Source organism: Rhyacophila brunnea, unplaced genomic scaffold, assembly GCF_057557595.1.
Source record: "Rhyacophila brunnea isolate RB1 unplaced genomic scaffold, BYU_Rbru_1.0 scaffold_88, whole genome shotgun sequence".
NCBI lineage: Eukaryota > Metazoa > Arthropoda > Insecta > Trichoptera > Rhyacophilidae > Rhyacophila > Rhyacophila brunnea.
The window spans coordinates 869,126-941,214 of record NW_028233359.1 but is presented as its reverse complement, the minus strand read 5'-3'; the positions used below and the strand labels follow the sequence as shown (position 1 = coordinate 941,214).

The 72,089-nt window shown below is 34.1% G+C and overlaps 3 protein-coding genes across 3 annotated transcripts; 1 reads left to right on the top strand and 2 right to left on the bottom strand.

Moving 5' to 3' along the window:
- Positions 1-23,338: 23,338 nt before the first annotated feature.
- Positions 23,339-29,301, bottom strand: LOC147063752 (uncharacterized). Its single transcript, XM_085959342.1, has 3 exons — positions 29,096-29,301; positions 28,639-28,788; positions 23,339-24,017 (listed from the first exon to the last, which is right to left on the bottom strand). Exons 1-3 carry the CDS (start codon positions 29,240-29,242, stop codon positions 23,814-23,816), a joined length of 501 nt encoding a protein of 166 aa, XP_085815468.1. The 5' UTR covers positions 29,243-29,301; the 3' UTR covers positions 23,339-23,813.
- A 400-nt stretch (positions 29,302-29,701) lies between these two features.
- Positions 29,702-30,768, top strand: LOC147063751 (uncharacterized). The gene is made up of 3 exons (XM_085959341.1): positions 29,702-29,961; positions 30,217-30,369; positions 30,627-30,768. Exons 1-3 carry the CDS (start codon positions 29,821-29,823, stop codon positions 30,687-30,689), a joined length of 357 nt encoding a protein of 118 aa, XP_085815467.1. The 5' UTR covers positions 29,702-29,820; the 3' UTR covers positions 30,690-30,768.
- Positions 30,769-43,444: 12,676 nt separating this feature from the next.
- LOC147063750 (uncharacterized) lies at positions 43,445-44,439 on the bottom strand. Its single transcript, XM_085959355.1, has 2 exons — positions 44,226-44,439; positions 43,445-43,951 (listed from the first exon to the last, which is right to left on the bottom strand). The coding sequence occupies exons 1-2, from the start codon at positions 44,415-44,417 to the stop codon at positions 43,823-43,825; spliced, it is 321 nt and encodes a 106-aa protein (XP_085815481.1). The 5' UTR covers positions 44,418-44,439; the 3' UTR covers positions 43,445-43,822.
- Between the last annotated feature and the right edge of the window lie 27,650 nt (positions 44,440-72,089).

Genomic DNA, 72,089 nt, shown 5'->3' with positions numbered 1-72,089 from the left:
TGAAAACAGTCTGATGAATATTAAGTATGAGAATAATGATGAGGCAGTCATCATTAAAGAAGAATTAGTTGAGAATGCAATTCACCAAATCAATGATAAATTAACTCAACCTGTCTGCTCGTATCTACAATACAAGCCATTAGACCAGGTATGTTTAAAAACAAGTCCGATAGGCCGAAGTCAAATTCTCGGCGCCCAATTCGGACTACTTTTATTAAAGCACTGCTGGTCGTATAGTATGGAAAATGTTGGGTTCTAATGCGTTTACTGCTGCTGGATTATCAGCATATAACAGCGACTTCACGAATCCATTTCTCTAAATCAATTTATCTGCAAATCTTGATTCAAATAAAGCGATGGTTGCGGTAGCTGTTCGCACTTCCTTTTGAAATCGCTGTTCTTTCGAATGATTCCATATTTAAAACAAAGTAATAATCATTGCTCGACAAAGATATCCATTTACCTTAACGTGAGCTTTGGCCCCATTTTTGAAGAATTGTACGGCGATGCCACCAGCGTGCAAACCTCACCAAATGATGTATTTTTGTGAATGTAATAAATTATAGGAAGTCTTCTAGATTGGTATTTTTCTGTGTAGGAAATTTTCCCTATTATCAAATCCGTTAAGCAAAAATGAGCGTTCATTGCAGTTATAAGTTGGGTTAGCATCAAGTTCAGTAGTTTTAGTGCCAAATTCTTGAATGAACTCGATAATAAATGCGAGGCACAAAGGCATCTAGAAAAAAAAAAATTAATTTGCGTAAATCAACAACGGATTTGCTAAGTAAATACGGATACTTTATTAGAATTGTTCCAGCGTATTTCTATCCATAAAGATTTGCCGGGCGAGGTAAACTGATCATTAGGTATTGCTACCTCGTACATTTCACCACATTTTTTTTACACTTCTTTTCCGTTATTTCTTAACTCGCCGGGAGTAAGGAAGGGTTCACAATAAATAACTCAGCGTAATTTAACTGTTATATTTTCACTAAGTCTCTTAAATAACTTCTCACAATAACTTAAATTTAATACAATAGCTTTATCTTATAACATTATTATCTTTACTCGCAACTTAACATTTCGTTCTTAACATAACGTCATCTCACTCAAAAGGGCTTTTTTCTACTACTTTTTTTTGATTTTTTTATCCTGTTTGCTTCCTGTCCTTGGCGCGTCGACAGGCTATGCGACATATCGTACGAGGTATCTCAACCAATCCCGATCGACCTGTCTATATCACGCCACTCTAACCCTTTAAGGTGGACTGATTCTAATATTAATATAATTAATACTACTTATTTAATATTATTATGATTACTTAGTAAATATTTTTATTATATTTGAATGGTAGCTAGGAGGAGGGTTACTTACTTATTCAAGACCAGCTGACTAATATACTGGAGGGCGATGATCCGGTCTTTTCGTACCCTAGAAGTGCCGTTTGCTGAAGGCAGACAGTTCTGTCGGTATTAGTATCCTCACATACTGTAGCTTAAAGTTTAGAAGGATCTTAATTTGATACATATTTTTTTCCGTCTTATACGCAGCGTAAATGAAAACTGCCATTCTTAGTGGTATTGGGAGCAATGTCCTATGGGCGGCGCGCTTCTGTATGCGGCCTTTGTGTAGCTGCCTTCTTTAAGGCACCCCTTTTTTTTTTGATGGCGCAGGTCCGACACCTGCCGAGGTAATCGTCTACTTGTTTTCGTTGCTTCTTCCAGAAATATAGTCGTCCGATCGCCCTGTTAGTTTCTTCCGCTCCGGGGTGACATACTTTATGGTCGTTATGGTACGCCCTTATGACTTTCCGCTGCTGTGATCGTGGTACTATTATCAGGCGTCTGCCTTTTACTACTCGACATAGGGCATAGTCTTGCATTGTAGTTCGATCGTCACTCTAGGTGTCGTCTCTTGGAATGGGTCTTTCGATGATCATTTCGGCCGACTCTTGATCGTCTCGTTTTGTACTATGCCGGTCGCCAGGTCTGGTAACTCCAGCACTAAAGCTATGGGGGTTGGATCTGTTATCGGATACACTCTGGTATGCTCATACGTCCATGTCTATGTCTTCCGACGGTTCCGAGATAAAGTATCTGGTACTTGGTTATCTTTCCCTTGACAGTGGGTAATAGTGAAAGAAAACTCTGTTAATAGGATCGCCCATCGGGTTAGTTTCGCTCTTTGGTCTTTCACTTGTTGGAGCCAAGTTTGCCCCTTATTGTCGGTTACTAGGGTGAACTCTCGGTCTTCTAGGCAGACCCTGTAACGTTTAATAGCCCAGATGATCTCAAGAGCCTCCTGTTCATTGCTGTGGTACTTGGGTTCCACTGCAGATAGGCAACCGATGGCGTTTAAAATGATGTGTCGATCGCCTTCGTCCCTATCTTCGACGAGTACAGTCCCCATTCCGTGTCCGCTGGCGTCCGTCTGTAGGGAGAATCGTCGGCTTAAGTCGGGGCAAGCTTGTTGTAGGGGTTTCCGCAGCTCTTCTTTTATGCTTTGCATAGAGGCTGTCGTGGCTTCCGTCCACCGAAACTTCTGTGAGGTTGTGATGTGATTTGCAGCATTTGGAACGCAGTTTTGGATGCGGAAAGGCTCTAAAGTAACAAAATGATTCACACGGATGTGATTGCTGATCAGCAACATATTAACCATAAATTACTTGATATTTTAACTACGTATACCATCCTTGGTAGCAGTTATAACTACGTAGTTTCATCCTGTATGTACTACATCTTATCTGCATCAATGTCATGCATATATGCAACAGCAACAAATATCATTGATCATTGTTCAGCGCCTAATGATCTCCATTGACCGTAACGAGAGTGCCGGCTTTGTTTTTTAATAAATAAAGTTCGATGATTTTTCCAGAATGTGAACCGCCAAAAGCAGTGCATTTATTTGATGTAATTGTTTCTGTAGGGTCTCACCTAGATTGCACTCCATATACGTCAATTTTGTCTATTAACCAATCCATTTAGTCAAAGATTATTTTGACAATTTGGAATCAGTGCTCGATCGTTACTCTATTCTTGGTTGCCTGTCTAAATATTGTTCATAAATGTCACACAGCTCCGTTTGACAGTTAACCCTTTCGTAAGTTCTATCTAAGCAAAAATAAAATAGTTATGGATTCACAACAAACTGAAAGGTAAATGACATTTAATTCAAATCGAACAGAATAGTCTTAAAACTAGCGATATTTCTCCTGACATAAAATTTGAAGGCTCCCATGTGCTTTGTTATAAATTATTAATAATATAAAAACAAATACCATCTTTAATGAGAGTAATAATTTTTGTGCTATGGTTAAAGATTCATCTCTAAAGTAATATATTCTTGGTTCATATCTCCTTGCATGCAGCGTATATTTTTAGTGTGGATAAGTGATCGGACGCCTTACCCTAATCTGTTGCAGACGAGACAAATAAAATTAATGGTAATTTGTTTTCAAATAACTCTTTATCGCTAAGCGACCAATAATTTATAAATAAAAGCGAAGTGTGCCGCAAAAGTGGGCAAGCCAAAGTTATTAATTTATTTGCACATTAATAATAGTGTAATATTTTTAATAATCATGTTCCAAATTCACGATATATTTAAACCAACAGTAAAGGTTTCTACTGGGAATTATTGGCCACATTTTCTCCAATACGGAATAGTACCTGTCGTTAATAAACTATTAAATCATGTGGAATTTTGATGTATGAAATATTAAAATACCGTCAATGATCGAGATTGCTTGATAAAATTTGAATATATTTTTCTAGCTTTGCCTTTCAGCATGGCAGGCACTCTGCACACTCTCCAACGACACACTTAAACAGAACACGATATAATTATTGTTCTCGAAGATGATGTATACATACATATAAGTGCATTGCTTTGACCCACTTATGGATCATTCCGTAACAATATTTCACTCTCACTTCGCTATTTAATAATGTCTGAAAGTGCTGAAAAACAAAAGCGTCAAAAAAATAAAATGAATATTATAACTCGTAACTGATAATATTGATAATATAGATTTTTACGATTTTTCTAGGTTTCTACCAAGGGATTTCTCACGAGACATCACGATACAGATGAGAGTCAACAATCCTCAGACGATGGCATCCAGGATAGAACGATACAGTATTCAGAAGTGACGATAGATGAGAATCACATTAAACAAGAAATCTTAGAACGAGATGCTCCGAAAGAAATTCGACTTATTCTTAAAAGAGTAATCTATTTCTCACGGAATTTGATTTGCTGCATTTGTAACGCAGTTTTCGGATGCGGAAATACTCTAAAAACTCACAAAATGGTGCACATGGACGTGATTCCTGATCAAAATCGAAGCATAGAAGTTTCGCACCATAGTAATGTCAATGTACATAAAAAGACAATTACTGGTGAAAAACCTTATAAATGTAATGTATGTTCATATAGATGTTCGCGAATCAGGTATCTCAAAGACCATGAAAAGACACATACTGGTGAAAAACCTTATAAATGTAATGTGTGTTCATATAAATGCTCGCTAATTAGTAATCTCAAAAGACATGAAATGACACACACTGGTGAAAAACCTTATAAATGTAATGTATGTTCATTTAGATGCTCGCGAATTAGTGATCTCAAAAAACATGAAATGACACATACTGGTGAAAAACATTATAAATGTAATGTATGTTCATATAGATGCTCGCGAATTAGTCATCTCAAAAGACATGAAATGACACATACTGGTGAAAAACCTTATAAATGCAATGTATGTTCATATAGATGCTCGCAAATTAGTAATCTCAAAAAAAATAAAATTACACATACTGGTGAAAAACCTTATAAATGTAATGTATGTTCATATAGATGCTCGCGAATTAGTGATCTCAAAAAACATGAAATGACACAATATACTGGTGAAAAACATTATAAATGTAATGTATGTTCATATAGATGCTCGCAAATTAGTCATCTCAAAAAACATGAAATGACACATACTGGTGAAAAACCTTATAAATGTAATGTATGTTCGTATAGATGCTCGCAAATTAGTAGTCTTAAAGAACATAACACGAGACATAGTGGTGAAAAACCTTACAAATGCAATATATGTTCATATGGGTCCTCGAGCCTCAGTGATTTTAAAAAACATAAAATGACACATACCGGTGAAAAACCTTATAATTGCAATGTATGTTCATATAGATGCTCGCATATTCGTGATCTTGAAAGACATAAAATGACACATACTGGTGAAAAACCTTATAAATGTAATGTATGTTCATATGGGTCCACGAGACTCTATGATCTTAAAAGACATGAACACACACATACCGGTGAAAAACCTTTTAAATGCAATGTATGTTCATATAGATCCTCGACATCTGGTAATCTTAAAATACATAAAATAACACATACTGGTGAAAAACTTTAAAAATGCAATGTATGTTTATATAGATATTCGCAACTTCTTATAAAACATGAAATGAGACATGTTGGTGAATAACATTTTTAAAACAATATTATTCATATTATTTATTTTTATTTATTTATTTAAGAATACGAAACATTGTGAACATAACAAATCGAAATTCAAGACGTACACAACATGAGATTTACATTATAAGCATGGGCGGCTGGCTCCTTGGGTCAAATAGTCAATCACCTCCCAAAAATAAATATCTTACAATCTATACACATTATACAATGTCAATTATCTCCTATATATTATTATCCTACGCCTTTTTCCGTTTTAGCGAGCGATTGTTACGTGACGCACGCTAATTTATATGTACGTGTATCTAACCACCATACACACACACGTATCTCAACTCTCACAAGCGTTTCTCGGTCAATTTCATGAACGCCAAGATTCATATTTCTTAATAATATTTCTTTCTCTCTCATTTCCCATATGTGAGACGGAAAGAAAGCACAAAACACGCCTTTTTTCATATTGTTTTATCGCTTGCATACACTAAATTTTGGTCATTGCCGAAAACGAGACAGCTATACTATTTTCAATATGTAAAATGAAACAGAATGATATAAATTTTTCCTTAAATATTTCAAGAGTTTCGTTCTGTGGTTTCAAGGTCTTATTTGTGCGGCAAACCTTTTTATTCTTATTTGTTGTCGCTTATTATTTCAAACTGACCATTGTTGTCTGAAAGTTTCATAATATGTTATTAATTGTAGTTCAGTTTAAATCCAACCTTTGAGTAAAACCCATCGACTGCATTTTCTGTATTAAACCATTGTATACAAGTTACCGATTAAAATGTAATCTGCTATATTAATCATAAAGTTACCTTCTAATAAGATCAGTGAAAATATAAAAAGTGTTTATATATTCTAAATGATCCCGCCATTCCATAACACTAGGTATTATAACGGAGTTTTTATTAAATGTGTTTGATTGTTTTAATCTTATGTTCTTAAATAGTATTAAGTACAACAGTTATTAGGTGTATAAATAGACACACAAAGTTTGGTTTTTGACCTAATTTACAAAAAATTATAACGTGTTGGGTGCAATTTTGGTTAACGATGAGTTGACAACGTGAAAAATGGAATTTTTTTTAAGGGTAAGTAACCTACATATAAAAATTTCTAGTACTTCTATAATGTATAAAAAGCTAATTTGCAATACGTCTTTTAAGTATACAACGAAAAGGCAAATTAAAATAATACATTCAAAATTGACCAACCCCGTTGTCAGGCTTAAGGCCGCTATTGATTATAGTCAAACATTACCCTCACAAGTGACCTATCTCACATTGTGTTTGCGTAAAGTGTTCAACCCATTTGTGCTACCAACGCTCACATAAATATCTGAAACATGAACTCTTAATGTAAGATAAAATTTAAAAAATAGGGATAGCTTGCGTAACTAGACATGAAAAGGTGCTTCTTGGGCACAACGGTTAAAGATTGCAAGAAAACCTAATGGATAAGAAAACAGACAAAAATACGCGATGTGATCGAGCTCGCTAAGCAGATGAAATGGTAATAGACTAGAGATGTCTCTCAGTGAGTGGACAACCGCTGGACAAATGCCGTCCTACAATGGTACCCAAAGAGCGGAGCACTAAATGCCCACAGGTGCACCCTTCAGCCCGCTGGATTCATAATGCTTGGAGAATGCAAGTGACAGCAAAAAAACTAGGTACCTTGAAGAAGGTAGCTTTACTGGGTTTCGAGAAAAAACTTTAACCTGCTTCCAGCCAACGAGATTCTGGCTTCCTGGAAAGTAGTTAAATACCATCTATCTATAGAGTGCACACTGGAGACCTACGAAATGTTGGTATGACTTGGAATAATTATAAGTACTAAGAGACATGTTCAAACACGCGCGTCAATATCATTTTACTTCCTACTTCAATTATAGTTTGTCAATTTATGGCCACGGCCGTATGTTGTAGCTTAACCACTGGGGAATGACAAAAGAAATGGCGTATTTCAAAAAAACACTACGAGTACCTTATTCTTAGGTCAATAATTATTATAGAGCAATCATTATTCATAAGATGTTTATCACACTTAAATGGTCAAACACATAGCTTATAATAAGTATCTTTAGAATTATTTTGAAATGTGTTAATCTTGCCGATTTTTGAATAATAAAAAGCCTAATTCTTGTCAAATTTGGGATCACAGAGATTACCAATATAATTTTTTATCGTAAATATTTCAATATAATAATGTCAATATAAATTAAACTGATAGTTTTATAAATGCGTTGAAAAATTAATAAATGTAAAAAATCTTAACACCACTTCACAGTTATGTACCGAAATATGACTATATTCTAAAATATTAGAGCGAGAGGTTTAAAAGAATACTATTTTATGTAACAAAAATACTTTATAAAGTCATCAAATGTTTAAAATAAATATGAGGGATAATAAGGCTTCAAAATTATATAAATAGATTATCTACAACGTTTAAGAAGTGTCCAGGATCATGGTTTGAAAATACAATAAAAACTCAATTTTGACCTACGACGAGCATGTGGGCCGTTAATATATATAGGAATATTATATAATTAATTTGTAGGTACATTATCAGGAGTAACACTGACCCACCTTACGAGGTTCACGGGCTGCCTGAAGGGTAGTTATATGAATTATTATAACACACAAGGGATACACTGATTTATAATGTTGAAACAAACATGGCTTTCTGTTGGCATGGTATATCCGCCACGTGGGCAGCGGACCCTTGCGTGGCACCACCGCTTTCGCAGCTTATTTCATACTGATTGGAAAATATCTCTTATTTTTATCTTATGAAGAGAGAGAGCGAGATGCGTAGGATATTTGAAGAGTATAGCTAAATTCCCGAATGTTCTCAGGTCTTCTTGGGTTTTGAAAATTTACCGTTGCTTGGGATCGAAGCGACCTTGGCTCGGCCCAGGTTAGGAAACAGAAAATAGCCTTGGGCGCAGGGCAGGTACTCGAAGATCGCCTCTCGCAGAAATTGATTGCGAAATGTTATTTATTTCATAATAAATATAATCAGGGATTGCAAACTTTTATCAGGGGTATGTTTATTATTGAGGTAAGGTTAGTGATATGAAAGTGTGGACGTTTTTATGGAGAAGGGTTTTACCTAATCACCTAGTACCTATTATTTTAAATGCCAACATTGCAAAGATCAGATGCTAAATTCATCATGATAATAAGTATATGTAGGTACGGTATGTTCCGGTCTGCGGAGTCGAAGCCTAGACGTTAAATAAGAATACTGAAAGCTTTCTATGTGTGGCTATTTTGGGGTACCATCAAGATATGCTGGGTTGATCACATAAACAGTGTTAAGATTTAAACGCCAGCAATCAAAACTCATTAATTCATAGATAACTTAAACTTATCAAGCACAGAAGGCTGAATTCAATATTTACTTTAATGAGAAGTATGATTAATTAGGTACTCATTTTGTATTATAATAATATGTTATTCAATTTATTGTTGAATGCATAGAATCAACGTCGTTTTGGTAAGACCTAAAATTAGCGGTCGGTATGTCCAAGTTCCCAATGGCATAATATACCTAGATAGATATATTTTATACTTGTAATTGGTTTATTCTTATTCTGAAGAGTGCAGTTTATTGTCAGAATAGAAAATGATGTCTCTGCCACTACTATTTTCGTATAGGTACAGCAAAACGCAAGAACTGATTTCGTTGGCACCTCTGTTAGCTAAAGCTTGATTAAAAAACTAGCATTTACCAAAGATATTGGACGGTGCAATCTCTTTAGCATTGACCTTTTTTGTTTCCTAATTAAGTAGTTATGTCAAATTTTGTAACAGTTTAACTTTCTTTTATAAAAAAAAGCCGTTACATATATCAGGCAACTTTGAGGAAGGAGCGTAAATCGAAACATATTACTATTGAATCCACAGATATGGCGGCAATGGTACCTAACATGGGATTTTCACCACGAGCCATTTTGTTTATTTTATAAATTAGTTGGATAGGTAGGTACTGAGTTTCCAACACCTTTTCTCATTAGTACCAGCGATCTTAAAGGATTAAAATTATTCGGTAGGTCTATTCAGTACCTAATTATTTAAAGTGGTTCCTTCAGACCCCCAGGGGTCTTTGTGACCGCTGGAGAAGTCTGTTGCAAGTTATAAATAATTTGGGGGTGCGTAGATAACGTCGGTGTGGGGGGGGGGGGGGGTCCGCGAAATGTTAATATAGGTACTTACAAAAATATTTGACACATTTTCATTATTATGAATGTTAAAATAAATAGCAGTTCGTTGGTTGCCTAAATGTGTACCTATGTTTGGATTGATTTTATGCACTCTTTGATTCAGTGCTGTAATTCTTGTAAAGTAAAAAATACAATAATATATTGTGGTGCAATTACATTAATTCAAAAAATTACTGCTAATACTGACTTATTTGCCAAGTTAAAAGAAATCAATTGAGTGCGTTTGTTGCAAAAATAATCTATATAAACAAAACTAGGAAAGAAGAGGAATGCTCTCAGTTACCAAATATTTCAAAATTGCAAAAACGAGATGATGATTTGCTAGGTAGCTTATTGTCAACACTTAACGGCTCTTTATTCTGACGTCAGCCAAAGATTTGAAGACATTCTTCACTTGACAAGACATAAAAAATAGTAGGTACTAACTACAAACAATTGCATAGGTCAGGGATGGCAAACCTATGACCCGCGGGTCAGACACTGACCATCGCAGGCTTTTCAAATGACCCACGCGTTGAAACTTACTTTTAATATCATTAACTCTTTAGTGCCAGACCCAATATAAAGTATACTTAACATATATAATTTTGAAAAACAATTTCTGAGAGAATATATTATAACCAATATGATTGTGACAATAAGTTAAAAAAAAACTAATATAAATAAGTACTTATTTGTTATTCCAAATCTAACTGTTTTCTTTTAACCTTTTACACTAATTTCCCGTACGCTCCGTGGTGGCGCTGTATTACCTTGAATAATTTTATTCATCACCTGCGAATTTATTTCGATGTATAATCTATGACTCAACGAAGTGTAAGCTGTGATGAACGAACGTAGACAGTAAAACGGATTCATCTCCTCTACGCATGCACAAAACGTCTCGATGTAAAACCAGAATTTAAAAGTTGAAGAGGAAGTCGGCGTTGTAGTGACTAAATGTGGACTTAGCTATTGGGCGAGGAACGTTGGATGTTTTTGAATTGCGTTGCCGATCGCATCGCATCGTCCACGAGAGTGGTCTGGAGATTGGGATAGTAGGTCGAAAGTCAGTATAAAAAAGCTGTCTAGTCGAGAGGACGTAAAAAAATAAACGCGAGAAATTTAGCATAAGGAATAATGTTAATAGATAGCGCTTTTTTCACCTTGTAAGGTTGAAGGATTTTTATTATTAATGCAATTAATATTAATATTATTTTAATTATTGAATATTTTCATTGTATTCGACTGGTAGCTAGCAAGATGGTCACTTACTTATTCAAGATCAGCTGACTAATATACTGGAGGGCGATGATCCGGTCTTTTCGTACTCTAGGGGAGCCGTCTGCTGAAGGCAGACAGTTCTGTCGGTGTTAGTACCTACCTATCTAAATCCCATTGGGAACTTACCTACCGACTATAACTTGGCTGTAGGTCATGCGCAAACGAGGTTGATTCCATGCATTCCTCAATAAACTGAGCAACAGAAAATAGAGTAGGAGTCAAATCATACTTCTTATTGAGGTAAATATGGTCAAAATATACAGCTTTTCTGTGCTTGATAGTTTTAGTTACCTACCTATAAGTTATTTTGTATTATTTTCTGCTGTTAAAAACTTGAAATTAGTAATGTGATCAGCCCAGGATATCTTCATGGTCCCCGTTACAGCCACACATAGAGAGCCTTACCCTCTTCTTATTTAACGTTTCAGTTTTGACTTAATAGACCAGAACGTAACGCATCTACTGATGTACTTACCCTCAAGATCAAAGCTAGCTCAGGGTGTTGGTGTGCACTTGGGGTGTCAATAAATTGTTTGTTTCAACTTTGTAATTTAATACTATAAAGGAGCACGGGTCCAGAATTAAATAAAACACCAGGATTAGCTTTACTTCGTATATTGTTTTCACCAGATATTTTTATAATATTCCTTTACACTTGCATCTTAATATTAATTTATGACTTAATATGAATACGAGAATACTTTATAACAAGGTTCTTAATATTTATTATTTTTTAGATACCTAATTAATGTTTTATAACACAATCAGAATTACTCTTTACAATTATTATTGCTTTGAATTACATTCCTCATTGTTTCTTAATTAACAATTGTGGCTTTTGGATTACAATCCTTATTGTTCTTATTTTATAATAATTATTATTATATTTGAGCTATAACTTAAACACCTAGCGATGACTTTAAGTTATCCGGATAATTAAACAACCTCTGCAGCGACCGGCGTCGGCTGTAAGTTTGCACTATTTTTCGTAACAAACCGTTGAGGTCATATTACGTGCATCTCAGTCTGAGGCTCTAACCGCCCTTCCCGCGAGAACCGGCGCCTTTTACAGAGATAAATTACTCTGCGTAGCTCTGATTTTAATTAGCTAACGGTTGGCATCAAAATGATTATCCGAATACATAACAACTTAAATCTACAAATATTCCCAACATTGTATTTCCCTACAACAAGTACAAAACTTATTAATAATGAATATTAGGTTCTTATCTTAATACACATGCCCAATTACATTATGATGTTTATTTACAATTCAAAATAATACCAAATCAAACATTATAATATAATTGTTATTACCTACTAATTTTCTTTAGCTTTCGTCTCCTTCTTTCCGTTAGCAGTATAATGTATTCATCTACGTTATACTTATATGTTTATCAATTAGCTTATATTATGTAGACAAAATTTCCATATTTTATCGCTAGACATTTTATAAAATTATCCAATCTTAATACTAGACAAGTACTTCCCTCATCTTTCACATTTGTTAGCGTTTACTTCTACGCCGCGTATACCAGCTAGATACGCAATACATACCACTTTTATCTGAGGAAGAAAATCGATCATATTATGTTTTTAAGCCTTTTGACTACAAGGTCAGGGAACGTGTTTACGCTAATTAATTACTCAAGGGTGGATGATGGTATAAGACCAAAGTCCAGACACGTAACACTACCAATAGTTATTATGAATGTAGCAACAGATCTTTTCAATGTTGGCATTTAAAATAAATCTAGGTGATTAAGTACTACTTAGTACACTCTAGTTAGGCAGTTAGGTACTAATACCGGGAAGAATGGAGAATGATAGAACTCACATGTATGTCGGTGGTTGAATCTTCTTCAGTATTTTTTTGATTGGGAGATGTGTGTGGACATCAGGATAAATTATAACACAGTAACTTTCGATTTGACAGATTCTCCGCGGAGACGTTTAACTACATTAAATTATACAAGTTTGGAACACAAGGGCTCAGCATGAGTGAGATAAAGTAACGTTAAATTGACGAAGTTACACAATTCATGTCGATGGCTAGCGTGCATACGGTATTCAACTGGATCACATTTCACTTTGCATTTTATTACACATGGACGTGTTCACACAATGGAGAGATCGGCGTCGGAGCAATTTATCGGGGACGCGATAATTATGGGAATTAATATTACCACATTATCGGTAAAAGGGTATACTGATCACAATTTAGAGAACATATTATCCGGCTTATATCAACAACCACGCCGCTGCCCGCAGAAGCGGCGCGTCCGTTTTGGGGACGATTTCCCTACCTCCGATATATTTAGGGGTCGGTTGACAACTAGCTATCTTTTTCCAAAAAGCCTGTTGGTTGGTAAGGAGACGAGGGACGACCGCCACGGCTGTGGGGTGAGAGGAAGTTATTCGGCTGACTAACGGGACTTCTGTCCGTCCGCCTTGCTCAAGGTCGGATGCAGGTATCTGCAAAGGGACTTCGTGTAAAAAAATGCGTTCGCAACAACAATGTTTGAAGCGTTCCGTTTATACTGTAGGGCTGTGCAACCTTTTAGTTGGGAGGTGTTTCGATATAAATGTTAAATTGTTGATCTAGAATTTGAAACTGTCGCGCCGGAGTCTTTTCTTTTTTTGTCTGGTGACAGTACCTACAAAATTTAAAAAAATCCTACTTGTATCTCTAGAGATATAGTATAAATAAATTAAATTAGAACAAGAATTGTACACTACATATTGCTATAATATTATTTTCCAATATGCAGGGTGTATAGAAAGAATATCCGTTACGATATTATATAGATTACAGGAGCCAATAATAAATACTACACATCATTATAATTCAGTTGAAAATTATGGTAATTTGTGCAAAACCATTTATTACTGCACTCAAGTAAGTACAAAATCACAAAAATAATAAAATACTGCCACTGTTGAGCATGTAAAAAAATGGAATGAAAACAGAGCGATATTTTATTTTTGTGGAGTTTACCAACTTAACCACGATCCATGCGCTTGGAAAATAATTACAAATGTTAGTTATAAAGTTAAAAAAATCTCGTCATTCCTATGTGTCAATTAAGGAATCCAATCCCGAGATTGGTATTTTTTTCGATAGTTAATATATCATTTTTATATACTTATAAAATATAAAATTATATTTGTTTTATATATAAATTATATATTATTATATAATATGATTGAAATTCGAGTACATTTGGGTTATTTTGTAAGGGCAATAATACCCTTACAGAAAAATTGCAAGATTATGACGTGTGAACCTAGTTTACTTAAAACTAACCAGAATGGACTTGGTTCACTTGGCTTGTGAACAACTCTTATAGCATTGATAAAATCGGTAAACAAAACATAGTATACACTGTTTTAAGACATTTAGTATGAAAATTGTGTTCGTTAAATCTTGGAATTACATATTAGGTTTAAATCATTGCACGCTAAAGATGCACCAAGCGCGTAACGGTGAAGTGGCCATTCGATATAATTAACACGCTATTTAAATGTAGTAACTATCTCTGCTTGCGTGCCATGACTTTAGTGACGTCTAACTGGTTTAAATAATCGGATTTATTATTCTTTCAATGTTACAATTACGTACAGCAGTAAAAATGGTTATGTGAAGTTTTATATTTTAACTTACAAATGTCAAGTTGTTGTCTATGGTCATTGATTGACTATAGACAATAATAATAAAATGAGTCAATAATTGAATTGAAAAACCGGCTTTCAACAGTACAGTCAATCATGCGAGCAACTCCGCATAAAGTTTAATTAATGTTAATCCTAAATGTTTTAGGACAATATAAAACAAGCCATGTCAAAACTGTGTCTCATTTAATCGTGCCCCGAACATTATATTATCACACACACGAAGCAATCTTCTACATACAAATAATAGAAGTTATATCTTCACAACCTACAACAATAGGTCATAACGTCTATAGTTATTTATTATCCGCGAGCAAACGGCGATTCCGAGAGTGACGTGTGTAGATACATACACGTCACTAACACAATGATTTTTTACACATACAGATTGTTTGTGATTGATGAAAAAATCAAACCCGAAAGATTCGGGATAATATTTACTAATCACGGAATTCATTGGTATCGAAAATTGTCCGGGAAGGATCCCGAGGGATTCCTGAGTGTCAATACAATCAGAATCTATGCCACAAATACTAATTTGTCACATAAATACGAGTGGCCAATACTACCAACATGATGTTTGACAGACTGCATAAGGGGTGCGTCTTCATAAACGCATAACATAAATATAAAATAAAAGAAAAAATTGCGAGTATCTCTATCTATACGAACTTAGGTTATGATTAGAAAGCTATAACACCAGTATGTCTTTGTATGATTTTTAAGACTATTAGATGTCGAGGATCTATACGAACATACCTTTCAATTAAAGGGTTTTTCACCAGTATGTGTCATTAAATTTATCTGAAGATCACTAAGTTGCGAGCATCTATATGACCATACATTGAATGTATAAGGTTTTTCACAAGTATGTGTCATTTAATGTATTTTGAGCTGACCGGGTGTCTAAGATTTATATGAACATACACTGCATTTAAAGGGTGTTTCAACAGTATGCGTCATTTTATTTTTAGAAAATCACCAAGTTGCAAGCAGCTATACGAAAAACCACTGCATTTAAAGGGTTTTTGTAGCAGTATGTGTCATTTTATGTTTTTTAAGATAACCAAGTCGCGAGCATCTATATGAACATACATAACATTAATAAGGTTTTTCACCAGTATGTGTCATTGTATGTGCGTTGAGAGTTCTAAGTTGCGAGCATCTATATGAACAGACATTGCATTTAAAAGGTTTTTCACCAGTATGTGTCATTTTATGTTTTTTGAGATGACTAGATGTCGAGGATTTATATGAACATACATTGCATTTAAAGGGGTTTTCGCCAGTATGTGTCATTTTATGTATCTTAAGATTACCAGGTCGCGAGCGTCTATATGAACATACACTGCAGTTATAAGGTTTTTCACCAGTATGTGTTATTTTATGTATTTTGAGCTTACTAGATGTCGAGGATTTATATGAACACACATTACATTTAAAGGGTTTTTCACCAGTATGTGTCATTTTATGTATCTTAAGATTACCAAGTCGCGAGCATCTATATGAACATACATTGCATTTATAAGGTTTTTCACCAGTATGTGTCATTTTATGTATCTTAAGATCACCAAGTCGCGAGCATCTATATGAACATACATAACATTAATAAGGTTTTTCACCAGTATGTGTCATTGTATGTGCGTTGAGAGTTCTAAGTTGCGAGCATCTATATGAACAGACATTGCATTTATAAGGTTTTTCCCCAGTATGTTTCATTTTATGTGTTTTGAGATGTCCAAGTTGCGAGCATCTATATGAACAGACATTGCATTTATAAGGTTTTTCACCAGTATGTGTCATTTTATGTCTTTTGAGATGACTAGATGTCGAGGATTTATATGAACATACATTGCATTTAAAGGGGTTTTCGCCAGTATGTGTCATTTTATGTATCTTAAGATTACCAGGTCGCGAGCATCTATATGAACATACACTGCAGTTATAAGGTTTTTCACCAGTATGTGTCATTGTATGTGCGTTGAGAGTTCTAAATTGCGAGCATCTATATGAACAGACATTGCATTTATAAGGTTTTTCCCCAGTATGTTTCATTTTATGTGTTTTGAGATGTCCAAGTTGCGAGCATCTATATGAACAGACATTGCATTTATAAGGTTTTTCACCAGTATGTGTCATTTTATGTCTTTTGAGATGACTAGATGTCGAGGATTTATATGAACATACATTGCATTTAAAGGGGTTTTCGCCAGTATGTGTCATTTTATGTATCTTAAGATTACCAGGTCGCGAGCATCTATATGAACATACACTGCAGTTATAAGGTTTTTCACCAGTATGTGTCATTTTATGTGCGTTGAGAGTTCTAAGTTGCGAGCATCTATATGAACAGACATTGCATTTATAAGGTTTTTCCCCAGTATGTTTCATTTTATGTGTTTTGAGATGTCCAAGTTGCGAGCATCTATATGAACAGACATTGCATTTATAAGGTTTTTCACCAGTATGTGTCATTTTATGTCTTTTGAGATGACTAGATGTCGAGGATTTATATGAACATACATTGCATTTAAAGGGGTTTTCGCCAGTATGTGTCATTTTATGTATCTTAAGATTACCAGGTCGCGAGCATCTATATGAACATACACTGCAGTTATAAGGTTTTTCACCAGTATGTGTCATTTTATGTGCGTTGAGAGTTCTAAGTTGCGAGCATCTATATGAACAGACATTGCATTTATAAGGTTTTTCCCCAGTATGTTTCATTTTATGTGTTTTGAGATGTCCAAGTTGCGAGCATCTATATGAACAGACATTGCATTTATAAGGTTTTTCACCAGTATGTGTCATTTTATGTCTTTTGAGATGACTAGATGTCGAGGATTTATATGAACATACATTGCATTTAAAGGGGTTTTCGCCAGTATGTGTCATTTTATGTATCTTAAGATTACCAGGTCGCGAGCATCTATATGAACATACACTGCAGTTATAAGGTTTTTCACCAGTATGTGTCATTTCATGTCTTTTGAGCTGACTAGAAGTTGACGATTTATATGAACATACGTCGCATTTAAAGGGTTTTTCACCAGTATGTGTCTTTTTATGTGTTTTAAGAACACCAAGTCGCGAGCATCTATATGAACATACATTACATTTATTAGGTTTTTCACCAGTATGTGTAATTTTATGTGCGTTGAGAGTTGCAAGTTGCGAGCATCTATATGAACAGACATTGCATTTATAAGGTTTTTCACCAGTATGTGTCATTTTATGTGCGTTGAGAGTTGCAAGTTGCGAGCATCTATATGAACATACATTACATTTATAAGGTTTTTCACCAGTATGTGTCATTTTATGTGCGTTGAGAGTTGCAAGTTGCGAGCATCTATATGAACAGACATTGCATTTATAAGGTTTTTCACCAGTATGTTTCATTTTATGTGTTTTGAGATGTCCAAGTTGCGAGCATCTATATGAACATACACTGCATTTATAGGGTTTTTCACCAGTATGTGTTATTTTATGTATTTTGAGCTTACTAGATGTCGAGGATTTATATGAACATACATTACATTTAAAGGGTTTTTCACCAGTATGTGTCATTTTATGTATCTTAAGATTACCAGGTCGCGAGCATCTATTTGAACATACATTGCATTTATAAGGTTTTTCACCAGTATGTGTCATTTTATGTATCTTAAGATCACCAAGTCGCGAGCATCTATATGAACATACACTGCATTTATAATGTTTTTCACCAGTATGTGTCATTTTATGTCTTTTGAGCTTACTAAAAGTTGAGGATTTATATGAACATACATTGCATTTAAAGGGTTTTTCACCAGTATGTGTCATTTTATGTATTTTAAGATTACCAAGTTGCGAGCAAGGTTTTCCACCAGTACTTGCATTTTTATTTGCTTTAATATTGCTATGTTGAGAAAATACTGGGACTTGATTTTGATCATCAATTACGTCCATGTGAGCAATTTTGTGAGTTTTTAGAGCACATCTGCTACCAAAAACTGCGCTACAAATGCAGCAAATTAAATTATGTGAGAAATGGATTACTTTTCTTAGAATTAGGCGAAGTTCCTTCGGCGTATCTTGTTCTAAGATTTCTTTTTTAATGTCTTTCTCATCTATCGTGACTTCTGAATACTGCATCATTCTATCCTGGATTCCATCATGTGAGGATTGTTGATTGTCGCCTGTATCGTGATGCTCTGTGAAAAATCCATTGGTAGAAACCTAGAAAAAAATTCAATATTATCAATTGTTATGTGTTATAATATTCCATTTTGTTTTTTTTATTCACTTTGCCTTTCAGCATCTGCAGACATTATTAAATAACGAAGAGAGAGTAAAATGGCAATAGTGTCGTTGGAGAGTGTGCATAGGCCTGTGACACCTGTGTTCTTGAAGGTGAAAATTTGATGACATAACTGCCTTATCAATCAATCCTGTCGGTTAATAAAATGACCTTAAGCACCCATTACAAAACCAAAGTAAGAACCAAGGTGTAAATCCCGCAGTTCATACTGACCGGTTTAGCAACTACTCAGGATGGGCTGTGGATGACAAGAGTCGACCTAAGCGGTAAGTATTATAGATGTAGTACATGGATTAATTAAATAAATGTATAGGTATTACTCGTATGCATAACGAAATAATATGTATTTAAATGTTTAGTTGTATTGTTAACATAAGATCACAGAGCAAATTTAATATGCCATTACACAATGTATAGTATCAATTATATTAATAATAATTATATATTTGCCATTATATTATAATCAAAATGAAGTATCAGAATACGTAGTAGTTATATAGAATCATGTTAAAAGCAGCATCTTTTAAATATGTATTATTATTATGCAAATTTACGTAAATGTAATAATATAGTGCAAGCTCTCCTTCTTATAATTGCTATATAACTCCGTATGTCAGACAGAGCCAGCGCTCGGGCCAATTTTCCACACACGTTTTGTTTGAAGTATAAGGTGCAGTGAGCGGAAAGAGCACACACTAGGTGGGCAATTTTCCATAGATAAACTCCATACATGTGAGCGAGATAATACCGTAATGCTAAAACTGAATTAATCAAAATTTCCTTGCAGATTATTTATTTTTGATGCCATAATTGATATATATAAACATAGATAGAAGGCGAACATAATAATATTAACTAATAGACTAAGATAACTTTAAGCCTTTATAACTTTGTATCTATCCTTTAGACGAGTTTGTCCGAACATAAGTAAAGATGAATAATCATAGTTTGTAAAGCTCAAAACTAGACGATATAACCATAAAGTTTAAACGTGCATCCTTACAAGTCCAGTTGATGAGCTAAGGGTTCATTATGTATGTAAACTATTAACTTCTCTTTTTCATGATGTAACTTTTTTAGAGGTAAAACATTAATCCGCCCAGCGTATCTCTTCTTTTTCTGGTCAAACCTTATGAGAAGCCGCGAGTACATCCTAATAACGTGTGCGGTTCTCCAACTTTCTAATTAGCGACTCTATAACATTAAGACATTATTAAGACTTTTATAAGTTATTAAAAATTAAATAAATAAATATATATACATAAATTTGGACTTAAATAGTCAATAAAATTCTACGAATTAGTTCCTATAATTATAACTATATATATTTTCTTTACAGTTTTTCTAAGAACTATATTAAACAATATATAAATTATATGTGACCTTGGCCATGGTATAATAGTAGAGCCATTAACAATAATTATCATTATACGGAACGTGAGTTTTATTCATTAAAATAACTGTAGTGAACCACAAGCATCAAGTGTTTCCACTATGTACTCCAAGATCCTCACATAGATGACCCCCAGACGACGAAACTCAAAATTACTATATCCAGTTCTACAGTTTTTTTTACGGTTGATTTCAATATTTCGTGAATTTGGAATAATATTATTAAATGTCACTATAATTAATTTGTAAATTAAATTAATAACATTAATACTTTCGACCGAAGGTACTTGATGGAATTTGAATTTCAATTCTAATGGATTCAAGCCCTGTACTATTCCATTTAAGTCGTTTTTTGCGACCCGGGTTTCGCCTTTCGGTATCTTCAGGCGTCGTGTACACCCACCAAAGGCAAATACACACTGACAACGAACACCCTTAACTCTACCTTATATAGTAAATCGATACAATAAAGTAGGTAAAACCCCATTACCTACCTATTTAGTCAGAAATTACAACAAAAAATACAATAAACAAATTATGAATAGCTGAAGTAAAAAAAACTTAATTAGTAAAAACCCTCTCTTATTAATAACAATACACTGGACAGCATATTATTATAATAAATCGTCAAACCTAATAATAGGTCAAAATTCTTTATAACAATAAAAATACTACACTCAAGCGGTGTAAATTGTCAATTCTAAGAAAAAATAATTAATCGAGTTAACTATGAGATATTAGTCTTTAATAATACTCTTACAAGGTATCTACTTTTAAAACATTATTTTTTAACAAAAACAAAATTATACATATAAACTCGCTTAATATAATATATAACTCACCTAATATAATATATATACATATATATAAGTATATATGTATATACATTATACAATATACATACCTAAATTCTCATCCATAGACTCTCATACAAACATATATAAATTTTGTGTCAATGCAATTGACCATATATAGTCTCATATGTAATACATCATATAGGATATAACAAAGGGCTACTAGGAAAGCTAAGTTGATCGTTCAATATAGGTAAGCTTTGCAACTGTGCTCTATTTATTTCTAATATTTCTTGGTAGAATAATTTATAATCACGCGTATGACTGTGAAGTAGTTTTGCACCCTTTTCAATGTCAAACGTGTGTTTTTCATTTAATAAGTGGTTAGCAAACGTTGAAGTATCCTTCTCCAATCTTTGGGCTGCTGAATGTTCTGAAATTCTTATATTTAGGCTCCTCGTAGTTTTACCAATGTAAAATTTAGGACAGTTGTTACAGTCTAATTTGTAAATACCGGATTTATTTTTAAACTTCTAATTTTTCTACCAAGAAATATTAGAAATAAATAGAGCACAGTTGCAAAGCTTACCTATATTGAACGATCAACTTAGCTTTCCTAGTAGCCCTTTGTTATATCCTATATGATGTATTACATATGAGACTATATATGGTCAATTGCATTGACACAAAATTTATATATGTTTGTATGAGAGTCTATGGATGAGAATTTAGGTATGTATATTGTATAATGTATAAACATATATACTTATATTTATGTATATATATTATATTAGGTGAGTTATATATTATATTAAGCCAGTTTATATGTATAATTTTGTTTTTGTTAAAAAATAATGTTTTAAAAGTAGATACCTTGTAAGAGTATTAGTAAAGACTAATATCTCATAGTTAACTCGATTAATTATTTTTTCTTAGAATTGACGATTTACACCGCTTGAGTGTAGTATTTATATTGTTATAAAGAATTTTGACCTATTATTAGGTTTGACGATTTATTATAATAATATGCTGTCCAGTGTATTGTTATTAATAAGAGAGGGTTTTTACTAATTAGGTTTTTTTTACTTCAGCTATTCATAATTTGTTTATTGTGTTTTTTGTTGTAATTTCTGACTAAATAGGTAGGTAATGGTGTTTTTACCTACTTTATTGTATCGATTTACTATATAAGGTAGAGTTAAGGGTGTTCGTTGTCAGTGTGTATTTGCCTTTGGTGAGTGTACACGACGCCTGAAGATGCCGAAAGGCGAAACCCGGGTCGCAAAAAACGACTTAAATGGAATAGTGCAGAGCTTGAATCCATAAGAATTTAAATTAATAACGTTTGGCTTGCCCATTCTTGCGGCACATCCCGCTTTCCCCGATTAATTATTGGTCGTTAATGAATAAATAGCTGTTTGAGGTTTTCCATAAATTTTTGATTGTATAATCTAAAGTATAGTAGGGAGAGGGGTGCAATCACTTATCCATACTAAAAATACACGCTACATGCAAGGAGCAGTAGACAAAGGATATCTTACTTAAGAGATGAATTTTTATCTACTGCACTAGTAAAGATGAGAAAGACAATCGAGATTTTGTATTTTATGGCAGGTGATATATTATAATTAGGTACTACATTAAATCACCGATTTCGTGATATTTCAACTCGATTCGCATGAAATACCATTACATCTCTGTTTTCAAGATTCCACGATGGAAAAAGAGTTTTATTTTTTGTTTAGATAGAACTTACGAAAGGGTTAATCGTCCAACCGACCTGTAATAGTGCGCATCCTTTTTGACACTTATGGTCAGTATTTAGACGGGCAAATCATAAATAGAGTGACGATCGAATAGCGATTCAAAGATATAAATAATGTTTTACTTAAGCGATGATGCTTATTTTGGGCTAAACGGGTTTGTTATTAACAAAATTTGCGCATATGGGGTCCAATCTGGAAGAGGCCCTAGAGATTTCCTTACATAAAAATAATGCACTAGCTTGTGCGGTTTACATGCTGGTGGAATCATCGAACCTTATTTATTAAAAAAAGGAGGCGGGAGCTCGCGTTACGGTTAATGGAGATCATAAGGCACTGGCCCATGATGAATTATATTTGTTGCTGATGCATATATGGATGGCATTGATCCGGATAGGATGTGGTGTCAACAGGATGAAACTACGTATACGGAATTATTGAATTAGATTTATTTATGATATGAACCTGTCAATTTGCTTCCAAAGTCGTGCGATTTGACAAATATGGAATATTTCTTGAGTGGCTAGGTGACGCTGATAAGCCATACATAATTGACGCCTTGGAAACCAACATTGTTAGTGCTATTTGTAATATACGGCCAGCAGTGTTCGAAAAAGTGGCGCAAAACCGGACGTACAGAATGCACTTCGTCAAGAACTCCGCGGTGGCCAGATACCACAAATCATTTTGGAATGTTAGGAACTGTCGACTATCTAAAGGTACACGCTAGATACATATGTCGATTAATTTTAAAACTTAAATACGCTACCTGTAGATATAAATAATAGCAAGGATATTATATTTCATATAATTAAGAATTACTAAGTCGCTGATCAGCAATCATGTTAGCGTAAAACAATTTGTGACTTTTTAGGACACTTCCGCATCCAAAATTTTGCAAATGCTGAAAATTAAATGTGTGAGAAATATATTACCCTTGTCAGAATAAGTCGAAGTTCTTTCGGAGTATTTGGTATAAGGATTTCGTTTTTAATGTTTTGTTCGTCTATCGTCACTTCTGAATACTGCATCACTTGATCTTCGATTCCAACAGGCGAGGATTGTTGCCTCCTATCTGTATCGTGATGCCTTGTGAAAAATTCCTTAGTAGAAACCTAGAAAGCCAAAATTATAGTTATTATAAATTACTTTTTATTAAAGTATTATTTTTTTTCAACGTTTATGATATTCAGAATCTTCAGACATCAACCCAATTAGAGCTGACACTGCGACTGGCACGATTGCATTAGTTGGCCATTAGATATAATTAACATGATATTTAAATGTGATAATTAATTAGTAATTAGTAGACCAGCAAAGAATCGATTTTAAGGCTATACCTCAGTTGAGGCATGGTATAAGAAGATCATGGCTAGGCGATGCGCGGATTGCGGGTCGCGGGTGCAAATGACGCTTGCCGAACGAAATATATTATGTCATATAAATCCAAGATGCATCCATTTAATGTTTGTTTATTGTTCTATTAGTAACAATAATAATATATTGACATGTTTTCTTTTTCAAGTAAATGGTTAACGTTTTTAGTCATTTTTACAAGATTTAGGAATTAATACCCTCGTCGCCATCACGGAACAAATTGACGTATTCACACCTCGACGTTCACTCTCCGAATACCAGCGAGTCCAAAATTTCGTCGCGCCTATAGTTGAAAATTATATGCCGTTATTTATGAGAAATGAGAGTAAAAATGAAGACAATAAATCGTCTCTGTTCTGGCAGAACATACTAACTGGAGAATACTAATTTAGAGTAATTTGACTTTGAAGTTTGAAGTATTAAGTAATCGTAAAAAGGATGACTTTAAAATAAAGACTGTTTATTTATTAAGAAGGTTTTCAGACGTAAAGTATGAAATAAGGAACATTTTGGTACAACTAACTCAATATGTAATTTTTTCGAATAAGTGTCTTCTGCCAGAACAGTGACGAAATGATCATAGTAACTAACCCTACCCCTACCAAGGTATTACATACGAATTCAATATTGTTACAGAATAATCCGTAAAAAGTTAAAACAAAATATGGAACTCAACATGTAACATCCAAAAGGAAATACATAAAACAGAATAATATGATACAATTATTGTGGTACAAGTCTTCGTATGTTGTGATATCAATAAAATATGTTCACCCTGCAACTGTGCTATTATTATTCCTGAATTTCTGCATAAAATAACTTGTGATCACGTTAATAACGTAACGATGGCCATGCAGCTTTCGCGTCGGGATGCGTGCGATAAACCTCTTTTTTGCTGGAAGCAATTTTTTTTATAAATGTTACGCCGAATATGCGAAATTGACTATTTACATGAAATGGGCAAAAATTTGTCTAAATCATGAGAAATGCAATCCCGTTGCCTTATTCATGAATTAGACAAAATATCTGCCGAGTGCGTGAATTGGACAAATTAGATAATATCGCTACGGTGGTGTTTTTTGCAACTAAACTAATTGTGTCAAATGCTCATGCATTGGTCAAAATTTACGTATATTATCTATGGTCAAAATAGATGGTCGCGCTCCAGTGGTGTTTTTTGCAACTAATCAAACTAACCAAATATGTCAAATGTCATTGATTATAATATAAAAATATACCAATAAATAACTACAATGTCGTTCATATCTATTTACTATGTGCAAAAAAAATCTAGAACTATAATATGATAACGAGTTTTATTAAAAGCTATTTTCGCGATTTGATTCGTGCTTGGGTATCAATCGTGCAATGGTCGATTTTATGTTTGTGATAGTTTGTCGACACTTGTTAGCTAACCTCAAAATGGACATTCAGTTGAATTCAGAATTACAAGACCTAACCTAACCTAATTTTAATAATATTATATTATGTCCAATTATAACTAATAAAACCATCCGTATTAAATTAATTTTTTCTACTGTCACGTTGACAGTTTAAGAATTCCATACCCTGGCGAATTCACGTAGTCGGCAAATAATTTACCTAATTCATAAATAAGACAACAGGCTTGATTATTACATGAATTAGCCAAAATTGTGCCCATTTCATGAAATAGTCAATTTCGCACATTCGGCGTACCATAAACAATATAACAAATTAACGTTATTTTTTTTACTTATTCCACCTTGCATGACTTAAAGTTCGTATCATTGAACCTGAACTGAACGAATCAAATGGCACCGTTGGATTTATTTGATTTGGAACCGTTTGGTAGAATGTCCACGGAAACGCTTTTCTGACAACTAATTAGTGTTGCTAGTACTTAACGGCCCACGTGCTCGTCGTAGGTCAAAATTGAGTTTTTATTGTATTTTCAAACCATGATCCTGGACACTCCTTAAACGTTGTAGATAATCTATTTATATAATTTTGAAGCCTTATTATCCTTTATAGTTATTTTAAACATTTGATGACTGCATAAAGTATTTTTGTTACATAAAATAGTATTCTTTTAAACCTCTCGCTCTAATGTTTTAGAATATAGTCATATTTCGGTACATAACTGTGCAGTGGTGTTAAGATTTTTTACATTTATTAATTTTTAAACGCATTTATAAAACCATTGGTATAATTTATTACGAGATAATTTTTGTAAAATATTCACTATAAAAAATGATATTGATAATCTCTGTGATCCAAAATTTGACAAGAATTAGGCATTTTATTATTCAAAAAATCGGCAAGATTAACACATTTGAAGATGATTCTAAAGATACTTATTATAAGCTATGTCTTTGACCATTCAAGTGTGATAAACATCTTATGAATAATGATTGCTTTATAATAATTATTGACCTAAGAATAAGGTAGCGTTTTTTTGAAATACGCCATTTCTTTTGTCATTCCCCAGTGGTTAAGCTACAACATACGGCCGTAGCCATAAATCGACAAACTATAATTGAAGTAGGGAGTAAAATGATATTGACGCGCGTGTTTGAACATGTACCGTTTAAAAAAAAAATTAAAAAAAATTCGGTTACGTACATGTTCAAACACGCGCGTTAACATAATTTTACTTCCTACTTTAATTATAGTTTTTCAATTTATGGCTACGGCCGTATGTTGTAGCTTAACCACTGGGGAATGACAAAAGAAATGGCGTATTTAAAAAAAACGCTACCTTATTCTTAGGTCAATAATTATTATAAAGCAATCATTATTCATAAGATGTTTATCACACTTGAATGGTCAAAGACATAGCTTATAATAAGTATCTTTAGAATTATCTTCAAATGTGTTAATCTTGCCAATTTTTTGAATAATAAAATGCCTAATTCTTGTCAAATTTGGGATCACAGAGATTATCAATATATTTTTTTATCGTGAATATTTTACAAAAATTATCTCGTAATAAATTATACTAATGGTTTTATAAATGCGTTTAAAAATTAATAAATGTAAAAAATCTTAACACCACTGCACAGTTATGTACCGAAATATGACTATATTCTAAAACATTAGAGCGAGAGGTTTAAAAGAATACTATTTTATGTAACAAAAATACTTTATGCAGTCATCAAATGTTTAAAATAACTATAAAGGATAATAAGGCTTCAAAATTATATAAATAGATTATCTACAACGTTTAAGGAGTGTCCAGGATCATGGTTTGAAAATACAATAAAAACTCAATTTTGACCTTCGACGAGCATGTCCCCCCTTAAAATTAATTCATAATATATTAGTCTCTAAAACAGAAACATATTTATTGAAACGTCAACTTGTTACGAAATTCTAACCTCCTATCGTGGTCTACAATAATACAAATTTAACAAACTGTCGTATTCATTCATTTTAAATACACAAAATATAAATAATGCTTCATAAATAGGTAGCCATTTAGTTAATTTATAAGATTTATAGGTATGACGAGTTTTTTAAAATTACTTTTGATTAGAGCTTTTCATAATTGACCACTTGTCCATGTCGACAGTATGATATTGTGACTTAGACGACAAACGAACAAATATTAAATTCGTTAGGTTATTAGATTATGTAGTTAAATAATAAAGCTCATTCCGGGTTGATTTAACACAGTTTGTAGTTTAGAATCTCCGTTACAAAATATAAATAAAATGAAAATAAATTCTTTGTCTGACATAATAATTATAGTATTAATTATTAATCTAAAATATACATAATTCAAGTGAACTCCTATGGTGTAAATATCTAAAATATTAATATGAACACCTCACGATAAATAAATGCCGAATAATGCTTATCAACACTTTGACAGATTGCCATTAGTCTATGGATCGTCCGAATTGGTTTGACGTTTCATGTCAAACCATTTCTGATGGTCCGAGAACGATTTGATTTTCAATGATACACTGAACCAAACGTCAAATCTCAAACCATTTCCGGTCAACTACAATTTGTATGTATATTGTCTATGGTTTAATTTGATTTGTTTCGTTCAGGTTGAAAGAAACGAACCTTTAAAAGGCACTCGTAGGAGATTAATTTAACATACAGTGGATCGCAATTTTAGATACCTATTCACATTAAAAATTGCTTTACATTCGAATGATTGTGATGTATAAATTATCATAATTAAATACTCATAATTTAACGATAGATGTACAAACCTACACATATATTATTAATATATTATTAGTGTAAGCTAAAACCAACAAATGAAACAAGTTGGAGCGAATTAATAATGGTGTAATGAGTTTCAAAGATGCATTTGCAAATTCCAACCTTCTATATAAGACAGCACACATTATGTCTACTTACAATTGGCATGTAATCTGAATAGGAACAACCCGGTTGAGGATATTCATCATCATATATTGGGTGTGAAACATCTTCAATAATCTCGCGCTTGACGACGGCTTGTTGATCATCTGTCTCAGATTTTATATTGGAGAGGTCAGCGATTAGGCACTGAAAGAAGCAATTATTGTATTTTGTAAACACGGTAAAACCAGTTTCAGTTCTCGTAACATCCATAAAACAATGTATAATAAATATATTTAACATGAATTAGTAGATAACCTAACCTAATCTATAATATCACAGATGTATCGAAGCTGTCAAATTGTATAAACATGTAATTTTTTGAAACAATGTTTAATATCATCGCAAGTTGCTACATTGTTTGTAGAAAGCAACATATTCTATTATATTACACGTATCGCTGCTATTGCCAATCTAAAGTGTTTGTAAAAGATATCATTATCCACAAACTAACCTCGAAATTGCAACTTGAAACGTACGCATTCTTTTGCGTTGCATGAAAGCGAGGGTCCGAGTTGTTTGAATGGCTTGTCAGCGTGTCAAACGAAAGCTTGCCTTCTATATCGGAGTGTTCTCCATCACATTCTTGCTTTACATCCATGTTAAGGGTATATATTCCAAAAGCAACGTGTTACGTGACAGACAGGATCCTTTCAAGGTAATGTTAGAATAGTGTTGCCGCAATACTGAAAAGTATTTTCGTGAGAACTACCTAAAATAAAAATACATACTTGACACGGAGACACACTTTAATAATATGTATGTTTTGTTGTCTAAACAAAACAATGGTACGAATATGATCATCAGCATTTCCTCAATCATAACGAGAACAGCGCATCTCGGTATAAAATAACAATTAAATCAAATTGTTTTTTTTTCTCCTATAATGTCAACACTGACGATATCTTTTTCTTGACGGCTCCACTCTCTCCTAGTCTCCTGCGACAGGACATACGTTTTAGTTAAGATAATTAGTGTTCTACGTTTAGTCGGTGTTCTTGACATTAGCATCTGTACCATAATACCTACAAAATTCAATAGGTACATCATTGTTTATCAGATAATAGCTACACGGAATATTATTAACTGCATTTCGGCAACACTTATATAATACTACAACAGAACAGAGTGTTGTCAAGTTGTCTCTAGCACATTGCATACGATTGTTGATACGCAAACATGGAAGTCAAGCGAGAATGTGATGGAGACCATTCTGGTACTGAAGACAAGTTTGATGTAACAACTAGCCATCAAAACAGCCCTGACACGCGCACATATATAAAGCAGGAGAACACAGACGATTTCAGTTGTGATTTTGAGGTTAGTTTTTATTTATTAAGTCCTTTCCTGCGATTTTTTATAATTATTTTAGCAGAATACCTACGATAAGTTTATATTTTTTACAAATTGTTTAAGAACATACGAGGTTGTCAAACATTCTTTCAAAAACCTTTTGACATACATTTAGACAGCTACCTACCTCAATTATATAAGTAAGCATTGTTATAAAATAGGTACGCGAGCTCAAAATTGTTTTTTTTATATAATTACAAAAATGCATAACGTTTCTTTCAGTATCCAGCAACGCGTCTCAATGAAATTAAACCCGAGATTAACCTCCAGCTGGTTGACGTTAAATGCGAGTTCGTTGCAGACGCAAAACACCCATTCCATGATGAAGATCCAACACCTGGATGTTCGCATTCGGATAACGGACCAGTACAGCAGGTAATTGTATAGTATGCGATATTTTCTTCCATTGGCTATGTATTCTATCACAGCTTTGTGACTAAATTTCTAAAGGTACATTTTATCCTCGTCTCGGTTATACACGCTTTGTATAACTATTTCACCAACCTATTTATCTGGTTTAGTGTGAATGGGTGCATTGACCTACAGTATTTGAATGTGATGTCTGTCACTGATGATGACCAATCGACCGATTCTTTCAGAAAGTACTTTTGTCATAACATTATTGTTTGTAGGTAGCAGAAGAATGCTGCGATGACATTATGCTCACGTCACATGCTGGTATGGCGACAAAGTAAGTATGTGGTTTTGTCATTCCGCAGAATATTTCGAATAATCTAATTTCAATGAACTTTAACAGTTTATATCTATCTACCTACATATGCGTACTTTAAAATTACTTGCGATATTTCATCCATACATAATATTGTGAACAGTATCAGTGCCATTTTAAGATACAAAGCCTGAGCACATATTTTTGTACACGCATCTCTCAAACGAGTGAACCCACTGTTCAGCTGTCAAAATCAGATTTCAGATTGCCTCCAAAACAACATAATTATATAAAGGTCTTTCTCGTTTCGTATTGAATTATTATAAAAAAATCGCATCTCAAATGTATAACCTATCTATGTTTTTTTTATAAATATACATTCCTGTTATTCATCAGTTGTCAAAAACTATTTCTTTATACAAAAAACGGTAGTAAGATCTATTTCCATAAATTGTCTTTTGTAGCATTGAGCGTTTATGGTAGGTGTGTTAATGTTAGTGTATGAATTATGATGTAACTCATCTATCAAAATCAAACATTTCCCTTTTTTAAGCAGCTGTAAACATCAAACCATAGATTAAGGATTTATATAGGTATATATATGTAGAGCCACACCTTAGTCACGTGCTCACATATTATTAAATACCTACACAAATTCAAATTTAATTACATTTCCACACTAATCTTACTTGCTATATAAAGTATAAACAATATATAATAATATATACGCTTATCTCATATATATATACTTTTCGTGCTTCCTGCTACAGTATCAAGAGATGAGTAGGTATACCTCTCGCCTGTTGCTTCGTGGACTATGAAAAGGCATTTGAGACAGCCCTCACCGTGAATCTCTATGGCAAAAACTGCTGGACTATCTATTCTCTCTACACCAATACAGTGTCGCGTGAGAGCAGCTGGAACATCTTCTGTCCTCTTTAAAATCACGTCAGGAGTCAAGCAAGGCTGTGTACTTGCGCCCTTTCTTTTCATCATCACGATTGATTTCATAATGCGTAAGACGGTTCGCCCCGACAGTGGAATACGCCTAAATCATGATGACACAACCGAACAATGCGAAGAAAGACTGTGCGATTTGGAGTATGCAGATGACGTAATCGTGTTTGACTTGACGATCGAACGGTTGGAGGTAACCGTTAACAGACTCTCCGCGAACTCGAAACGTGTGGGTCTTCATCTGAATGCGGCTGAAGACCAAAACTGTCAAAAAACTAGGAATTAAATATCAATGCTATATTAGTAAACACAATTATATTTTATTTATTGAAACCTTGTATTGAATATCTAACCCTATTATTTTTGTAGGGTCCTAGCCAGACATTAGATAGCATACTTTCAATAAAACACTTATACACCTCCAAGTCACTTTTGCTGGTGGAAAATAAATCGCGCAAACGCAAATATTGTCTCCGTCACAGGTCAGTTTCACCCAAAGGTCCTCTTTTTGAGTGATACTAGGCCAGCCGGACGTAAGTCCAAAAAACTAAAGGAGAGTTACAACCGAATCGCTTAGTATTTATCGAGTTTTTTTTCTCAAAAAATCTTTGTTAAAAAGCTTAATTTTTCCGTAACTGTAGCAGTCTTATATCTGCAAAAACTGCAGAATCCGAATTCACCAAAACATGAAAATACCTAAATACATCAGTTACGGCCTCTGTGCTAGGTACAGAGGCCGGCAGTGTTGTCGATCTCTATATTTTTCTGTTTGACTGACACGTCAAATTGACCCTTGCTCTTGTAGTGATTTATGTATATCGGTATTATGTGTTTCGGTTTTACTTTCATTTGATGCGGCATTTGGTATCAAAGTCAGTAAATAGATTCACGGATTCGTGCGTTGTGTTCTATAGGCAAATATACTATGGTTTCTACACTCTACCATCGGCGTTGCCATCTTTTTGTCACCGAATTATAGTACGCGGTCTTGGCAATTATAGTACCTATATGTTGAAAATGTATAGGATTTTTGTTGTTTACGAAAAGAAATAACGGAGAGTTTAAGAAATTCCTAGGTCTTTTTATAATATTAAGATACCTCTCCTGACCAAAAGTCATACCAGCGAATTTAATATATTATATAGATTTATTATTTTACGGTGATTACATTTATACCTATGGTGTCTAGCAGGACTCGAAATGGAAGATTTTAAGAACCGGAGCGCTTGATAATTTTCCGAAAATATTTACGTATTTATGTAATAATTGTATGTATTAAATAGAAATATAACTGTTAAGCTCAGACGGTTAAATTGGGTATCAAACTGTCTTTAAACTTGTGGCATGCAAGATTTGAGCATAATTTAATGGTATTACAGAGGAAAATCGAGGTTTTCTTCGCGTCATAAAAACATTTTTACTTTGATATCTGACTAATATCGTTTTTGAAATATATAAAGTAAAGTTATATTATTACCTTTTAAATGCAATATATATTTCATATTCCTGTGTCTTTATTTTAACTCTAATTTCTTTAATTAATGTCTGAAAATGCTGAAAATAAAAAAACGTTTAAAAAAAAACTTTAACGGAATAGTATAACATAATTTAGAATTTATAATAACGATAATTTTGGGTATCTAGGTTTCCACTGAGGGATTTATCACAAGGCGTCACGATACAAATAGCAGTCAACAACCCTCGCCTGATGGATTCGAAAATCAAATGATGCAGTATTCAGAAGTGACGATCTTCTTCTTCTTCTTTCACCCTGTCACGTCCCAACATTGGGGCATAGGGCAAGCACAAGTTGGCGCCACTTCCCTCGGTCCATCGCCAACTCCTGTGCCTCCCGCCATGTCAGACCTGCAGCACGTAGGTCGCTTTTGTAGCATCGCTGCAGGGTGAGGGAGGGCCGGCCACGGCGACGGAACCCTTGAGGCTGTGCCACAAGGGTACGAAGTGCCGCACTCTTTGGCGGCATCCGGAATACATGTCCCAGCCACGTGAATCGTCTCTTCGTGATAACTTCAATCACCGAAGGCTGTTGTGTCTGCTCACGAACTCGGATATTTGTAACGCGGTCGTACCAATGTACCCCTAAGATTCTGCGGAGACATCGATTCTCAAAGCTCAAAAGCCGTGACTCTTGAAGCTTAGTAAGATGCCATGTCTCACAGCCATACAGGAGCACAGGTAGCACGCACGCGTTAAACAAACGACATTTGGTCCTCACAGAATACAGCCTTGACCTCCATGCGACTCCAAGTTGGTTGAACGCAGAGCCCGCCACACCCATGCGGATTCCAAGCTCACTAGAAATACCACCATCATCGGCAACCGTGGCACCCAAGTACTTGAATCTGGACACCAGCTCGACGGGCAGACCAGAAACCCGCAGAGGAGTGTCGGCGTCGATGCAAGCAGCACTGCACATGGATTTGGTCTTAGCGGCATTCAGATGAAGACCCACACGCATCGAGTTCTCGGCTAGCCTGTTCACGGTCACCTCCAACCTCTCGATCGTCGAGTCAAACACGACTGCGTCGTCTGCAAGTGACGATAGATAAACAAAATATTAAAGAAAAAATCTTGAGACAAAATACTTCGAAAAAACTTCGACTTATTCTCACAAGGGTAATACATTTCTCACTTAATATGATTTGCACCATTTGTTACACAGAAATCGTCCTTCATCATGATCGTGAAACGTAGTAAAACAAATTATTGCAAAATATTTCCACATTCGTACTATTTTTAAGAAAAATTACATGTACATAATATGTCGGAGAAAGTTACATATATCGTTATATGCCTTGTAAAGTGTAACAACTCCAAGAAGAGTTCAGCTAAAAATTCCATCCGTGGACTAAATATAAAACAATTTCTTCCACAAATTCGAAATTCGAATCAAACGGTTTTTTCTCAAGGATAATTATTATAAAAAAAATTCGTCTCATTATCTCTAATAAAATTGGTATTACACTTAGGTTATTGACACGGCCACAAAATGTAGGCCATCAGCTGACATTTTCTTTCGATAAATTTATGACGTCACAACTTTTCGGTCCGACCTTAAATGTCGATTTTACTTGAAAATACGTGGCCTACCTCTAAACAAAGCTATAACAACCATGTAATGAGTCCCATAGTACAGTCTGAGCGACTTATAGCCTCTCAGAGTGGACTATGGATGAGTTTTCTTTCAAGAAGGCCAAAAGGTCTTATAAGGTAAAATGTAAGTAACAATCCCGACGCGTCACGAGTTGAAACGTCATCGTAGACGACACGTGGTTCGGGCTGTCAGATGATATAGTAAACATATCGTCATAGTACGCGTCATCCATTCGCGATCTATTATATATATATATAAGGAGCATAGCTTCTCAAAGTTTACAGTCGGCGACTCATAGTTATAAGTGTGTGATCGTACATAAATTAAATATAAAGAAATTATAATTAATTAACTTTATTTAATAATTAATTTAAATAAGTTTTATAAAATAATTAAGTAATTATTTGGAAATAAACTAAAGTGTATAATTGACAACAAGCAATTAAATAGAATAAATTTAATTACTAAGAATAATTTAATAAATAAATTAAATGGAATAACTACAAGGAGTTTTATTTGAAATTAATCTACGAAGTATTTTGCGGAAAATTTCCGATCTGTAGACAGTGACAGGTGGTCAGCTGTCTTTGACATTTACGTAAATATTTACGAAAATAAATCCGATTTGAAAGTTAATCGGTTAATTAATAACCTGGACACCAACCTATTACTGGGTGGTGATTCTAAATAGTATAAAGTTAAATAGTAATGATCCAGTGTATTTCAAAAGTGTCGATCAAGAACTTTAGTTGACCACTCTCTCCCTAATAGTGCTGAGCTAGCCAAACAAAGGTTCTTATCGGTCCCAGGGCTGGACCGGTCGAAGACAGAGTACCTTTTAGACTATTCAGGGACTGGGGTATCGTCAACTTGGCGCCCACAACGCGGGACTTTTCGACGTCATATGGAGTCGAACGAACCCGCAGAAATATTGGAATTGTTCCAGTATATAAAAAGTGAGTAATATGAAATATAAACAGTGAAAACTTACTATCAAGTCTTGAATCGGCATTGGAATATATACGCGATAATATTAAATCAAAATATTATCGAAAATGAAATATATAGTAATTACTAAGTAAATATAGTTTTACTTTTATGAAAATAAAGTATAGAAATAGTGTCTAGGTATGATACCTGATGATACTAGATAAGAAAAATTAATAAAAATTATACTTAGTAAATTACTAAGTAAATTTTATTTTAATATTTTTAAGAAAAAAATATAGAAATAGTATCTAGACATGATACCAAGAGGTATGGAATGAGAAAAATTGAAAAAACACTTATATAGTTTTTACTAAGTTTTTTTTATTTTCGCTTTTTATGGAAAAAAGTCATTAGCTGGATGTCTAGAATAGATATAAATATGATTGGGGCGGTTCGGAACCCCGGAAAATGGATTTAAAGTAATAAAACTGAAAATGATGATTCACCATTTCAGAAACTTTCAAATTAAGAATATTTTATGAAAATTTTTGGAATCGAAAAATTTGCGAATTTTTTCGAAATTTTCGAAATTTAGTATTTGAACTATATACCTGGAGGTACCTATATGCAATAAAAAGAAAAAAAAATTTCGAAAATAATTTTTTATGACTTTTGTAAATTTTTCTTCGATGTTGGTTATGGTTACCGCGACGCCGCATACTGTAGAATACTCGCAAGCTGGTCTATAAATATGCCCACTTTGCGCGGCGAAGATCGGACGATCTTTAACTAACATAGAGCTTAAAATTGCTAAACCACTTAGCTGGATGATACGTTCAAACAACGATTGCAGCCGAACGGTTTGAGATAGAAGATCCAAACAAAAGCTAATTGGAGGCTGGAATTCTTTTATGAATTTACGGTCGGGTGTTCGCTACTTTCAACTTCGAGGAACGGAGGAATTCGAGGAAATAATGCCGAACCCCATTCCTGGTCCCAGTGTTGAAGAGGACTTCATATTGGAAGAAGGTTTACAAAACGCACAAGTTTTCTCAGAGGATAGTCCTCGCACGGACATAAGTGCTATACATATAAGACGCCCGACGGCGACTCCAGATAAAAAGATGGACGCACATTGCAATTCTAAACCTGAACTCTTCGCCACATATGATGGAAATTTAAGGCAACGTGCCGATGTTTTTCTGAAACACTGTCAGGATTATTTTGAAGCGGTTAATTACCCGCGAGAAAACTGGACGGAAAGAGCTTTGAAGCAACTGACAGGCGAAGCCAAAGCTTGGGGAAGGAATATTAGTCCTTCGGACAGCTGGAAATCATTCGGTCTGGCGTTAACAGCATACTTCGAATCATCCACTCGAAGACGTTGTCAAAGGATAGATTTGCAGGAAAGGCCACAGCGACAAGACGAAGAGGCGTACTACTTCTTAGTACAAAAAGCTGAATTGGCGGAGATCCTTTTGCCAGGAATGCAATCAGAGACGTTGGCTGCTACTTTCTTCGATTTGTTGACGGAGAGAGATCAATTTCGGATCGATCAAGGGACGTGGCGTACGTTGCCCGAACTCTTGAAGAAAGCCTCGATGTTACATCCCTTAAAGCAAACCCAACCTCCAGTAATGACGTCTTGGGGTGACTATGGGAAGATATACAATAATAATTATTCTAATAACGACAGAAGAGTCGTTGAACAGAATAGGTGGCAAGGAAGGCCACGTGTGGAACAAAGGCCTGAAGAACATTTTGAAAGAACACAAAATGTTGTACAAGAGAGACCTCAATATGGGGGTAATAATAGGACGCAAAATGTTGCCCAAGGGAGACCTCAATATGGGGGTAATAATATGAACCAACGTGGTGGTTCAGCTAATGGAGCTAGAGGTGGACGTGGAGGTGCGCAGCCGGGGGGTGCCCGACAGTTCAGTGACGGCCGTAAATGTCACTATTGTTCGGGACCACATGACAATAGAGATTGTCCAAATCAACAGCGCCCTCAACGGAATGGTAATCCCCGAACGTGAGGATGGCCAGCGGCCCCGGTGTCTCGTCGACGACTCCCTGATGGCGAACGCCGGCTTACCGCCGGTAAGGAGACTAGTGTGAATTCAGCAGACTTTCTTCAAACGACTACTGGTGCTACTAGTGCTTCGGTACGGACTCCCTTTTGGCGCCGTTCAAAATTAGTTTTAAGTGATGTGAACGCTCTTCCGGCGAGAAATTTTAGTGATAAAAATAAAGTTAAAATGAACACTCTTCCAGTGAAGGCATTTAATACTAATGTTAATTTTAAAGCTGAAGCTGGCATTCATAAGCCTGCTATTAATAGTGTTGTCTCTTTTGATAAGGGCATTGATAGCGTAAGACCGGTAGAATATTATAATAAACATGTGGTAGAAATTACCAATGGTTCGGTAGATGTACCAAATGTAAATATTAATAACGAACTATTGATTGATGCACCATCTGTGCAAAGTAAAGTAACTTCTAATTGTGGTGAGGTGAAAAGGAAAGAATTGCGAGGTACGAAACTTGCCTTGAAAATTACCTCTTGTAATAAGAGAATTGCCCATTCTAAAGATAAAAATAAATTAAATCCCTTACACCATGTAACATCTCAAGTTAAACAACCGGCAGCCGATTTAACTGTGAAACAGGTTTTATTAGGGATAAGTTCCCAACTAAATTATTTAATGTGTATGTTAACGAAGCAGAAGTTAAAGGTTTATAAAAATAAACTTCGAAAGGTAGTTACCTGTGCTTCCGGTAGTTCCAGTTGTGTTGATGCCGCTCTTGCCGAGCGGAGAACTTCATTAAAGGTAGGTGCAAGTAGTATCACTGAATCTAGTGACAGATATTGTGCATCTACTAATCATTTAACTAATTCTTATGCTCTTGCTAATCTGAATATGAATACTAACTCCATTAATAAATTTAATGTTGATTTAAATAATGCTAATAATGGTATTGGCGTATGTAAACGGGAAGTAAAGCCCGCGTCGAATTTGAACTTCAATGGTTTTCTGAAGTGTTTAAATTCAAGGATGGTGACTGGCCCTGAAGAGGTCGGGCCAAAAAGTGGTCCTGAAGATTATAATATTGATAACTTTAATAAACGTGAACAGGAAATGGATCCTGAATTGGAATTTGAACCTGAGGGTTCTATCGAGCATTTGGCTCCTGTGCTAGCTGTTGACCCAGAGGAGGTCGGCCCTAGGCAGGTTAAAGGGCAAAGCAAAATCGCTTTGAAATCTAATAAAACCATTGTTAAAGTCGTTGGTCGACTTGACAAAAATAAAATTAAAGAGGACGTCGTGGTATACCTCGAAGAGTATAACCACAAGAAGAGATTAAATAGGCTTAAGATGAAATTAAATAAGTTTAGAATAAAGTGTGTTAATTATATTAGAGATAAAGTGATTATTATTTTAATACCATTGATAGGTTATATCGTAAAATTAAATATCGGAGGAAATTATTGGATGTGATTTCTGTCGCTATAATGAGGGAGAAGTCGGTGCGAAACCGATTAATGATCATTTAAATGATTATATGAAGAGGTATTGTAGAAGAGATAGTATATTAAACTTAAATATATTAGATAACGTCCTACGAGATGTATTTGTTCGATAATTTGGCGATCTACTTGATTAATTAAATAAATTATGTAATTTGGATGCTGAGTCGTCTCCAAGTTGCATCAATGTAAATGCCTTCGTTAAATTTAGTCTAAGGAACTAAAAAAAGCGTTGCTGAAAGGTAAGTGACTGGATCACTACCTCAGCTAGCAATCAAGTAGGTGTAAGCCTAAGTTGTTCGTTAGTTTTAGTTGTTTGTTAGTTAGTGTGTTAGTTTGTAATGATAGGTTAGTTAGTAATAATATTAATTAGTATAAAATGTTATTGAGTTAATAGTAGTGGTGAGACCATACTATATAAGTTAGTTATAAGATAAAAGTTATGAGGTGTAATGACGATTGACCCTAACTTACTACCCTCTTATGCAGGGAGAGTCGGTGTGAAAACCAGCTCAAAACAAAAACAAACGATTCTACGGATTTTTCTTGGCTTGTAAATATTTTAGATCTTAGGGGCAGGTGTAGTCGGGGATAGTAACTTTCGGCGTGTCAAAAGACACTACCAGCTTTAACGACTGCAGACCGTCCAAAATAGAGTAGTAAGATTGTGTGGACAATTGTAGGTAGTACTTTGGATGTATCGGGCGACGAGCTATTGCCAACTACTGCAATTGTGCGCAATATAAATATAATTCATTATAAGAAATACTTATAATTTAGTGAGGTCATTAATAATAGTGTTAATTAAGTGTTCCAAATATTAATAGTGTAGTATGTTATATTCGTATTGTGTGAATAATATACTGAATGTAATTGACGTTTAAGTAATAAGTGATAACAATAAGTGTAAACAGGATTACTGTGAAATATATATGTTTTATGTGAAGTTCGGAGTGGTTATATGAACGTGTAGCTGGAAGAAGAAGTTTAAGCGAAACGAAGAAAGAGTTACTAGTGGCGGCATGGAGAAGTACTTTTACTTCTGCGCTAAGTCCCTACTAGTATTCGGAGCTGCGAGATGAAGAAGCTCATGAAGGAGCGGAGAATGGAGATGGATGGGTGAACAATTTAGTTACCACTCTAATACCACATACTAAGAGGTTTCCGGTCATATCGGTGAAACCTGCGAACGAGAGGAAGTACCAGCAACTGGAACGAACCGCGTCGACGGCGGAACGAATTTCGGAACCACCGACGTCAACAGTGCCAGTAAGCGGTACGGAGACGGACTCGCGGAAATCTTACCGGTATACTTTGGATGTACCTGGATGTGCTTGAGTAAAAGAAATTTAACTAATTCACTGTTAAAATAGTAAGAAGGGAGAAAGGATCTTAGTGAGAGATAGGGTGTTGCAGTCGCAGCCAATGGCTCCTCCACCTAAACAGCGCCCCCTAAGTGAAACGTAGTGGATATGTGGTTGGAAGAATACCAATGACCCTTAGGGAGAGGCAAGATGCGTTGGACGCCGTTTTACGAAACGCCCCCATTAAAACGAGGCCCCCTAAGAGGAGATACCTACGTGCAGGTCGGACGGGAAGGAGACGCATGGGTCGGTCTCTTCCTCCGGTTCTTGCGGAATGAAGAAAGTGTTACTAAGTGACGGCATGGGGAGGTACGTTTACTTCCACGCCAAGTCCTCATTAGTATTCGGAGCTGCGAAATGAAGAAAGTGTTACTAAGTGACGGCATGGGGAAGTACTTTTACTTCCATGCTAAGTCCTCATTAGTATTCGGAGCTGCGAAATGAAGAAAATGTTGCTAAATGATGGCCTGGGGAAGTACGTTTACTTCCACGCTAAGTCCTCATTAGTATTCGGAGCTGCGTATAATAATAGAAAGAAGGAGGATGAAGAAATAAATACTACGTTAATAATTTGTCATGAAGATCGTGGAGCGTGGGGAAGAGGACCCTTCTGGTCTTCTTATCCATCGTAAACGCTCACTAGAGGGAGGTTTAACGATTTTCGCGTTAAGCCCTATGGTTTTTAAATTTTAAATCGAAAAATATTTAGGTTTACTAAACGAGAGCTTTGTTGGTTATTGGTAATATTATGGGGAAGTTCTCCCTTAAAATGTTAGGATACTATGATTGTTCCTTAGCGAGGAGAGTGCAGCTTACAACGAAGAGGCCGGTTGTACTTCCTTTCTGATGACGAAGACAGCTTCGCGTTATGCAGCTTTCCATTTTGAAGAAATGAAATATATAAAATCAAATTTTGTTTTGTATCAAAATTTTATTATTTTCTTTTGAGACCCGATGCTAAGTCGACAATAAATAAATACAAATAAAGTAATCTATGTGCATCCACCCATTTGTAGTGTGTACTTTATTATAAAAATTTGTACTAACTGCTTTAACTGCTTTATATATGGTGAAGTTTAGAGGTGAGACGGACGTTATCGAAATCGGGCACTCACAGTTGTGACTCTTTGAAGTAGGGACGTTTGACACGGCCCCAAAATGTAGGCCATCAGCTGGCATTTTTCCTTAATAAATTAGTGACGTCACAACTTTTCGATCCGACCTTAAATGTCGATTTTACTTGAAAATACGTGCCCTATCTCTAAGCAAAGCTATACTGATTGTGTATTGAGTCCCATAGTACAGTCTGAGCGACTTATAGCCCCTCAGAATGAATTACGGATGAATTTTCTTTCAAGGGGACCAAATGGTCTCATAAGGTGAAATGTAAGTAATTGAAATGTATAGGATTAAGGTTAAAAATAGATGATAAATTGTAAACGACTTATGGGAATAAATTTTATTTTTCCAAATTTAGTCGCGATGTTTTTACCGCGGCCAAAATCAAATACCTTAAATAAATAAATTATGATATCAAATATTGTCGTAATTAATATCTAATGATTACGTTTTGTAAGTACTGGTTACACACACTCAATTTAAATAATAAATTAATATTTCGAATTGTAATAAAAAGGGTACCAATTTAAGTACCTACTTTTGTAAAAGTTAAATGAAGTAATTTCGAAAATGGAAATTCTGACAATGTAAGTCTAAGGACTCGGTTGCTCTCCTAATTTACAAATAAAAATTATTTTTTAGATCTGTCAATTAACCCTGACAGATCAATATTAAATTACCCGAAATAGGTAATTTTCAAACTCAATAAATGAAGACTTGTCATAGAAATTTAGATTGAAACTAATGTTATAACATTAAGTTGAAGTGTTCTATAAATATAATTGAATAAATTTTAATCGCAACCCCTTCAGGCTGTCTGTAATTAGCCCGCAAAAGTTCTGCATAAAAGAAAACGAACAACTGCGATTTCTGCCAGTCTTATTATATCCACGCTCTTGGACGGTGATTTTAATGACTCACGTCTTTGTTACGTATTATTTTTAGCGAAAATATTTTCATTTTTCCTTTCTGTTAGCTCGATAAACGGACTAACAGATATTTGGTCAATTTGTGTCGAAAGCACTATAAGGACTTTCACGATTGTTATCAAACTTGTACCGTCTATAGGTATTAACTAATTATATATTTTTACTCTATTGAATGATCATAATTTTTCGGAAAAGCCGGGAAATAAACGGCTTTTCTATGATTGGTCCAAAAATTTTGGCCATTAGCTCTGTGGAGGGAGTAGAACGATCTCCCATTGGTCCATATTCCTAATGATGTCAAAATTTCGGGTTTTTCCCGCTGTGGGCCTATATAACGTCCTGCATTTTATGTACCTTCAGTCGTCGGTTTTTCATTATTCCCGGAAGGTTATGCCCGGAGGTGATCCGAATTCGCTTAGTTTTGGATATTTCACCGACATTCATTCGGGAGGTATTTCGGCCGCGTCGTAGTCTGACGTCAGGACCGGATGACGTGTGTGATTTGAGTTGTTAATCGATAACGTAATAATACTGCGTCGTATCATCGTTAGCGAGGTTATTTCCGCGATATATTTTTTTTTTTTGAAAGAGCATAGCTCCTTAAAGTTTGCGGCCGGCGACTCATAGTTATAAGTGTGTAATCGTACATTAATTAAATATAAAATAATTATAATTAATTAACTTTATTTAATAATTAATTTAAATAAGATTTATAAAATAATTATGCAATTATTCGAAATTAAACTAAAGTGTATAATTGTCGATTATAATTAATTAAAAAGAAATTAAATTTATTTATCGAGAACAATTTAATAAATAATTTGAATTAAATTACTAAAAGGAGTTTTTATTTTTATTTTGAGAAACAATCAACGAAACATTTTATGAAAAACATCTAATACTAAGGAAAGTGACAGATAGTCAGCTGTCTTTGACGTTTACGTAAATATTTACGAAAATAAGTTCGATTTGAAAGACAATCAGATAATTAATGATCTAGACACTAACCTATCGCTAGGTAGTGGTCCTAAATAATATAAAGTTAAATAATAATGATCAAGTGAATTCCAAAAGTGTCAATCAAGAACTTTAGTTGATCACCCTCTCCCCGAATAGTATCGAGCAAGCCAAACAAAGGTTCTTAATCGGTCCGAGGGCAGGACCGGATGAAGATAAAGTACCTTTGAGACTATTCCAGGAACCGGGTGAACGTCAACAACCCGGTTTAGGATCTTCAACATCACATAATGGGTCTGTTACATCTTCAATAATCTCGCGCTTGATGACGGATAGTTGATCATCCGTCTCAGGTTTTATATTAAAGAGGTCCGCTAAAAGATACTGAAAGAAACATTATGGTTAACACAGTAAAACCACTTTCACTTGAATGACTAATTATAGTCAAAATGAATTAGAAGATAACCTGCCTTACCTAAATCACAAATGTATCGTCGCTGTCAAAATGTATAATCGAGTTATTTTTTTAAATCAACGTTTAATATCATTGTATGTCTCTACGGAGTTTATAAAAAAGCAACATATTATAATAAAATATTAATCGTTGTTAGTCACAATACAGTGTGATTGTAAAAGAAATCAGTTTCCCAAAACTAACCTCGAAATTGCAACTTGAAACGTCGGCATTCTCCTGCTTTATATGAGTGCGAGCTACCGGGCTGATTGGGAGGCTAGTCTGCGTATCGAACAAAGGCTTGCCTTTGGTATTAGACTGTTCTCCATCACATTCTTGCTTTACGTCCATTTTAATGGTAAATATGTCAGGAAGGACGTGACAAGCAGGATCCATTCAAGGTACATTAATTTAAGAGAAGTGTTGCCGCAATACGTAATCATTTATTATGTATGGCCGAAATACTGAAAAGCCTATACCGTGGAAGCGATTAAACAATAAACTGTGTTTTATTAGATTTAAGTTTTGTACTATTCTATTTGAGTAGGTAGGTAGTTTTTTACCACTCGGGTTTTGCCTTTCGATATTTTCAAGCACTACACGTATTCACCAATGGCAAATACACACTAACAGCGTAGGTAGGTATACTGTTACACCCATGACTGTTGGGACTCTCCTGATAGTCTTAATTACCTAAGTATTTATTAAGTGTAACCATGTCACCTGACCTCCTAGTCAACAATGGGCGACGTACATCCAAAATTCCTAGATTAACTGTCAAAATATTCAACATGTACCTACTTAGCACGTACGAATTATTGTTTATCTAATTATAATAATAGTACCTACCTATGTCAGGGAAGAATGTGATTGTGCCGAATAAAATAAACGAAAGCCAAAGTAACTTAATATTCAGGAGTAGGTATGTAAAAAGAAAAGATGGCATCACTGCTCAATGTAAAAAGAGTACAATTGAAAAATTAGGTACATAGTCGCGGGAAGACGTGGTATTGAGTTCACGAATTCCCGCGCTAAAAACTTAACAATGAAACGAATTCAGATAATAAATAATTAGAATACCTATAAGCGGTATAATTAACATTAGGAACGTAACAATATAATATTAATATGAATAATGTTAAACATAAGTTTCTTTGTGAAAATAACCGTTGAAAATATAAAGCCACGTGTTCAACAAAGAAAGTCATTTTATTATTATGAATCCCGGCTCCTACCAAAATCCCGAGCTAGCCACAGGACCCGGGATATTATGTCAATACCTACACTGTTATTTTTAACCTATATAATGAATCAATTAATACAATAAAGTAAGGACACTTTATTGCCTACCAATTCAGTCAAGGATCAAGTAGTAAGTATAACGAACAAGACATTGTGAAAGGGCCATGTCTTTTGACTTTGCCTTGTCTATCCGTGCATGGTGCAAATCACACCCAATGTCCGTGTACCTGGCTCAAAATACGGGTGGCATTTGGTTTAAATTGCACTGACAGATATGTTCTTTTGCCGCGTTGATGATTAATATTGTATTTAACAACATATTCTGTACAAGATAACTTGAAAAGAGAAAAAATGCAGATGGGCCATTTTGCCATTTGAATACCGAGATTCGCTGATCTCGTTATGGTTGAGGAAATGTCAAGTTCATTTTCGCTACATTGTTTTGTTTGGACAACAAAACATAAATATAATTATTATTGAAGTGTGTCACCGTGTCAAGTAAGCGTTTGTATCTATTATAAATTTATATTAGTTTCGACGGAAAACACTTTTCAGTATTGTGGCAACACTTTTCTAACATTACCCCGAATGTATCCTGTCTGTCACGTTGTTCCTGCCATATTTACACTTAACATGGATGTAAAGCAAGAATGTGATGGAGAATACTCCGATATAGAAGGCACGCCTTTGTTTGACACGCTGAATAGCCTTCCAAAAAACCCGGAACCTCGCATTCATGTAACGCAAGAGAATATGGACGTTTCAAGTTGCAATTTCGAGGTTAGTTTTTAGAAAGTGAAATCTTTTACAATCAATTTAGATTGAGAATAACAACGATTAGTTTAATATTATAAACTGTGGTTTTTTTACAAACTATGTAGGAACATAAGATGACATTAAACTTTGTTTAAAAAAATTACATGTTTATACAATTTGACAGCTATGATACATCTGTAATATTATAGGTTAGGTTTGTTTATCTACTAATTCTTGTTAAATATAAATATTATACAATAATATATGGTGATTACGAGACCCGCAACTGTTTTCACCGTGTTTACAAAATGTAATAATTCTTCTTTCAGTACCTTAATGTGGCGGACCTCTGTGATATAAAATCTGAGACAGATGATCAACCAGCTGTCGTCAAGCGTGAGATAATTGAAGATATAACATACCCATTATATGATGATGAATACCCTCAACCGGGTTGTTCTAATTCAGATTACAGGCCAATACAACAGGTACGTTCAATTGTGCGTCGGTATAAATGTGCCGTTTTCTTTCATTGATGCAGTCTTATATTGAAGGTTCGAATTTTTAATGCATCTTTGATACTTCATAAGGAACTATTATATTATAATTCGGTCAAACTTGTTTTATTTATTGATTTCGGAGTAGATTCGAGTTATTGGCGATTGCTAAAACAGATATTTTGAGACAGTATTGAGTAGGTATATAAATCTTTTGTTAAATCACGTAAGTATATTTAAATATGATGATTTATACAACACAATCGTTCGAATATAAAGCAATAATTAATGCGATTATCTAAAATTGTGATCAATTGTATGGTGAATAAAATTAATCACCCGTGAGTCCTTTTTATGTGGGTAAGACAAGTTACGTAAGCCTATTGTCTATAAAAACTACTTATAGCCATAAAATACCATATTCTAGGGTAGTAACTTATACCTATTATTCAATACTAACCATATGCGAACAATAAACTGCTTTTAGTCGTATTGTCCCATGATTCCACCCAATTTTTTTATGCATGGAGTTCGATTCGATATCATCACTTGTTTGTATTGGCCTTAACTCATTTAGTGCTAACACCGCGAATGGCGCGTTTGGAGAACTTGGCCATTCGATATTTAAATGTGGTAATTAAAAGGTCAAGGTCAGCAGTGATTGTGTTCTCACTTAGTGCTAACAACGCGACGGCACGTTTGCATTCGTTGGCCATTAGATATAATTATCGTGTTTTTTAAAGTCCGATAAGCCAAAGTCTAATTCAGGGCGCGCAATTCGGACTACTTTTATCAAAGCACTGCTGGTCATATAGTACGGAAAATTTTGGCTTCATACTGCTGGGTTATTAGCATATAACAGTGACTTCACGAAGCCTCATAGGAAATAATCCAGAAATGTCAAATCGCAAAATCCTGTATGCCAATTGACATGTCGATTTCTCAAAATCAATTTATCTCCAAATCTTGATTCAAATAAAGCGATAGTTGCGGTAGCTGTATAGCATTTCCTGTTGAAATCACTGTTCTTTCGAATGATTCCACATTTAAAACAAAGTATTAATCATGGTTCGACAAGTATATCCATTGACCTTAACGTGAGCTTTGGCCTCATTTTTAAGAAGTGTGCGGCGATGCCACCAGCGTGTAAACCGCACCAAATGATGCATTTTTGTGAATGTAATAAATTGTAAGAAGCCTTCTGTATTTTTTATTTTTCCGTGTAGGAAATTTTCCTTATTAACAAATCCGTTAAGCAAAAATGAGGGTCATCGCTAAACGCAATTTCGCGATAAAATGCAGTTGGGTCAGCAACAAGTAGAATAGTTTGAATGCCAAATTCCTAAATGAACTCGATAGTAAATGCTAGGTATCAAGGCATAAAAATCTAAAAAAAAAGTATAATTTGAATGACTACTCGACATAGGGCGTAGTCGTGCATTGTAGTGCGATCTTCATTCTCGGTGTCGTCTCTTGGAGTGGGTCTTTCGGTGATCATCTCGGCCAACTCCGGATCGTCTCGTTGCTTTTGTATTATGCTGGTCGCCAGGTCTTGTAACTCCAACACTAAAGCCATGGGGGTTGAATCTGTTGTCAGTCCCTTTAGTATGCTCATACGTCCATGTCTATGTCTTCCGACGGTTCCGGTTCCATGCTAAAGCGTCCGGTAGTTGGTTATCTTTCCCTTGACAGTGGGTGTTGGTGAAAGAAAACTCTGATATTTCGCTCTTAGGTCTTTCGCTTATTGAAGCCAAGTGAGCCCCTTATTGTTGGTTACCAGGGTGAACTTTCGGTCTACTAGGCAGACGCTGTAACGTTTAATAACCCAGATGATCTCGAGGGCCTCCTGTTCATTACTGCTGTACTTGCGTTCCACTGCATATAGGCAACCGCTGGCGTATAAAATAATGTGTCGATCGCCGTCGTCCCTATCTTGGAAGAGGACGGCCCCCATTCCGTGTCCGGTGGCGTCCTTCTGTAGGTAGATTCGTCGGCTTAAGTCGGGGCGGGCTAGTTGTAAGGGTTTCCGCACTCTTCTTTTATGCTTTGCATAGAGGCTGTCGCGACTCCCGTCCAACGAAACTTCTGTGATGTTGTAATGTGATTTGCAGCATTTGGAACGCAGTTTTGGATGTGGAAAGGCTCTAAAGTAACAAACTGATTCACACGGACGTGATTGCTGTTTTTTTTTCATCCTGTAGGTACTACATCTTATCTGCATCAATGTCATGCATATATGCAACAGCAAAAAATATCATTGATCAATGTCCAGCGCCTAATGATCTCTATTGACCGTAACGCGAGTGCCGGCTTCGTTTTTTAATTAATAAAGTTCGATGATTTCACCATTATGTGAACCGCAAAAAGTAGTGCATTTATTTGATGTAATTGATTTTGTAGGGTCTCACCTAGATTGGACTCCATATACGTCAATTTTGTCTATTAACCAATCCGTTTAGTCAAAGATTATTTTGACAATTTGGAATCAGTGCTCGATCGTTACTCTATTCTTGGTTGCCTGTCTAAATATTGTTCATAAATGTCCAAAAGTATGTGCGGTATCACAGCTCTGTTTGACAGTTAACCCTTTCGTAAGTTCTATCTTAGCAAAAAAGTAGTTGTGGATTCACTTGCTAATAATTTATAATTAACCATTTCTCTTATGCAAACAAATAATTCACAAGATTTAAGAATATATCATTCTGATTATTGAGCATTATATAATTTAAAAAAAAAACACTTTCTATAAGAGTATATCTGTACCTCAGAGGCAGACGGATGCAACTCCATTTTTGGGGAAAATGAGTTTTTTTAAGAATTGTCATGGTAAAGGCTTTATCTATTAGTGGCAGAGAGATGGAAGTCCTAGTCTAAGATATGCATGGAATAAAGATGCAAGTGCCATACCTACCTTAGAGGCAGAAGGATGCAAATCCAATAATCCACTAAGATAAAATTCTCTCAAACCGTCTGCAATATGTACTAGACGAGAACCAGCCAGGAGAACGAGCTTTAGAGGAGGATACAGTACTATGGACCATATTATCCAAGTCATCAGCGAAATCAGAGCGGTAACAGGAATACAAGCTGCCGCTATCCATGGGTTTTATAGACTATGAGAAAGCATTCGATTCCATAAAGAAATTTTCAATACTCGATGCACTCAGAAATCAAGGAATCCCCGGGCGCTATATAAATATTTTCAATAATATATACAGTAGCGCAACAACATCTCCATAAACCATCGCGCGTTTCCTATCAGCAAAGGAGTCCGACAAGGTGATACAATCTCACCTAAACTATTTACAGCTACATTTGAAGACTTATTTAGACACTTGACTGGAATGACACGGGTCACCATAAATGGAGAATACGTGAGTCATCTACGCTTTGCCAATAACAATAAATAGTAGTTTGCAAGACTCAGAAGGCCTCTCCAAAGCAGAATGCAGTAACTCGCTAGAGTAAGCAACAAAGTAGGCTTGAAAATAAATGTATCAAAGAATAAAGTCATGTCCAACTGCTTTGCGGGCCAAAAAGAGATCCTCATCAATGGCATTCAGCTCGAACAGGTAAAAAACTACATCTATCTGGCACAATAAGTGTCTATAGATAGATGTATATTTAATGAAATTGTTCGCAGAGTAAAGCTAGGCTGGAGTGCTTTTGGCCGCCTGAATAATTTCTTCGAAAATGCCTAAACTGCAAAATGTGTACTTACCGTAACCACATGCGTGAGAAACATTGAGTCTAAGTAAAAGAGAGATCCAGAAACTGAGAGTAGCACAATATGGTATGGAAAGGTGCATGCTGGGCATACCGCAAAAGGATGAAAAAGGAATGAGTGGATAAGGGAACAGAAAAAAATTAATGATGTGATAGAGTTTGCTAAAAACCTCAAATGGAAATGGGCTGGAACATGGCTCGAAGAAAAGAAAATTTTTGGACAAATTTAGTCATCCAGTGAAATCCAAGAGGTAAAAAACATCCGCAAAGCCGCTGGATCTATTAAATGATAAAGTTCTGCGGAAAAACTTGGCAACGCAACGCACAGGAACGATAGAAGTGGAATCAGCTTGGAGATTAGCGAGGCTTTCATCCAGCAATGAATAGATTCAGGCTGGTGATGATGATGATGACATAATAAAAATTTAAAAAAAATTGTGTTTTGCTTTGTTTTATTTATACCTATAAGTTTTTTTAACTTATTCATTGTTTTATTTTGGCTAAGTAAATAAGATACAAATCCACATTAACAAAATATCTTTAGAGGCAGAAGGATGCAAATCCACACTACGTTGTTTATTTAATTTTTTTTAGATATAAAATTGTATTATATTTATTCCTTTCTTACATATTCCAGAAGTACTTAAATTGAATTAGAATAAAAAAAATAATGATTATTCTATGTTTATTTTCTTAGAAGTTATGAGTATTCGTTTAAAATAAAAATTGTTTTTTGGCTCTCCTGAACAATTGGGTATTTGGATTTGAATCCGTCTGCTTCTGAGATACAGATATAACAACCAATAGAAAAAATCTTTTTTGAAAAAAGTAAGCCACTCGGCCGGGAATCGAAACCTGCATCTCCACGGGTAAACGCCCCAATCGTCGCATTTATCCAATATGCATATCAATATCCGTTATTTTAACGAATAAAACTCACGTTCAGTATAAAGATATTTATTGTTAATGGTACTACTATTATTCCATGGTCAAGGTCACATATTTTGTATTTTGTATAATATAGTTCTTAAAAAAACTGTAAAAAAATATATAGTTTATATTTATAATTATACGAACTTATTCGTAGAATTTTATTGAGTATTAAAGTCCAAATTTGTTTATATATATTTATTTATTTAATTTTTATTAACTTATAAAAGTCCTAATAATGTCTTAATATTATAGAGTCGCTAATTAGAAAGTTGGAGAACCGCACACGTAATTAGGATGTACTCGCGGCATTAGGTTTGACCATAAAAGGACGAGATACGCTGGGCGGATTAATGTTTTACCTCTCAAATAGTTACATCTTGAATAAAAGAAGTTAATAGTTTGCACACATAATGAACCCTTAGCTCATCGACTGGACTTGTAAGGTTGTACCTTTAAACTTTATAGTTAAATCGTCCAGTTTTGAGCTTTACAAACTAAGATTTTTCATCTCTACTTATGTTCGGACATACTCGTCTAAATGATAGATACAAAGTTATAAAGGCTTAAAGTTATAGACATGACCCGGCTCGCGGCTAGCTCGTAAATGTGGCCGGGCTGTCACTAAGGATACAGAGGATGAACTGGGGATGTGTGGTTCTCCCTTGTAGTAATACAACTTTTGATTTCCCAAATAAAACTCTCAGTTGGTGTGATACCGAATTTATTCAGGTTCTAGTTCACGGTTTCACTATAAAGTTATCTGTCATTGTTCTCGCAATTAAATCCCATTAAAGTGTCAGTTAACTATTTATTTGTTCGCTATAGGATCTCTGTGAAATCTTTCACAAGTTTCCATAAAGTCACACCTAACTCAGGGAATGTATACGCAGATATTCTTTGAATATTTTTATTTCACGAAATATTTTCTCGTAAGAAAAATTATAATTTATTCTTTAAACACATAGTATTGGGTTTATAAAAAGAATAAAATTTATTTTATTGTTGTTTACAAATTTTATTTATGTTTACAGCATGTTTACAAATATTTATTTGTGTTTACAAACTTGTTTACAAAAGGTTTGTTTATGTTTACAAACTTGTTCACAGTTGTTTATTTATATTGACAAATTTATTTACTAAAATTTGATTGTATAATTATTGTTTACTTAATAAAGTTTCAAAAATTTATTTTACAATCCCGAAATGATTTCTAAAATTTATTATTATAAACTGAATTTATTAATTTGTTTTTATTAAACAAATTCGATCACGTAATTTATTCCGATTACGTCACCTCGTCCGATGCGTAATGAAAAAAGTATTACTCCGCGGCGTACGTCACTACCGACAGATACGTGGTATTCGCGTTACGTTTCGCCCGCCGAAGGGGACTTACTTTACGTATATATCGCGAATGAACTGAGAACCATGTCTCGCAAACTTGCAGTGAGGACTGCTGCTTTGCTGAAGATCGCTGGTGAAGAGTGTAGAAACTAATGAATATATGGAAAAATGGTGCCACCTTTTATACCCTCAGGATAGAGGCCCAATAGGAAATAGTCCGTAAAGGATGGCAGATCTGTCCCTTTCTCTCAAGAGATAAATTTGCGTATATCTCTTGTTCCTGACAACTTTCTAATAGAGATAACTTCTACTTTAGTCGGGCTGAATTTACTCTACGTTATTTTTGCAAAATTAGGTTTCAATTGGGGTGTTTTTAACACCCTCTAGAACATGTCTCATAAATGCGCAGTTACGATGACGTAACCAAAACAGTTGATTTTATATAATTTTACGTGTTCAAACGAATGGGAAAGTTTTTAGCTTTCCAACGAGGTATCGGAATAGGTATTTGCGTACTAAATAAGGGAATGGCAGACTTTAATTTTAAAGTGACAGAACAAAAGGGCTACACCCACGTCCTGGTCTTTTCCACCACTCTAGGTTATTTTAGACCAATAGAATTTTACTAAGTTTTAATAAAACTGTTTGATCCCGCGACGACTGTCTCATTCTATAATTTATTTTCCAAGTTTAATGAATAGATCGCGGCGAAAATAGGTGACGCGTCATTTCGAGGCCTGTGATCACAGTGTTACAATAACACTCGATCAGTCTCGATTTTCTAAAGCGAAACTTTTACGTAAAATTTTTATTACATTTACAAAAAGAAAAGGTTAACAACATACACTTAACTTTCTACTACTAAACGATTACGCTACTGGTTACCTGTTCATGGTCTTTTTTGACCATTTCATTTCTGCTCCATCCATAGTTTAGAACCATGGGACTTATATATCCTGTTTGTACTTTGTCGTGAGGTTGTCGCACGGCTATTGAGAAGTAGAATTGACTATAAGGCTAGATTCGTATAGTTATGTCGTCAAACCATACTCTGCCACAAACACTAACTGAAGGTCGGCGTTTTTGTTCGTGTCATTATCTTAGTCTATTAGTTAATATTTTTATGTTCGCCTTCTATCTATGTTTATATATATATCAATTATGGCATCAAAAATAATTAATCTGCAAGGAAATTTTGATTAATTCAGTTTTAGCATTACGGTATTATCTCGCTCACATGTATGGAGTTTATCTATGGAAAATTGCCCACCTAGTGTGTGCTCTTTCCGCTCACTGCACCTTATACTTCAAACAAAACGTGTGTGGAAAATTGGCCCGAGCGCAGGCTCTGTCTGACATACGGAGTTATATAGCAATTATAAGAAGGAGAGCTTGCACTATATTATTAAATGTACGTAAATTTGCATAATAAGAATGCATATTTAAAAGATGCTGCTTTTTACATGATTCTATAGAACAGCTTGAGATTCTGATACGTCATTTGATTATAATATAATGGCAATCATATAATGATTATTAATTTAATCGATTCTATACATCGTGTTGTGGCATATTAAATTTGCTCGTTGATCTTATGTTAACAATACAATTAAACATTTAAATACATATTAATTCGTTATGCATACTAGTAATACCTTTACATTTATTTAATTAATCCTATATACTTAATCTATAATACTTACCGCTTAGGTCGACTCTTGGCATCCACTGCCTATCCTGTTTAGTTGTTAAACAGGTCAGTATAAATTGCGGGACTTACTCCTTGGTTTTATTATAGGTGGTTTACGGCTTTTTATTTATCGACAGGATTGATAATAAGGCTGAAATATGCAGTTATATCGTCAAAATTTCACCTCCACGAACACCAACTGAAGGTCAGTGCTCTTGTGCTGGTGTCACAGGCCTATGCACTACCTCCAACGACACTATTGCCATTAAACTCTCACTTCGTTATTTAATAATGTCTGTAGATGCTGAAAAGCAAAGTGAAAAAAAAAACAAATGGAATATTATAACACATAACAATTGATAATATTGAATGTTTTTTCTAGGTTTCTACCAAGGCATTTTTCACAGAGCATCACGATACAGGTGACAATCAACAATCCTCACATGATGGAATCCAGGATAGAATGATGCAGTATTCAGAAGTCACGATAGATGAGAAAGACATTAAAAAAGAAATCTTAAAACAAGATACGCCGAAGGAACTTCGCCTAATTCTAAGAAGAGTAATCCATTTCTCACATAATTTAATTTGCTGCATTTGTAGCGCAGTTTTTGGTAGCAGATGTGCTCTAAAAACTCACAAAATTGCTCACATGGACGTAATTGATGATCAAAATCAAGTCCCAGTATTTTCTCAACATAGCAATATTAAAGCAAATAAAAATGCAAGTACTGGTGGAAAACCTTGCTCGCAACTTGGTAATCTTAAAATACATAAAATGACACATACTGGTGAAAAACCCTTTAAATGCAATGTATGTTCATATAAATCCTCAACTTCTAGTAAGCTCAAAAGACATAAAATGACATATACTGGTGAAAAACATTATAAATGCAGTGTATGTTCATATAGATGCTCGCGACTTGGTGATCTTAAGATACATAAAATGACACATACTGGTGAAAAACCTTATAAATGCAATGTATGTTCATATAGATGCTCGCGACCTGGTAATCTTAAGATACATAAATTGACACATACTGGTGAAAAACCCTTTAAATGTAATGTATGTTCATAAAAATCCTCGACATCTAGTAAGCTCAAAATACATAAAATAACACATACTGGTGAAAAACCGTATAAATGCAGTGTATGTTCATATAGATGCTCGCAACTTGGACATCTCAAAACACATAAAATGAAACATACTGGTGAAAAACCTTATAAATGCAATGTCTGTTCATATAGATGCTCGCAACTTGGAACTCTCAACGCACATAAAATGACACATACTGGTGAAAAACCTTATAAATGTAATGTATGTTCATATAGATGCTCGCGACTTGGTGTTCTTAAAACACATAAAAAGACACATACTGGTGAAAAACCTTATAACTGCAGTGTATGTTCATATAGATGCCCGTGACCTGGTAATCTTAAGATACATAAAATGACACATACTAGCGAAAACCCCTTTAAATGCAATGTATGTTCATATAAATCCTCGACATCTAGTCATCTCAAAAGACATAAAATGACACATACTGGTGAAAAACCTTATAAATGCAATGTCTGTTCATATAGATGCTCGCAACTTAGAACTCTCAACGCAAGTAAATGACACATACTGGTGAAAAACCTTATTAATGTTATGTATGTTCATATAGATGCTCGCGACTTGGTTATCTTAAAAAACATAAAATGACACGTACTGCTACAAAAACCCTTTAAATGCAGTGGTTTTTCGTATAGCTGCTTGCAACTTGGTGATCTTCTAAAAATAAAATGACACATACTGTTGAAACACCCTTTAAATGCAGTGTATGTTCATATAAATCTTAGACACCCGGTCAGCTCAAAATACATTAAATGACACATACTTGTGAAAAACCTTATACATTCAATGTATGGTCATATAGATGCTCGCAACTTAGTGATCTTCAGATAAATTTAATGACACATACTGGTGAAGAACCCTTTAATTGAAAGGTATGTTCGTATAGATCCTCGACATATAATAGTCTTAAAAATCATACAAAGACATACTGGTGTTATAGCTTTCTAATCATAACCTAAGTTCGTATAGATAGAGATACTCGCAATTTTATCCTTTATTTTATATTTATGTTATGCGTTTATGAAGACGCACCCCTTATGCAGTCTGTCAAACATCATGTTGGTAGTATTGGTCACTCGTATTTATGTGACAAATTAGTATTTGTGGCATAGATTCTGATTGTATTGACACTCAGGAATCCCTCGGGATCCTTCCCGGAAAATTTTCGATACCAATGAATTCCGTGATTAGTAAATATTATCCCGGATCTTTCGGGGTTGATTTTTTCATCAATCACAAACAATCGGTATGTGTAAAAAATCATTGTTTTAGTGACGTGTATGTATCTACACACGTCACTCTCGGAATCGCCGTTTGCTCGCGGATAATAAATAACTATAGACGTTATGACCTATTGTTGTAGGTTGTGAAGATATAACGTCTATTATTTGTATGTAGAAGATTGCTTCGTGTGTGTGATAATATAATGTTCGGGGCACGATTAAATGAGACACAGTTTTGACATGGATTGTTTTATATTGTCCTAAAACATTTAAGATTAACATTAATTAAACTTTATGCGGAGTTGCTCGCATGATTGACTGTACTGTTGAAAGCCGGTTTTTCAATTCAATTATTGACTCATTTTATTATTATTGTCTATAGTCAATCAATGACCATAGACAACAACTTGACATTTGTAAGTTAAAATATAAAACTTCACATAACCATTTTTACTGCTGTACGTAATTGTAACATTGAAAGAATAATAAATCCGATTATTTAAACCAGTTAGACGTCACTAAAGTCATGGCACGCGAGCAGAGATAGTTACTACATTTAAATAGCGTGTTAATTATATCGAATGGCCACTTTACCGTTACGCGCTTGGTGCATCTTTAGCGTGCAATGATTTAAACCTAATATGTAATTCCAAGATTTAACGAACACAATTTTCATACTAAATGTCTTAAAACAGTGTATACTATGTTTTGTTTACCGATTTTATCAATGCTATAAGAGTTGTTCACAAGCCAAGTGAACCAAGTCCATTCTGGTTAGTTTTATGTAAACTAGGTTCACACGTCATAATCTTGCAATTTTTCTGTAAGGGTATTATTGCCCTTACAAAATAACCCAAATGTACTCGAATTTCAATCATATTATATAATAATATATAATTTATATATAAAACAAATATAATTTTATATTTTATAAGTATATAAAAATGATATATTAACTATCGAAAAAAATACCAATCTCGGGATTGGATTCCTTGATTGACACATAGGAATGACGAGATTTTTTTAACTTTATAACTAACATTTGTAATTATTTTCCAAGCGCATGAATCGTGGTTTAGTTGGTAAACTCCACAAAAATAAAATATCGCTCTGTTTTCATTCCATTTTTTTACATGCTCAACAGTGGCAGTATTTTATTATGTTTGTGATTATGTACTTACTTGAGTGCAGTAATAAATGGTTTTGCACAAATTACCATAATTTTCAACTGAATTATAATGATGTGTAGTATTTATTATTGGCTCCTGTAATCTATATAATATCGTAACGGATATTCTTTCTATACACCCTGCATATTGGAAAATAGTATTATAGCAATATGTAGTGTACAATTCTTGTTCTAATTTAATTTATTTATACTATATCTCTAGATATACAAGTAGGGTTTTTTTAAACTTTGTAGGTACTGTCACCAGACAAAAAAAGAAAAGACTCCGGCGCGACAGTTTCAAATTCTAGATCAACAATTTAACATTTATATCGAAACACCTCCCAACTAAAAGGTTGCACAGCCCTGCAGTATAAACGGAACGCTTCAAACATTGTTGTTGCGAACGCATTTTTTTACACGAAGTCCCTTTGCAGATACCTGCATCCGACCTTGAGCAAGGCGGACGGACAGAAGTCCCGTTAGTCAGCCGAATAACTTCCTCTCACCCCACAGCCGTGGCGGTCGTCCCTCGTCTCCTTACCAACCAACAGGCTTTTTGGAAAAAGATAGCTAGTTGTCAACCGACCCCTAAATATATCGGAGGTAGGGAAATCGTCCCCAAAACGGACGCGCCGCTTCTGCGGGCAGCGGCGTGGTTGTTGATATAAGCCGGATAATATGTTCTCTAAATTGTGATCAGTATACCCTTTTACCGATAATGTGGTAATATTAATTCCCATAATTATCGCGTCCCCGATAAATTGCTCCGACGCCGATCTCTCCATTGTGTGAACACGTCCATGTGTAATAAAATGCAAAGTGAAATGTGATCCAGTTGAATACCGTATGCACGCTAGCCATCGACATGAATTGTGTAACTTCGTCAATTTAACGTTACTTTATCTCACTCATGCTGAGCCCTTGTGTTCCAAACTTGTATAATTTAATGTAGTTAAACGTCTCCGCGGAGAATCTGTCAAATCGAAAGTTACTGTGTTATAATTTATCCTGATGTCCACACACATCTCCCAATCAAAAAAATACTGAAGAAGATTCAACCACCGACATACATGTGAGTTCTATCATTCTCCATTCTTCCCGGTATTAGTACCTACCTGCCTAACTAGAGTGTACTAAGTAGTACCTAATCACCTAGATTTATTTTAAATGCCAACATTGAAAAGATCTGTTGCTACATTCATAATAACTATTGGTAGTGTTACGTGTCTGGACTTTGGTCTTATACCATCATCCACCCTTGAGTAATTAATTAGCGTAAACACGTTCCCTGACCTTGTAGTCAAAAGGCTTAAAAACATAATATGATCGATTTTCTTCCTCAGATAAAAGTGGTATGTATTGCGTATCTAGCTGGTATACGAGGCGTAGAAGTAAACGCTAACAAATGTGAAAGATGAGGGAAGTACTTGTCTAGTATTAAGATTGGATAATTTTATAAAATGTCTAGCGATAAAATATGGAAATTTTGTCTACATAATATAAGCTAATTGATAAACATATAGGTATAACGTAGATGAATACATTATACTGCTAACGGAAAGAAGGAGACGAAAGCTAAAGAAAATTAGTAGGTAATAACAATTATATTATAATGTTTGATTTGGTATTATTTTGAATTGTAAATAAACATCATAATGTAATTGGGCATGTGTATTAAGATAAGAACCTAATATTCATTATTAATAAGTTTTGTACTTAGACAATGTTGGGAATATTTGTAGATTTAAGTTGTTATGTATTCGGATAATCATTTTGATGCCAACCGTTAGCTAATTAAAAGCAGAGTTACGCAGAGTAATTTATCTCTGTAAAAGGCGCCGGTTCTCGCGGGAAGGGCGGTTAGAGCCTCAGACTGAGATGCACGTAATATGACCTCAACGGTTTGTTACGAAAAATAGTGCAAACTTACAGCTGACGCCGGTCGCTGCAGAGGTTGTTTAATTATCCGGATATATTAAAGTCATCGCTAGGTGTTTAAGTTATAGCTCAAATATAATAATAATTATTATAAAATAAGAACAATAAGGATTGTAATCCAAAAGCCACAATTGTTAATTAAGAAACAATGAGGAATGTAATTCAAAGCAATAATAATTGTAAAGAGTAATTCGGATTGTGTTATAAAACATTAATTAGGTATCTAAAAAATAATAAATATTAAGAACCTTGTTATAAAGTATTTTTGTATTAATATTAAGTCATAAATTAATATTAAGATGCAACTGTAAAGGAATATTATACAAATATCTGGTGATAACAATACACGAAGTAAAGCTAATCCTGGTGTTTTATTTAATTCTGGACCCGTGCTCCTTTATAGTATTAAATTACAAAGTTGAAACAAACAATATATTGACACCCCAAGTGCACACTAACACCGTGAGCTAGCTTTGAACTTGAGGGTAAGTACATCAGTAGGTGCGTTACTTTCTGGTCTATTAAGTCAAAACTGAAACGTTAAATAAGAAGAGGGTAAGGTTCTCTATGTGTGGCTGTAACGGGTACCATGAAGATATCCTGGGCTAATCACATTACTAATTTCAAGTTTTTAAGAGCAGAAAATAGGACAAGTTAACTTATAGGTAGGTAACTAAAACTATCAAGCACAGAAAAGCTGTATATTTTGGCCATATTTAACTACAATGAGAAGTATGATTTGACTCCTACTCTATTTTCTTGCGTGGAATCATTCGGTCATATTATCATATTAAATGAAGTGTGGACAATTCACGTCGTAGGTTATTTGCGCGTCTTAACACATGACACGAGTTAGTTCTTCTTAAAAAAGAGTAAACATGGCCACAACGTTTCTGACAGTGTATTTGAATATGTTTCCTGTCCGAGGTCCATTTACCTGGAAAACCCAATGTTAAAACTCCAACTTTTTTTGCATGCATTTGTTTGTGCATCGTTAGTGCACGTTTGTGCACGATTTTTTTTCGTTTGCGCAACTATAATAACCGAAAAATTCCAATTTCAAATTGGGTGTACCAGCTAAACGTTGGGTCACCCAATGTTGAAATTTCAACTTTTTTAGAGTGCATTCGTTTGGGCATCGTTAGTGCACGTTTGTGCACGCCTGCCTATTAAGGGGGTTATTCGCATTTCAATTTGGGTGACCAAACTAAATGCTGGATACTTGTGTCACTAAACATGTGTTTTTCTTAAATTTAAATTGTAAACATTTGTGCGTTAGTAGTGAACGTTAGTGCACGATTTTGTTTTGCTTTTTCACCTAGAATCAGCGCGCTTTTTAATTTTAAAGTTTGTATGCAAAACCTGACTGGGTAGGTTTAAAAAATATTTTGTAGTGAAATCTCTTGTTGCATAGCTAGTGCGCAATTCTGCATACTTTTTTATTTTTTTCTCATATAGTGCGTGAGTTATTCGATATGAAATATTTGATGAACGTTAAGTAGAACCACCCAACAAACTTTTTTAACTTTTTATTAATTTATCAATTTGTCTATTATTGGCTTACGTTTGTGCACGTGCTTTTTTTGTTTTATCGATTATATTGTGAGAGATATTATTTTTTGAAATTTAGTGACTTGATACTTGAACCATTAAATTTGCCTTAAATTTTTTTTGTTTAGTGCATCCGATTAGGTTTATTTATGTTAACTTTTACACGATTTTTAAAATTTTTATCTCTTATATTAAGCTAGTAATTCGAATTTGAGTGGCCGTCAAGTTTAAAAACCAAACATTTTTTTTCCACATTTTTTTAATGCACACCTTTGAGTAATTTAATTACATGATTTTTCATGAAGTTTTTCTTGTTTTTCCATTTAAATTACGCGAAAAATTCGCATTTTTCCATTTTCACTAAGTAACCCGTCAAAATGTCCCAAACAAAAACGACCGCATCCGTTTGGAACATCCAGTCAAAAGAGTCTCCTCAAAATAGCCAAAACGGTGTACGGCTCACTAAATATGTCGGTTTATAATAGACTACCTCAAAATTGACAATTTGATTACACAAAAGTGTCAAATATACAACATCATTCATTTTTCTTAACATTTATCTATTTATTTATGATTTTGAATGGATCAATGTCAGTTTCATAAGGAAAAATGCAGTAAATTATATAATTATACTTACCTACTGTTTTTTAAAATGATCTGTAATAAAAATAAATACCGTTAAGTTATTAGAATACAATTAGGTATACATACTTTTGAAAAATGCAATATGTTTTTATGCAACGATATTTTCTTCAAAAGATAATATTGGAATGACATTTATATTTTTTTTATATAAAGGGGTTAACTTGCAGGCACTTAACTCTTCCTAATAATATTTGCATCTTCTTTATCTTTGTTTCTCCAGGTGGTGCAACGTATGCTTGAAGTTCTTGTAGGTGTTATGTTAGGAGAGAAGATTAGTGTTAGTCACTTCATATTATGCTATTCAGAATCGATATCAAATAAAGTTTTGTAGGTTCTTTAAAAAATTATTGCCTCTGACGGCTTCGACAATTGTTTCACGCAAATGGTTTTCTTTTGAATGTGTGTGTTTATCAGTTCTTAAACAACGTACCTACTTACATATCTGTATACATTTATATTTAAACTCATCACGATTATGAGTTTTTAAATGACATATTTAACATAAATGGCCGAGCCTCCGTATAGGTAGTCAATTTATTTAAAAGGTTATTCACCATTTTGTATCTTAACATATGTTTGAAGATTACTCCGTCGCGAGCATCCAAATGAACATACATTGCATTTATAAGATTTTTCACGAGTATGTGCTATATAATATGTACATATTCATTTCATGTCTTTTAAGACAACAAAGTCGTACGCATTTATATGAATATACATCGAATTTTAAAGGTTTTTCACCAGAATTTGTCATTTGTTAGTTTTTAAGATGATTAAGTTGCGAGCATCTATATGAACATACATTGCATTTATAAGGTTTTTCACCATCTACCAAAAATGGCCGCGCGGCTTAAGCGTTGGCATATTGCGTCAAGGGTCCCTAGTTCCAATCCTCGGTCCGGCAAGTACGCATATTATTCGCGAAAATCTATATGATCATACATTGCATTTATTAGATTTTTCATCGGAATGTGTCATTTTGTGTCTTTTAAAACTTTAATTTAATTTTAATTTAATAATCGCACTTATAACGTTTTTTATTAGAATCTGCCTTTGTTTGTCTTCTAAAATATTAATTCGCGAGCATCTATATGTTCTGATAATTATTCTTCCATATACCTTCTGTTGAAAATAATGTAATTTCTATGCCATTTTACCATAAATTTACAAACTTTTTTCGGAAGTCCTATATTATTTTAACTGAACTATTGAAAAATAATAAAACTGTTAGGTAATAGTATTACAAAGATTTTACCACTGCGTTTCATTAGTTAGATTCTTATCTAAATTAAAACTGTAAACATCTTCACAGTCTTCTGATGTTGGTAAATTGAACGATCAAGAGTTACGTATTTTTAGCATAATGAATAGCTCCTAAAGAAACTATGTTTTAAAAATCGGATGAACTTGATATTTTTATATGGCAAACGTATATAAGTATAGACATCTTATCCGTGGTAAACTCAAAATACCTAAACTATCAACTTACCAACTTTTGGCAGCATCGTATCGAATACGTTGTTTAAGAACTCATAAACTTACACATTCAGGAGAAAAACCAGTTGCGTGTAATGAGTGATGACTTTGAAATGTAATCAAATATGTCATTTAAAAAACCTAGTAGTCTTAAAACTTGTGGAATGACAATACTGGTGAACACACTAACGAATGCGATTTATGTTCATATAGATGCTCGCAAATTAAAGTTTTAAAAGACACAAAATGACACATTCCGATGAAAAATCTAATAAATGCAATGTATGGTCATATAGATTTTCGCGAAGAATATGCGTACTTGCCGGACCGAGGATTGGAGCTAGGGACCCTTGACGCAATATGCCAACGCTTAAGCCGCGCGGCCATTTTTGGTAGATGGTGAAAAACCTTATAAATGCAATGTATGTTCATATAGATGCTCGCAACTAAGTCATCTTAAAAACTAACAAATGACAAATTCTGGTGAAAAACCTTTAAAATTCGATGTATATTCATATAAATGCCTACGACTTTGTTGTCTTAAAAGACATGAAATGAATATGTACATATTATATAGCACATACTCGTGAAAAATCTTATAAATGCAATGTATGTTCATTTGGATGCTCGCGACGGAGTAATCTTCAAACATATGTAAAGATACAAAATGGTGAATTACCTTTTAAATAAATTGACTACTTATACGGAGGCTCGGCACAAAATCATCTTAACGCTCATAAAACGAAACAGGAGAAAAACCATTTGCGTGTGATGAATTTTATTTTGAAAGTAAGTAGTACTTACCTAAACAAATATGTCATTTAAAAACTCATAATCGTGATGAGTTTAAATATAAATGTAAACAGATATGTAAGTAGGTACGTTGTTTAAGAACTAATAAACACACACATTCAAAAGAGAACCATTTGCGTGAAACAATTGTCGAAGCTGTCAGAGGCAATAACTTTTTAAAGAACCTACAAAACTTTATTTGATATCGATTCTGAATAGCATAATATGAAGTGACTAACACTTCTCTCCTAACATAACACCTACCAGAACTACAAGCATACGTTGCACCACCTGGAGAAACAGAGAAAAAGAAGAAGCAAATATTATTAGGAAGAGTTAAGTGCCTGCAAGTTAACCCCTTTATATAAAAAAAATATAAATGTCATTCCAATATTATCTTTTGAGGAAAATATCGTTGCATAAAAACATACCTATTGCATTTTTCAAAAGTATGCATACCTAATTGTATTCTAATAACTTAACGGTATTTATTTTTATTACAGATCATTTTAAAAAACAGTAGGTAAGTATAATAATATAATTGACTGCATTTTTCCTTATTAAACTGACATTGATCCATTCAAAATCATAAATAAATATATAAATGTTAAGAAAGTTGAATGATTTTGTAATTTTGACACTTTTGTGTAATCAGATTGTCAATTTTGAGGTAGTCTATTATAAACCGACATATTTAGTGCACCTTACACCGTTTTGGCTATTTTGAGGAGACTCTTTTGACTGGATGTTCCAAACGGATGCGGTCGTTTTTGTTCAGGACATTTTGACGGGGTACTTAGTGAAAATGGAAAAATGCGAATTTTTCGCGTAATTTAAATGGAAAAACAATAAAAACTTCATGAAAAATCATGTAATTAAATTACTCAAAGGTGTGCATTAAAAAAATGTGGAAAAAAAATGTTTGGTTTTAAAACTTGACGGCCACTCAAAATCTAATTACTAGCTTAATATAAGAGATAAAAATTTTTTAAATCGTGCTAAAAGTTTACATAAATTAACCTAATAGGATGCACTAAACAAAAAAATTTTAAGGCAAATTTAATGGTTCAAGTATCAAGTCACTAAAATTTAAAAAATAATATCTCTCACGATATAATCGATAAAACAAAAAATGTACGTGCACAAACGTAAGCCAATAATAGACAAATTGATGACTTAATAAAAAGTTTGTTGGGTGGTTCTACTTAACGTTCATCAAATATTTCATAACGAATAACTCACGCACTCTATGAGAAAAAAAATAAAACAGTATGCAGAATTGCGCACTAGCTATGCAACAAGAGATTTCACTACAAAATATTTTTTTAAACCGACCCAGTCAGGTTTTGCATACAAACTTTAAAATTAAAAAGCGCGCTGAATATGGGTGAAAAAGCAAAACAACATCGTGCACTAACGTTCACTACCAACGCACAGGTGTTTACAATTTAAATTTAAGGAAAAACACATGTTTAGTGACACAAGTATCCAGCATTTAGCTGAGTCACCCAAATTGAAATGCGAATTACCCTCTTAATGTGCGTGCACAAACGAAAAAAACGCGTGCACAAACGTGCACTAACGATGCACAAACGAATGCATTAGAAAAAAGTTGAAATTTCAACATTGGGTGACCCAACGTTTAGCTGGAACACCCAATTTGAAATTGGAATTTTTCGGTTATTATAGGTGCACAAACGAAAAAAAGTCATGCACACACGTGCACTAACGATGCACAAACAAATGCACGCAAAAAAAGTTGGAATTTTAACTTTGGGTGTTCCAGGTAAATGGACCTATTTAATGTGGCTCTTGAAAGCAGTAACTCATCAAAATTGACATTATTAAAGCATTTAGCCGTGATATTTTACGATTTCCACCATACCACGCATGTTCAACCCCCACAGAGCTAGTTTGGAGAGATATCATAATTGATAAACATTGTGAATTTAGTTGTCAAACTGAAAAAAACTTGAAGTTTATTTTTAAATTGTACTTCGCTTAAATTTGAGAAATGTTGTCAACATGTGCGGAAATTTAATATACGTACTGTAAAACGAATTTATTTTTATATTGAATAAAAATTGTCAAACAATAATTGTTGTGTGATACGGGCTGTATGATTTTAAAACCGAAGATTTCCGACGTTATTCGAAGTAGGCATTCGGACGTGAGCGACTTGAACCGTCGCTCGCGTAGACCACGTTTCACGATGAAAAAATATGTACTTATTGGTTTTACGTGTAACTCTTTGCTCATTGCAAAAGCATTAATCGATATAAGATTTCCGGGCGCTTTCCGACAGACGAGCGACACGGTTTATCGCTCAAATGAACAAGTCTTTAAAATAGCCGGTTAAAAACACATATTAGAATTTGTTTTTGTACATGAATTAATGACCACGGTAATTAATAGATCAGAACACTTTTAATAAATCAAATATAAATGAAATACTTATTTAAAAAAAAATCTTTTCGCATAAATTGAATGGGTGGGTGGGTGTCCACCGCTCTAGTGCTCTCATGAGAAAATCGGCACTGATAATTTAAGTAGCTTTTAACCAAATTAAGTATTTTTGAGCATGTTCATGCCACTAGACGTTATATATGAGTAATTACATTTATCACAGTTAAATGGCTTTTCACCAGAATGAGTCATTTTGTGTATTTTTATGCTATCAGACGTCGTGCATGAGTAATTGCATGTCTCACATTTCAATGGTTTTTCACCAGAATGACTCATTTTGTGTCTTTTCATGTGATTTGACTGTCTGCATGAGTAATTACACTTAACACATTTAAATGGTTTTTCCCCAGAATGAGTCATTTTGTGTATTTTCATGCTACCAGACGACGTGCATGAGTAATTGCATGTGTCACATTTGAATGGTTTTTCACCAGAATGACTCATTTTGTGTGTTTTTATATAAATTGAATATCTGCAAGTGTAATTGCACTTATCACATTTAAAAGGTTTTTCACTAGAATGGGTCCTTTTATGCGATTTCATGTTACTAGACAATATGCATGAGTAATTGCATATATCACATTTAAATGGCTTTTCACCCGAATGACACATTTTGTGATTTTTTTATGTCATCTGATCGTTTACATGAATAATTGCATATAGCACATTTAAATGGCTTTTCACCAGAATGACTCATTTCGTGTATTTTCATTTAAGCAGACTGTCTGCATGAGTAATTGCACTTATCACAGTTAAATGGCTTTTCACCAGAATTAGTCATTTTGAGTTACTTCATGACGTGACTAGGACGAAATCTTAAAAAATGACCATCGTCACATTTAACCAGCCTTGCAACGGAATCGGTCGCTTTCGCAATTGTAGTTTTGTGTATCGCTTTGTGAAGCAACATAAGGTCGAACGATGAAAAAAAATCATAACAGATACTGCACACAAAATTTTGTTTATGAAACGATTTTTTTCCAGTTGTATAACAGCCACTAATAATTCTTTGAACCTTTCAACATATTCCTCTAGATCTTTCTTCATATCTTGTTCCTGAATGTGAAGGTCTTCAATAGACGCCTGTGCTTCAGTCACGTTCCATAATGACTTGAGACTCGCAACGTTGGCCGGTACAGTGCTTCTAGCGATTATCTAAATAAAACATATAAAAGTATTAAAACATTATGAGATTCATTATAAGTAAAGGATCCAGTTTTTTTTTTGTTTTTTGTATGTTAATATTTAATTTTTTTTTAAATATTTAATTCTTGATTTTTTAAAAACATTGAAGTCGTTTGTAAATAGGTAAATACTATGTTTTGTATTATGATTTAAAAATTACATAAATATATATTCTTCATTTAATTTAATAAAATTATAGTGTTTTAGTCATACTATTTAGTATTTACATATCCATCTTTTCAATTTTGCAACAAAAACAACAAAGGTCCAAAAATTGTGTAAAAAAAGCACATGTCATAGTCATTCTTTTTTAAATATCTATTTAACCGAAATAAATTTAATATATTTTTTACATCCATATAGTGCATATAAGGTTTCTCTATGATTCATTATTGTCAAATTAATAAAATACCTTTTGACAACCAAGATATTAGGTTTTTACCCTTTTCTGAAAACGAGTGTTTTGTGACATTTGCCGTTTTTAGGCTAAGGTCGTCGATTGCTTTAGTTGATTTTGAAAAATTGAACTGCCAAATATATTGGCCTTCTTTAAAGTCGTGCGATTTTTGATATTTGGATGGTTTCCTGTAAAACTTCGTGGAGTCACTGGTTTATGCTGATAAACCCAATGGAAGCCGATATTATTCGCTATATACGACCAGCAGTGCTCGAGTTTAGTGACATCCAAATTGGGTGACCAGAATTTTCTTCGTTAAGAACAACTGCGGTGACTATATTAATTTTAATGCAATGTAGATATCGATCTTTCGACTATAAAAAAAAATGTTTAAAAGTTGTATTAGTGAACCTGTAAATGAACGTACATGGTCCATTGGGCTGTATTGTCGATCGGATGAGCCGGGTTGAGGATTCTCATTATTGATTTGGCGAATTGCATCGTCAAAAAATTCTTGTTTGATGATGACATCCGCATTATCATTCTCCGACCTTATATTGATCAGGCTGTCTTCACACTCCTGAAAAAAAACAACTTCACCATTATGATCAGCCAGAGTCAATCTATTTCTGGATAAGACCTGCCACAGCTGTATCCTCTGCTTTCAGTGGCCACCAATGTACGACTGCATTTGGAAAAAGAATGCATAGGTACTCACCGAAAGACACTTCGGATAACTGCATCACATTGTGAAATTGATTCTGCTTTTTGTATACATACAGCACATTGAGATCTATAGGGTCGTAACTGCAAATTACATGATCTTGAGTAATTTGATTTTGAATGTAAAATAATGAACTACAATTTAATTAATTGCAGTAGACTGCAGAAAATTGTACCTTGTTAAAATAATTTTGTGTACTTTATCCTACTGTAGTTCTTAAATATATAAATATTTTTTTTTTAAATTATATTGTGGAATTTTGCAATTGCGGCCATATAGTTTGAGAATTGACGAACAAACTTGCAAATGCGGCTTCATAGTTTTAATAGAAAAAAATGCACCTTTTTCATATAAAATTAATGTTTAATATAAAAATTCTTTTATTATAGTAATAATAAAAGTAATATAAAACATAGAGAAATAAAAGAGAACAATCAAAATAACTAATTTATCAGTAGGATTCGAAATATATATTATTTCAATGTCGGACAACTAAAAAAATAGGTGTATGTACTTACTTATGTACGCACGTTAGAAGTTATACTTCTTTGGCATAACAAAAACAAAGCTTGTGATAACCAAGTATCTTCGACTAGCTCTTAATTATCTTGTTAAATTAGACACGTAAGAAAACGGGTCGCCTATTGAATCGCCGTTAGTTGATTTCTATAAAGTTAAACTTATATTACTAAATTATATAATTATTTATCGTTTTTTTATTTTTAAAGTACCAACTGTCACTCTGACGTTTAATAGTTTGTTTAGGTAAGGCATTGAAAATGACCGACAATAATAGATTCGCTACCCTGACCGACCTAAGCTGACCTAATGTTGCTTTACAAAGCGATACACAAAATCACAGTTGCGAAAACGACCGATTCCGTTGCAAGGCCGGTTAAATGTGACGATGGTCATTTTTCAAGATTTTGAAAGGTCACTCAAAATGACTCATTCTTGAGAAATGCCATTTAACTGTGATATATGCAATTGCTCATGCAAAGACTCTGGTCAAATGAAAAAAACACAAAATGACTCATTCTGGTGAAAAACCATTTAAATGAGATTAGTGCAATTACTCATGCAGACATTCTGGTCACACGAAAACACACAAAATGACTCACTCTGGTGAAAAGTCATTTAACTGTGATAAATACAATTTCTCATACAGACAGTGACACGAACTAAGACACACCGACCTTCAGTTGGTGTTAGAAAAGAGCATGGTTTGACGATATAACTATACGAATCTAGCCTTATAGTCAATTCTGCCACTAATTAACAGTACGACGACCTCACGACACAGCACAAATAAAATGTACATAATAGTCTCATGGTTCTCACTGACAAGTCTAGACGATTTCTCAGGATGAACTATGGATGAAGAAGAAATAAAATCGGTCGAAAGACCATAGAGAAGCAGCAAGTTAGAATAATCATTAAGTAGTTGAGGATAAATATGTTAATATTAAACATGTTAATGATTATAAAAGGAATTTTAAATGTTAAACTGTCATTTCAGAAAAAAATAACAAATGTCGTAGCGCTGTGACTATAGACCTTGTAATATACAAAATAAATATTATTTTTCGATGTCATTTTGAAATGTGAAACGCTGGAATTAATGACTATTAAAATAAGAAAATAGAATATGCAAAAAAAACACTCGTGTGAAACTCTATAAGTGCATAATTATGCACTTGAGCTTTATATGAATATTAGAAATGTATAAATATGGAATTAGTAATACTTATAAATTCTTGTACTGTATAATAATAAAGAAAAAACATAAATAACTAGATTAAGGTAGTGTTAAGCTATTGTTAAAAATATATAAATATTGTATAAGTAGGTAAATGAATCTATACCGATACAAGCTAAATTTTAAAATATAGACTTCGACCGCTAATAAGTCGAAAGTTCTGATAAACATTATATAAATAAATGAAGGAATATCATGAGACGTTTTCACAGGTGAGTTGTCACCTGTGAAACATAACAATTATTACTAATCACACTTGAAGTAGATGAACAAAGTAGATAAATAATAATTCAACATAGCGGAATAAATTCGTGACCTTGAATCTGAATACGTAGGAGCGCAATGTTATTGAAAACAAACGCGCTAAGAATAGAAGAGAGAATTATAAATTCAAAGTCACCTCCGAAGTACGCTGTTTTGACTCAATTATATAAACAGATGAATTAAAAAAGGTGCATGCATTTGTCATCTCCTTCTACAGGACGTATACTTACGTCTAAATAAGCAGTAGGTATCTTCTTATAATATTTACTTTACGTGAGAATTTTCGATCTACGAATAAATATTGAATGTGAAAATAATGTCACGACGATCACTTTTGTTAAAGCTGGTTAATTTTTCATTGGTTTAGAATGATTTAGAGTGGTGGTAAGATCGTTGCACAAATTATATGGTGGAAGTGACGTTTTTGCTCAGATGATGGTCGCTACTTCCTTAATCCGCATACGAATACCTACTGCGATAGCTTATTGACAAGGTAAAAACCTTTTCTTCCATCTAGATAATATATAAAAATACACAAAATTAATCGTTTTAAAATCGTCACACTAACTGCGTAGTCACGATCTTTGTTCCGAAGGCTACCCAAAATAACATTGGTACGTATGTGGTTTTGTGAAAATCGTATAATTAGAAATTCGGTTCGATCGTTTCTAAAGAACTTCTCATAAGAAAAAGTGTCGTAGATAAAAGATACACAAAAGTTTATCTTTTGTATGAAAGGGACAGATTCGCTGTCCTTTACGGACTATTTCGTACTGGACCTCAACCAGGAGGGTATAAAAGGCGACGCTTTTCCTATGAAAAATCAGTTCTACAGATCTCCATCGCAGCAGTAAGTCTTCAATACAGGGCATGGTCCCAAGAAGCTTTCGTGTAACGTCGCGTATCAAGTCCTCAATCGAGAAACGATCGTACCGGGGAAAACATGTTTGTTGATATGAAAAGATAGATTTTTTCGACCGGCGAAAAAAGCGTGACCTCACTCGCGAAATATTACTCCGCATTACGTATCGGGAAATGACACGTAATTCTTACTCGTTTTTCCGGGATGACGTAATCATTATAGATTCTGTGAAAATTTGTTTAAGTGAAAACAAATTAATAAACTAAGTTTGTAAATAATAATAAACTTTTGAAATTAAATTTATAATTAT

Excerpts from the sequence above, each read along its gene's own strand:
- LOC147063752 (XM_085959342.1), bottom strand. The coding sequence starts at position 29,242 with ATGGATGTAAAGCAAGAATGTGATGGAGAACACTCCGATATAGAAGGC. Across the intron at positions 28,789-29,095 it reads TTTCAAGTTGCAATTTCGAG|TGCCTAATCGCTGACCTCTC; the intron begins GTTAGTTTGTGG and ends TGCTTCTTTCAG. Across the intron at positions 24,018-28,638 it reads ATTCAGATTACATGCCAATT|GTTTCTACTAAGGAATTTTT; the intron begins GTAAGTAGACAT and ends TTGGCTTTCTAG.
- LOC147063751 (XM_085959341.1), top strand. The coding sequence starts at position 29,821 with ATGGAAGTCAAGCGAGAATGTGATGGAGACCATTCTGGTACTGAAGAC. Across the intron at positions 29,962-30,216 it reads ATTTCAGTTGTGATTTTGAG|TATCCAGCAACGCGTCTCAA; the intron begins GTTAGTTTTTAT and ends CGTTTCTTTCAG. Across the intron at positions 30,370-30,626 it reads ATAACGGACCAGTACAGCAG|GTAGCAGAAGAATGCTGCGA; the intron begins GTAATTGTATAG and ends TATTGTTTGTAG.
- LOC147063750 (XM_085959355.1), bottom strand. The coding sequence starts at position 44,417 with ATGGATCCTGCTTGTCACGTCCTTCCTGACATATTTACCATTAAAATG. Across the intron at positions 43,952-44,225 it reads TTTCAAGTTGCAATTTCGAG|TATCTTTTAGCGGACCTCTT; the intron begins GTTAGTTTTGGG and ends TGTTTCTTTCAG.